The sequence below is a fragment of the Lepidochelys olivacea genome (assembly GCF_965140295.1).
Source record: "Lepidochelys olivacea isolate rLepOli2 genome assembly, chromosome: 1".
NCBI classification, from domain to species: domain Eukaryota; kingdom Metazoa; phylum Chordata; order Testudines; family Cheloniidae; genus Lepidochelys; species Lepidochelys olivacea.
In genome coordinates this window covers 6,894,334-6,966,422 of record NC_140411.1, presented here as the reverse complement: position 1 = coordinate 6,966,422, position 72,089 = coordinate 6,894,334, and the positions used below count along the sequence as shown (strand labels likewise).

At 46.0% G+C, this 72,089-nt stretch overlaps 3 protein-coding genes across 3 annotated transcripts; all 3 read left to right on the top strand.

The window, feature by feature from the left end:
• Nucleotides 1–22,900: 22,900 nt before the first annotated feature.
• LOC311513533 (olfactory receptor 51G2-like) lies at nucleotides 22,901–23,836 on the top strand (the record flags this gene model as incomplete). Its single annotated transcript, XM_084615425.1, has 1 exon — nucleotides 22,901–23,836. The coding sequence occupies one exon, from the start codon at nucleotides 22,901–22,903 to the stop codon at nucleotides 23,834–23,836; it is 936 nt and encodes a 311-aa protein (XP_084471551.1).
• Nucleotides 23,837–42,204: 18,368 nt separating this feature from the next.
• Nucleotides 42,205–43,143, top strand: LOC311513406 (olfactory receptor 51G2-like; the record flags this gene model as incomplete). The annotated part of the gene is made up of 1 exon (XM_084615225.1): nucleotides 42,205–43,143. The coding sequence occupies one exon, from the start codon at nucleotides 42,205–42,207 to the stop codon at nucleotides 43,141–43,143; it is 939 nt and encodes a 312-aa protein (XP_084471351.1).
• Nucleotides 43,144–56,055: 12,912 nt separating this feature from the next.
• On the top strand, nucleotides 56,056–65,898 carry LOC311513755 (olfactory receptor 51G2-like; the record flags this gene model as incomplete). The annotated part of the gene is made up of 2 exons (XM_084615827.1): nucleotides 56,056–56,127; nucleotides 65,029–65,898. 2 exons carry the CDS (start codon nucleotides 56,056–56,058, stop codon nucleotides 65,896–65,898), a joined length of 942 nt encoding a protein of 313 aa, XP_084471953.1.
• Nucleotides 65,899–72,089: the final 6,191 nt, after the last annotated feature.

Here is a 72,089-nt window from a genome sequence, read left to right as displayed (position 1 = left end):
GAGGAAGTATTGGCTGGATGAATGCACTATAAGGTGGGTAGAAAGCTGGCTAGATTGTCGGGCTCAACGGGTAGTGATCAATGGCTCCATGTCTAGTTGGCAGCCGGTATCAAGTGGAGTGCCCCAAGGGTCGGTCCTGGGGCCGGTTTTGTTCAATATCTTCATAAATGATCTGGAGGATGGTGTGGATTGCACTCTCAGCAAATTTGCGGATGATACTAAACTGGGAGGAGTGGTAGATACGCTGGAGGGGAGGGATAGGATACAGAAGGACCTAGACAAATTGGAGGATTGGGCCAAAAGAAATCTGATGAGGTTCAATAAGGATAAGTGCAGGGTCCTACACTTAGGACGGAAGAACCCAATGCACAGCTACAGACTAGGGACCGAATGGCTAGGCAGCAGTTCTGCGGAAAAGGACCTAGGGGTGACAGTGGACGAGAAGCTGGATATGAGTCAGCAGTGTGCCCTTGTTGCCAAGAAGGCCAATGGCATTTTGGGATGTATAAGTAGGGGCATAGCGAGCAGATCGAGGGACGTGATCGTTCCCCTCTATTCGACATTGGTGAGGCCTCATCTGGAGTACTTTGTCCAGTTTTGGGCCCCACACTTCAAGAAGGATGTGGATAAATTGGAGAGAGTCCAGCGAAGGGCAACAAAAATGATTAGGGGACTGGAACACATGAGTTATGAGGAGAGGCTGAGGGAGCTGGGATTGTTTAGCCTGCAGAAGAGAAGAATGAGGGGGGATTTGATAGCTGCTTTCAACTACCTGAAAGGGGGTTCCAAAGAGGATGGCTCTAGACTGTTCTCAATGGTAGCAGATGACAGAACGAGGAGTAATGGTCTCAAGTTGCAGTGGGGGAGGTTTAGATTGGATATTAGGAAAAACTTTTTCACTAAGAGGGTGGTGAAACACTGGAATGCGTTACCTAGGGAGGTGGTAGAATCTCCTTCCTTAGAGGTTTTTAAGGTCAGGCTTGACAAAGCCCTGGCTGGGATGATTTAACTGGGAATTGGTCCTGCTTCGAGCAGGGGGTTGGACTAGATGACCTTCTGGGGTCCCTTCCAACCCTGATATTCTATGATTCTAAGACTGTACGATGATCGAAATCTCTGGATTCAGTCAACATTGGCCAGGCAAAGCACTTCAACTTTTCTTGGAGGTATTCTTGGGGGTCAGAGTGCATCATTGGGAACATTTGACAAGGGAAAGTTAATAGAGCCCACTTCCGATCGAATTTACACATGTAAACCTGGTGTGATGCCATTGCAGTCAATGTTACTGAATTCAGAACCAGACCCTGAAAATTTATCCCATGTGCTGCAAAGAGGCAGTGGCATAATTTGAACTCTCAGGAGCAGAGAAAATAAAACAAATATATATAATGAGGCAATGAAACATGTTTATAAATAGCTTAAAAGCAGGACAGAGAAGTACAATCACCATTTTCACCATGCACTTGCCATTTGTGTATACACATTGTCAGGGGGCTTATTCCTTCACCAACTTCCTTCCCTGGTCCTTCTCTCATGAACAGAGAGCAACAATACCTGAAGTCCAAAGGCGCAAACAATTCAATGTTTATTGGGGTGAACTTCCAGCAAGCATGATTCCAGTTTCCTTCCTTAGTGTCCCCCTTCCTAGCTCTGACACCACAGAGCCTTACACCTGTGTCCCTGTTCCCATTCCTGCCCTTAGCCAAACAGGATTCCAATTTCCTTACCCCCATTCCCTGTTCCCATCTCCCCCTTTAGCAAAACATGATTCCAATTTCCTTACCCACATTCCCTGTTCCCATTTTCCCCACACACACCCACCCACTTCCTGATTGACTGCAGGCTATATAGTAAAACTTGAGTTCTGCTTTGCTATACCTTAACCAATCATTTTCCTGAAATTTAACTAACCAATCCTAACATATTGTAACATGATTATGTAACCAATTATATCCCACCACCTTAATTAGTTTACACCCAGCAAAATTAATTATACAGCAGACAGGAACAATAACTGAACCAGACAGAGATTATACAAACAAACAATGGCAAAGTGTGAACTATAATGACAAAACAATACAGAAGTGAGGATTTCACATCCCAGCTATTGATAAGTGAGTTCTTGCCAGACAGGATGCTATCAAACTAAGTTTCCTTTTACATTTTCTAGGCACTTCCCTTTCTCTGGAGGTGATAGGCATTACCAGGACAGGATTGTATCCTAACAGCCCAATAGCACCTTATTTCAATGTGACTAGTTCGGAATGTGAGGAGGTGACCGGTCGCTTCCCAGCTTATGGCTGCCTCTGCTGCTTAGCCAAAGGCCTTAGCCTAAGAACAGGGCCTCAGACTGTCACAGTAAGAGAAGGCCCTTACACCAGCAGACAGTGCAGACAGAAAGATTCTTTCTTTTATACCTCTAGAACTAGCCAAGTGATAAGAATACAAGCTAAATTCTTAAAGTACAGGCCTTTGCAGACAGGCCTGAATATCTATATCCTAACACTCCACCCCTTTTTTTTTCCTTTTGGGATCCTCCTGCCCAGGTATCCCTGGAAAAGCATAGGACATATGGAGACACATTTCCTGATAGGGCCAGGCATCAAGAGGGAAGGTGTCTCTATTCCATTTGTCCCACTGCCCCTTGTGTAGTATAGTGCCCTGCACCTTCTCTCGTACGGGCATATCACATTATTCCAATTAGTGTTCCAGACTTCCCATTATAGCGGGCCCGAGAAGGTTGGGTCCGGGTTGTCTAGTACACTGTAGGGTTTGGAGGGCTTACTACATTACTTATAGGTTATCTCCCTATGCAACGTAACACAAGTACAGTTAACAATACAAAATCCACAGCAACACTGAGTCCTGACCACTGCAGTATGGTCCAACATCCGAGACACCCCCAAAACACTGCCTCTCCTCCTTCGACGGGGTCACGATCTTATGTGTCCAGTTGCTGGCAGTTGCTACAAGCTGCCCCTGCAGGTTTTGCTTGCTTTTGTCCATATCATAAGTCCATTGAATGTTCACAGAGAAATGGGATATTGTCCAAACCAGCTTCACCACTTGGTATGGAATCAGGCAGTATGCCCTCGTTTGATTATTCACAGCAATAAGAATCACAGATCCATTTGTGCACCAAAGTCCAGATAGCAGCATATAGATGTGTATAGTTTGGTTATGGGCTGGTGTAATTGTGCCCTCAGTAATATGTACATTCCCCGCAAAACACCTTATACACAGTACACCCAGTTGTCCACCCCTTGCATAGGCCATTGATCCTGTTCCTCCATAGTCACAGGAGAAGGGCACATCCAAACATCTTCTATTGATTTACACTATTTTGCACACCAATTGGCCTTCTTGGCAACAAGGGCACACTGCTGACTCATATCCAGCTTCTCATCCACTGTCACACCTAGGTCCTTTTCTGCAGAACTGCTGCCGAGCCATTCGGTCCCTAGTCTGTAGCTGTGCATTGGGTTCTTCCGTCCTAAGTGCAGGACCCTGCACTTATCCTTATTGAACCTCATCAGATTTCTTTTGGCCCAATCCTCCAATTTGTCTAGGTCCTTCTGTATCCTATCCCTCCCCTCCAGCGTATCTACCACTCCTCCCAGTTTAGTATCATCCGCAAATTTGCTGAGAGTGCAATCCACACCATACTCCAGATCATTTATGAAGATATTGAACAAAACTGGCCCCAAGACCGACCCCTGGGGCACTCCACTTGACACCGGCTGCCAACTAGACATGGAGCCATTGATCACTACCCGTTGAGCCTGACAATCTAGCCAACTTTCTACCCACCTTATAGTGCATTCATCCAGCCCATACTTCCTTAACTTGCTGACAAGAATACTGTGGGAGACCGTGTCAAAAGCTTTGCTAAAGTCAAGAAACAATACATCCACTGCTTTCCCTTCATCCACAGAACCAGTAATCTCATCATAGAAGGCGATTAGATTAGTCAGGCATGACCTTCCCTTGGTGAATCCATGCTGACTGTTCCTGATCACTTTCCTCTCCTGTAAGTGCTTCAGGATTGATTCTTTGAGGACCTGCTCCATGATTTTTTTCCGGGGACTGAGGTGAGGCTGACTGGCCTGTAGTTCCCAGGATCCTCCTTCTTCCCTTTTTTAAAGATTGGCACTACATTAGTTGAAAGCAGCTATCAAATCCCCCCTCATTCTTCTCTTCCGTAGACTAAACATCCCCAGTTCCCTCAGCCTCTCCTCATAACTCATGTGTTCCAGTCCCCTACTCATTTTTGTTGCCCTCTTCTGGACTCTCTCCTATTTTTCCACATCCTTCTTGTAGTGTGGGGCCCAAAACTGGACACAGTACTCCAGATGAGGCCTCACCAGTGTCAAATAGAGGGGAACGATCACGTCCCTCGATCTGCTGGCAATGCCCCTACTTATACATCCTAAAATGCCATTGGCCTTCTTGGCAACAAGGGCACACTTTTGACTCATATCCAGCTTCTCGTCCACTGTAACTCCTAGGTCCTTTTCTGCAGAACTGCTGCCTAGCCATTCGGTCCGTAGTCTGTAGCGGTGCATTGGATTCTTCTGTCCTAAGTGCAGGACTCTGCACTTGTCCTTGTTGAACCTCATCAGATTTCTTTTGGCCCAATACTCCAATTTGTCTAGGTCCCTCTGTATCCTATTCCTACCCTCCAGCGTATCTACCACTCCTCCCAGTTTAGTGTCATCTGCAAACTTGCTGAGGGTGCAATCCACACCATCGTCCAGACAAATGCTGTTCCGGAGTCATTCACCCCACACTGGTACTTGAACTCTTCATTTTGGGAATCTCCTGCCCAATTCAGGGTTGGTAGTCCACCCTAATTCAGTGGTCATTAGAAGTGGTGTGTTGGGGACTGTCCCCTTTAGGGTAGGAGAGATTAGGGGGGTCAGTCAACCCCTGATCCAGGGTGTGGCCCTTTAAGGTTCCTGTGACTTTTGAAGCTGGCAGAGTCCCAGTAGAAGCAACTAGTGGGAGAGAAAAAGATGGTCACTGGGAGTAGTTAATGCTTTGGAAATCCCAGGCTTCTGTTTATTTAAGGGCCTGGGACCTTGTCGTGCAGGGCAGGGCATGGCTCCCATCATTGGCTGCCAACCAGGAGGAGGCTTAGGAGGGAGGGCAGGCTGCATCCTCTCCCACAACATGGGTGACACCAGCAAGGGAAGGACAGTTGCCCTCACTCAGTTGGGAAGGGATTGAGCTATCACGGGGACCAGCTGGGGAGAAGCCAGTAGGGCTGCAGGGTAGGAGAGTTTGTGTTTTGGAGAAGACTGAATTAATGAGACCCCACAAAGGGGGCTCTTCTTTTAAGTATCCCTGGCTGAGAGGAAGTCATTGCAAGTCATTCATCCTTTCTACTGTCCCTGACAATTGAGGATGATAGGGGATATGTAGTTGTTGCTTTATTTCTAAAGCTTTTAATAAACTTTTAATTACTTATCCTACAAAATATGGCCCATTATCTAAATCAATTACTTTTGGAGTTCCATATTTACTAAACACTACTTCCCACAACTATTTGACAGTGGCCTCTGCAGTATGATTTCGGGTGGGAATCACCTCCACGCATCCAGAAAAGGAATCTATCACTAATAAATACTATTCCCCCTTTGGGTTTTAGGCAATTTATCAATATAATCAATCTGTGTTCTACTCCATGATCCCACAATTCTTTGTGGAACAAGGGTCCTGAATTTGATGGTCTATTCCCATCTGCTGCACACCTTATGCAGTTTTTAACAAAGTTTTCTACGTGCTTTCACACCTTAGGCCATAATCCAATTTGTTTTTACTTGAAAGAGAGTATTCTCTATTCCTTGGTGGGCCATAGAGTGACACAGGTTAATAATCTCTTCTCTTTGATGTTTGTCAGGTACCCACTTTACCTCTCCTGTTTTCTTATTCACCGCATAGCCACCTTGTATATTCCAATTTCCCCATCTTTCCTCAGGTTTAACCTCCTGTTTTATGGCTTGAGCTCTAGTAACTACCATAACTCCCATAACTTTGCAGCTAATTTAGCTAAAGCATCCGCTTTATCATTCCAATATTTTTCATGCCCTTCTTGGTTTTGATGACCTTTAATATGTCTTATTCTTAATTTTCCTGTTTTTTTTTAACCAATCATAGATAGATTTCCAGTCCTCCCTTTAGACCAACTTTTTCCCCCTCAGCTGTTTCCCAATTATTCTTTTTCCAAACCCCAATCTCTGTCCCATAAAGTCTGAATTCATATAGACATAAAGACAGTCTGCAACATTATTTTGTCTGGTTAAGCAGATCACTAAGAGCTTTGACCTCTGCTCCCTGAGCTGAAGTCATACTCATATAACCAGAAATAGTTTCCCCATCAATTTGTACAGCAGCATATCCCATGTATGGCTTAGAGTTCTCCTGGTATGAACTACCATACGCAAACCAAACCTCTTTTTCTCTGAGGTTTAACACTTCATCTACCAGGGGTGTTTCTTCAACTAACTTTAGTTCAGTTTCTGGAAGTGTCAGGTTTCAGAGTAACAGCCGTGTTAGTCTATATTCATGAAAAAAAAAGGAGTACTTGTGGCACCTTAGAGACTAACCAATTTATTTGAGCATAAGCATCCGATGAAACCTGCTCCTGAGGGGTTAATCTTCTAGACTCATATGGGATTAATTTCCTGTCAATTTCCTGCATCAATGCTGCCACTAGACTCTATTGGGTTGCTGCCAACGTAATCACAAACGGTTTGTTTATCTCTGGGAATTTCAATGCTGGAGCTTGCATCAAGGCTTGTTTTAAATGACAGAAAGCTTTTTCTTGTTCAGGCCCCTACTCCCATTCTACTTTCTTTTTTAGTAAATGCCACAAAGGTCCAGTTATAGAGTCAAAATTCCAGATATGTTTCCTTGAATAGTTAAACCCTCCTAACATCACCCTCAATGCATGAGACTCCTCTGGCCTTGGTAAATGCATTGACGGTTTCACCTTTTGTTAATCTACCTGAATTCCTTGTTGCCCTAGGGCCACCCCAAATAATTCACTCTCCTCTGCACTAGTTGGGTTTTCTCTTCAGTAGCCTTGAAACCCATTTACTGGATGAGTCTCAACCCTTTTCTAGTCTGCTCAGTCACCTCCTCTTCAGTGCCCCCCCCCGGCCCCACTAATCTGTCATCTACGTATTCTCCCGATCCTCTTTGGATAATTGATCCAGCATTCACATCACTTGCTGGTGCGCAATAGCTGGAGCACATTGTAGGCCCTGGGGAATTATTTTAAACAAGTACTGTTGTTCATTAACAGTGGAAGCAAAGTAGTCCCAGGAATCAGGATACAATGGGATAGCGAAAAAAATATTTACCAAATCTCTGACAGAGAACCATTTAGGGGCCCTCTGTATTCTTGCCATTACCTGAGTTAGATCTGCAAATATTGGTGCCATAGTGGGGGTAGTTTTATTAATTTGTCTAAAATCCACTGTCAATCTCCACTCTCCTGAGGCTTTTTAATATGGGCCAAATTGGGCTATTGTATGTGGAATTCCCCTTTTCAATCACTCCCTGTTGTGCTAATGATTCAATTATTTTCTCAATTCCTGCCTCTGCTTGCACAGGATATTTATATTGTCTCTCTGGTGGCATTTTGTTCCCCATGATTTTCACACGTGCTTCAATTTTACCACATTCTGCTTTATTCTTCACCCATACAATGGGAAACTCCTTTACCCACATCCCGTTGATCCAGTATAATCTCCTCCACTGCTTCTGTGGCACTTATTCTTGGAATGTACCCTGCTGTCAGGACACTTTCCATCCAGCCGGATATATGCCACAGAACTCCATTCATTAAATCCAAAATGAACTGATTTACCTTCAAAATAGGAGTCCCCAATATTACTGGCTCAGCCATCTGATCTATCTGAAGCATTTGTTCTTTACAACAAAAAATCTTCACTCTCTCTCTGGGTATAGCTATTTCTATTGAATGATACATTTTTCCTGTCACTCCTTCCCCAATAAAGGAGATGATATCTGATACATATTGAGTAAAATCACAAGTTCTATTTACAATATTTACAACTTGCTCCCACTGGAAACTGGGCCTCAGGATTGGGAAATGGAAATTAGATTAAGATGGGATTCAACTAGAAGGCTTAGGATAACAGTCATTGTGGGAGATAATGGACCCAAAGGTACCCTATTGGATAGAATCATAGACTCATATAATATCAGCTTGAAAGAGACCTCAGGAGATCATCTAGTCCAAAGCCCTGCTCAAAGCAGGACCAGCACGAACTAAATCATCCCAGCCATGGCTTTGTCAAACCGGGCCTTAAAAACCTCTAAGGATGGAGATTCAACCCACCTCCCTAGGTAATGCATTCCAGTGCTTCACCACTCTCCTAGTGAAAAAGTTTTTCCTAATATCCAACCTAAACCTCCTGCAGTGCAACTTGAGACCATTACTTCTTGTTCTGTCATCTGCTACCACTGAGAACAATCTAGATCCATCGTCTTTGGAACCCCCTTTCAGGTAGTTGAAAGCAGCTATCAAATCCCCCCTCATTCTTCTCTTCTGCAGACTAAACAATACCAGTTCCCTCAGCCTCTCCTCATCCAGCCCCCTCATCATTTTTGTTGCTCTCTGCTGGACTCTTTCCAATTTTTCCACATCCTTCTTGTAGTGTGGGACCCAAAACTGGACACAGAACTCCAGATGAGGCCTCACCAATGCCAAATAGAGAGGAATGATCACATCCCTCAATCTGCTGGCAATGCTCCTACTTATACAGCCCCAAATGCCGTTAGCCTTCTTGGAAACCAGGGCACACTGCTGACTCATATCCATCTTCTCATCCACTGTAACCCCTAGGTCCTTTTCTGCAGAACTGCTGCCTTGCCATTCAGTCCTCAGTCTGTAGCGGTGCACTGGATTCTTGCGTCCTAAGTGCATTACTCTGTACTTGTCCTTGTTGAACCTCATCAGATTTCTTTTGGCCCAATCCTCTAATTTGTCTAGGTCCCTCTGTAATCTATCCCTACCCTCTAGCGTATCTACCTCTCCTCCCAGATTAGTGCCATCTGCAAACTTGCTGAGGGTGCAATCTACCCCATCCTCCAGATCATTTATGAAGATATTGAACAAAACCGGACCCAGGACCGACCCTTGGGGCACTCCACTTGATACCAGCTGCCAACTAGACGTGGAGCCATTGATCACTACCTTTTGAGCCCGACAATCTAGCCAGCTTTCTATCCGCCTTATAGTCCATTCTTCCAGCCCATACTTCTTTAACTTGTTGGTAAGAATATTGTGGGAGACCATATCAAATGCTTTGCTAAAGTCAAGGAATAACACATCCACATCTTTCCCCCTATCCACAGAGCCAGTTATCTCTTCACAGAAGGTAATTAGGTTAGTCAGGCATGACTTGCCCTTGGTGAATCCATGCTGACTGTTCCTGATCACTTTCCTCTCCTCGAAGTGCTTCAGAATTGATTTCTTGAGGACCTGCTACCTGGTTTTTCCAGGGACTGAGATGAGGCTGACTGGCCTTTATTTCCCCAGATCGTTCTTCTTCCCTTTTTTAAAGATGGGCACTACATCATCCGGGACCTCCCCCAGTCACCATGAGTTTTCAAATATAATTGCCAATGGCTCTGCAATCACATCCACCAACTCCTTTAGCACCCTCGGATGCAGCGCATCTGGCCCTATGGACTTGTGCTCGTCCAGCTTTTCTAAATAGTCCTGGACCACTTCTTTCTCCACAGAGGGCTGGTCACCTCCTCCCCATGCTGTGCTGCCCAGTGTTGTAGTCTGAGAGCTGACCTTGTTCATGAAGACAGAGGCAAAAAAAGCATTGAGTACATTAGATTTTTCCACATCCTCTGTCACTAGGTTGCTTCCCCCATTCAATAAGGGGCCCACACTTTCCATGACCTTTGTCTTTTTGCTAACATACCTGTAGAAAGCCTTAAATACAAACATAAGAACGGCTGTACTGGGTAAGACTAAGGGTCCATCAAGCCCAGTATCCTGTCCTCTGACAGTGGCCAATTCCAAAGGGTACGAACAGACAAGTTATCATCAAGTGATCCATGCCCTGTCACCCAATCCCAACTTCTGGCAAACAGAGGCTAGGGACACCATTCCTGCCCATCCTGCCTAATAGCCATTGATGGACCTATCTTCCATGAATCTATCTAGCTTCCTTTTGAACCCCGTTATAGCATTGGCCTTCACAACACCCTCTGCCAAGGAGTTCCAGAGTCTGACAGTGCATTGCATGAAAAAATACTTTCCTTTGTTTGTTTTAAACCTGCTATGTATTAATTTCATTTGATGGCCCCTAGTTCTTGTATTATGAGAAACAGTAAATAACACTTCCTTATTGACTTTCTCTATACCACTCATTATTTTATAGACCTTTGTCATATCCCCCTTATGTTGCCTCTTTTCCAAGCTGAAAAGTCCAGTCTTATTAATCTCTCCTCATATGGAAGCCATTCTATACCCCTAATAATTGTTGTTGCCCTTTTCTGAACCTTTTGCAATTCCAATGCATCTTTTTTTGAAATGTGATGACCACATCTGCACTCAATATTCAAGAACAGGCCCTGGTAGCACATCTCTGATGAACCTGTGCTAGCAGGGATATAGATAGGGTCCTAGAGCAGTAGTGGATGGCACAGGGATTGTGGGTGGGTGGCCCTAGCTACCAGTGGATCACTGAGATCTGTTCCTAACTTTGGAGATCCCTGGATCCTGGGTCCCCTTTACATTCAAGGAGAAGGGAAAGGACCTCCCATACTGGAAACATCTGAGAGAAATTTCCATATAGGGAGCCTTGTGGAATCTCCCTTGCCTGCCCTGCACCATGAGTTTGTAATGCAGGAAAGGGCGCTGCCAGGGAGAAATCTGGTCCTACATTATAATTATGATTTTTTATTTTATTTTATTTTATTTTATTTTATTTTATTTTATTTCAGTGAGATCACAGCTGTGACAGCATCATCGTTACCACTCAGCTGCCTCCATTGTAGTCTTGTGACTAATTGGAACCATAAGGAATAGAGCCTGCAATAGGGCTTGAGCTGAAGTCCAGTTGGGTAGCATCACCACGCATCCCCTGTGATTTGGCATCCTGCAGTTCTCCATTTGCTGTCACGGGGGTTACAACTGGTGCACACTAAGCCAAGCAGCTGAGATTCCCTGATGGCCAAGTAAGCCCCAAGGGAATGTGCCGGCATGCTTCATAAAGACACCTGCCTCCCTATCTGAACAGATACTGCCTGCTGCCCGTGCTACCTCTCCGATGATGCCTTGTCCTTTATGGTGAAGACCTCTGGTGTCAGCGGCTCCCCTTCTAGCAGGAATTGGGTATGTTGTCAGGTTTCACTATCTTTAAAATACAAAGGGAAGGGGAAAGGCTGTAAACTGTTTCCATTTGGAGATGTTCTGTGCAGCAGCCGAGGACTCAGCTGGGCTGTCAGGGTGACTGAGTGATGGGGCTGGAGGGCAGGCAGCGCTGGGTAGCTTGGGAACCCCTCCCCTACATCTCCCCATGCTCCAGGGTGGGCTATTCAAGCTACACAGAAATCTAACATTCAAAGCGAGCTTGGAGTGTTAAAACCCCAATACCCCATGTCAGGATTTCTGAATGGGTCTGATTTCTAGAGGTGCCATGTGCTCTGGGCCCGATTCTGCCAGGGGATGAGCCAGAGGAGACCCCACAGAATATCAGTGACTAATTCCCAAATCACCTCAGGTTTATTTGCTGCAGGAAATTTAATCAGCAAATGTATTTTCAACAATTTTATTCTCTGGCTCAATTTTGAAGGCAGGAGAATTCAGAGCTGTGTTGCTCTGTGGTAATAGGTCCGATAGGGCATATTTCTTTTTCCTGATGGTCTGAAGGCTCCAGCATTTCTGCCCCGTAGCTATCCCTCAGAGTTACAGAGCGACCGGTATCTCTGCCCTCTCTTTGGTCTCTGAGAGCCAGATGTCAGGCCTCGTACCCTGCCCTCTCATGGGGTGGAATCTCACAATTTTCCCAACCCTGGACTGGGCCCTCGGCTACCGCATACTATGGATCATCTGTGCTTGCCCAGCAGGTCCATCTAGGTTTGGTACCAGTGGTTTTCACATGTGTGTATGAAAGTACAGATGTGTAAATCTTGTGACAGAATATTTCATTGCAATACAAATATTTCAAAACCAACCTTTCGTGAAATGAATGCATGTCAAAAGCCAGCAGCAAAGTTCTTGGAACTGCTGCAGGAAGGAGCAGTGGTAACTTACCTGTTTAATGGCTTTTGCTTTAGAAAGTATTTCAGAAGTACTCTACAAACTGTTTGCAAAGGGTTTGTGGTATTGACTCTTTGTTCAGTGAACAGTAGTATGATACTGTCTCCTGGTAAAAGACCAGTAGCTGTTTCTAACATTACATTTAGGGTCATGAACACAATTCCTCTGTATTACCTGTGAAAGACTTTTGTAAAAGTCCTCAGAGAACAGAACTGCTGGTCTGTGTTTCAGCAAAGAGTCGAGCTGAGTTGCAGGAAATTATATTGTCTTTAATGTAGTTTACTCCCATTACCTTTACAAGAACATGGCTGAAGTAATTTGCCACTCAACTGGATATTAGTGAAAACCCAGTTTTTCCACTATTCACCCATTTGTGACACCAACCCCTCCCTCCCCCAGCTGAAGTAACTGTCTGTGACATTGACCAGGCAAAGGACATCAGTTTCTCTTGGAATTTTTCAAGGTCAGAATTATCACTGGGAACATTTGGTAAGGGAAAGTTAATAGAGCCTGGTTCTGATTGAATTCACACATGTAAATGTGGAGTGGCACCATTGAAATCCATATCATTGAACTAAGAACCTGGCCCTAAATATTTATCCCATGTGCTGCAAAGAGGCAGTGACATAATTTGGACTCTCAGGAGTGAAGAAAATTGTATATATATAGAATCATAGAACCAGAAGGGACCTTAAGAGGTTATCTACTCCAGTCCCTTGCATGCGTGGCAGGACTAGATATTATCTAGACCATTCCTGACAGGTGTTTGTCTTACCTGCTCTTAAAAGTCTCCAATGATGGAGAATCCACAATCTCTCTAGGCAATTTTTTCCAGTGCTGAACCACTCTGACTGTTAGGAAGTTTTTCCTAATCTCCATCCTAAACCTCCCGTGCTGCAATGTAAGACCATTGCTTCTTCTCCTATCATCAGAGGTTAAGAAAAACATTTTTTCTTCCTCCTTGTAACAACCTTTTACATACTTGAAAACTATTATCGTGTCCCCCTCTCAGACTTCTCTTCTCCAGACTAAATAAACCCAATCTTCCCTTATAGGTCATTTTTTCTAGACCTTTAATCATTTTTGTTGCTCTTCTCTGGAATTTCTCCAATTTGTCCACATCCTTCCTGAAATGTGGCACCCAGAACTGGTCACAATACTCCATTTGAGGCCTAATCAGTGCGGAGTAGAGTGGAAGAATTACTTTTCATGTCTTGCTTACAATACTCCTGCTAATACACACCAGAATGATGTTTGCTTTTTTTGCAACAGAATTACACGGTCGACTCATATATAGTTTGTGACCCACTATGACCTCCAGATTCCTTTCCTCAGTATTCCTTCATAGGCAGTCATTTCCCATTTTGTTTGTGTGCAATTGATTGTTCCTTCCTCAGTGGAGTACTTTGCATTTGTCTTTAGTGAATTTCATCCTATTTACTTCAGAGCATTTCTCCAGTTTGTCCAGATCATTTGGAATTTTAATCCTATCCTCCAAAGCACTTGCAACCCCTCCTAGCCTGGTATTGTCCGCAAACTTTATTGATGAAGATATCGAACAGAAACATGATTTGTTCTTCACACATCCATGCTGACTATTACTTATCATCTTATTATCTCCTATTATTTGCTGACTGGTCTGTTATTCCCCAGGTTGTCCTTATTTCCCTTTTTATAGATGGGCACTATGTTTGCCCTTTCCCAGTCTTCTGGAATGTCTCCCGCCTTCCATGACTTTTCAAATATAATTGCTAATGGCTCAGATATCTCCTCAGTCAGCTTCTTGAGTATTCTAGGATGCATTTCATCAGGCCCTGGTGATTTGAAGACATCTAACTTGTCTAAGTAATTTTTTATTTGTTCTTACCCTATTTTAGACTCTGATCCTACCTAATTTTCACTGGCATTCACTATGTTAGATGTCTAATCGCCACCAACCTCCTTGGTGAAAACTGAAACAAAGAAGTCATTGAGCACCGCTACCATTTCCACATTTTCTGATATTCTCTTTCCTCCCTCATTGAGTAACGGGCCTACTCTGTCCTTGGTCTTTCTCTTGCTTCTAATGTATTTGCAGAATGTTTTCTTGTTTCCTTTTATGTCCCTACCAAGTTTCCACTTTTTGTAGGCACTTTTTTGACTTTTAGATCATTGAAGATCTCCTAGTTAAACCAGGGTGGTCTCTTGCCATACTTCTTATTTTTCCAATGCAGTGGGATAGTTTGCTCTTTTGCCCTTAATAATGTCTCTTTGAAAAACTACCAGCAGTCTTCAATTGTTTTTCCCCTTAGACTTGCTTCCCATGGAATTGCTTCCCAACTCCCTGATTTGCTAAAGTCTGCTTTTATTGTGCAGTTCTCCCTCCTCCCCCACAGTAGCTTTCTCCACCTTCCGAAATAAAAAAAATGTCTCCAATACATTCCAAGAACTTGTTGGATAACCTATGCCCTGCTGTGTTATTTTCCCAATAGAGGTCTGGGTAGTTGAATTCCCCCATCACCACCAAGTCCTGTGCTTTTGATGATTTCGTTATTTGTTTAAAAAAAGCCTCATCCACCTCTTTTTCCTGGTCAGGTGGTCTGTAGTAGACCCCAACCATAACATCACCCTTGTTTTTTACCCCTTTTATCCTTACCCAGAGATTTTCTTTCTTTCTTTCTTTCATGAAGCAATGAAATACGTTTATAAATAGCTTCAATGTAGGACAGATAAATACTGTCATAAATATAAAGGGAAGGGTAAACCCCTTTGAAATCCCTCCTGGCCAGGGGAAAGCTCCTCTCACCTGTAAAGGGTTAAGAAGCTAAAGGTAACCTCGCTGGCACCTGACCAAAATGACCAATGAGGAGACAAGATACTTTCAAAAGCTGGGAGGAGGGAGAGAAACAAAGGGTCTGTGTCTGTCTGTATGCTGGGTCTTTGCTGGGGATAGACCAGGAATGGAGTCTTAGAACTTTTAGTAAGTAATCTAGCTAGGTATGTGTTAGATTATGATTTCTTTAAATGGCTGAGAAAAGAATTGTGCTGAATAGAATAACTATTTCTGTCTGTGTATCTTTTTTGTAACTTAAGGTTTTGCCTAGAGGGGTTCTCTATGTTTTTGAATCTAATTACTCTGTAAGATATCTACCATCCTGATTTTACAGGGGGGATTTCTTTATTTCTATTTAATTCTATTTTTTATTAAAAGTCTTCTTGTAAAAAACTGAATGCTTTTTCATTGTTCTCAGATCCAAGGGTTTGGGTCTGTGGTCACCTATGCAAATTGGTGAGGCTTTTTATCCAACATTTCCCAGGAAAGGGGGGGTGCAAGTGTTGGGAGGATTGTTCATTGTTCTTAAGATCCAAGGGTCTGGGTCTGTAGTCACCTAGGCAAATTGGTGAGGCTTTTTACCAAGCCTTGTCCAGGAAGTGGGGTGCAAGGTTTTGGGAAGTATTTTGGGGGGAAGGACGCGTCCAAACAGCTCTTCCCCAGTAACCAGTATTAGTTTGGTGGTGGTAGCGGCCAGTCCAAGGACAATGGGTGGAATATTTTGTACCTTATATTTTGTACCTTGGGGAAGTTTTGACCTAAGCTGGTAAAGATAAGCTTAGTAGGTTTTTCATGCAGGTCCCCACATCTGTACCCTAGAGTTCAGAGTGGGGGAGGAACCTTGACATGGTGGCATAGTGGTGGGATTAACCTGAAATCATTTTGAGATCCAGCTGAGATTTTTTGAACTAGAAATACAGATTTTAAAAAGGATTTTTTTTTCCTTTGGAAAGGAAGTCCAGAAAGCAGCTGAAACTGAAAGCAGCTTGCTTTTTCTCTGCTTTGTGGCCAAGCAGAGACAAAAGGGGATTATCTTTGTGAATTGCAGGTTTTCTTTGCCTGGAGGCAGGGTATTTAACTCCTGCAGGGAAATTCACAGTCTTCCAACCCAGAGTATTTTTTTTCTTTTCTTCCTAAAAGTAAATAGGGGGTGTGTGTTCTACCCATTTGCCTGGAGACAAAAGTGGCAGGGTTTTTTTTTTTAGGATTTTGATTTTTTTGTTTTACAAGGAGCACAGGTTTGAAAAGGAATTTTTTTTTTCCTTTGGGCTGCTGGTAATCAGGTTTCCAAGTAGTTGGAGGTTTTTTGCTTTGATTTGGGCCCAGAGCAGAGACAAGGGAATTGTCTTTTTCTGTAGGCTGACAATCACTATCAGAGAATAGGTATTCTATTCCAGCACAGCAAAATTTTACAGCCAAGTTTTGTTTGTTTATTTCTAAACCTTGGGTGTAAAGTTAGTTAAAAACAGAGAGGTTAGAATGACAAAATCCACGGCTTGACAAAAGCTGGAATTAGCCAGATTTCAGGCTGAGGAAAAACAAAGGGAACATGAAAGACAGATAGAACTCATGCGGCTGAAAATGGAAGAAAGGGACAAAGAAATGGAAGCAAGGGCCAAAGAACTGGAGGAGAAGGAAAAAGAGAGGAAGCATGTGGAGAAGATGGAGAAGATAAAGGCTCAGTGGAATATCCCAACAAACCCTAGCAATCCTTCTCCAAGTACCACTTCCCATCCCAGAAAATTCCCCACCTACAAGGCAGGTGATGATACTGAGGCCTTCTTAGAAAACTTCGGAAGGGCCTGCCTTGGGTACAACATCTCTACTGACCAATACATGGTAGAGCTGAGGCCGCAGCTCAGTGGACCCTTAGCTGAGGTGGCAGCTGAAATGCCTAAAGAACACATGAACAAGTATGAACTGTTTAAATCCAAGGCGAGAGTCAGAATGGGGATAACACCCGAGCAGTCTTGTCAGAGGTTCAGAGCCCTAAGGTGGAAACCAGACGTGTCATTTACCCGACATGCCTACCACATTCTGAAACATTGGGATGCCTGGATATCAGGAGCAAGTGTTGAATCTCCAGTAAATTTGCCCTTCCTAATGCAAATGGAACAATTCTTAGAGGGTGTTCCTGAGGAAATAGAAAGATACATCCTAGATGGGAAACCCAAAACTGTAATCGAGGCAGGAGAGATTGGAGCCAGATGGGTGGAGGTGGCAGAGAAGAAGAAAACTGGTCGCAGTTGGAGCGGAGACCAGAAGGGACCACCCCAGACCACACCCTATTAGCGGGGGCCGTCCAAAGCCCCACCTACCTCCCAAAGAACCCTCCAGACCCCTTATCGTCCCACCACCCCGTTCTCCAGCAACCCTCCTCGCCCCAGTGACCCGTCAGCTAGACGATGTTTTAAATGTAACGAGCTGGGGCATGTAAAGGCCAACTGCCCCAAGAACCCCAACAGATTACAGTTCATTGCACCGGAATCACCCCAGAGGTCCACAGGCCCAGATACCTCCCAGATACCATTGGAGCGGAGGGAAACTGTGAGTGTGGGCGGGAAGAAGGTCACCGCGTGGAGGGACACCGGAGCACAAGTGTCAGCTATCCATGCTTCCTTAGTGGACCCCAATTTAATCAACCCAGAGATCCAAGTGACGATTCAACCCTTCAAGTCTAACTCTTTCAATTTGCCTACAGCCAAGTTGCCTGTCCAGTACAAGGGCTGGTCAGGAATGTGGACTTTTGCAGTCTATGATGATTATCCCATCCCCATGCTGTTGGGGGATGACTTGGCCAATCATGTGAAGCAGGCCAAGAGGGTGGGAACGGTCACCCTCAGCCAGGCTAAACAAGCCGTGAGGCCTAGCTCTGTTCCGGAAACTTCTATCAGGACCCGGTCAGAGGTGATGGACCTGGACCCCAGGCCAATGTCTGCAACAGCAGTAGTGGATCCAGTCCCAGAGACCCAGACGGAACCAGTCCCAGAACCGGAACCAGCCGAACAACCAACACCAGACCCCGTGTCAGCACTGAATCCAGTACTTGCAACCTCAACACCAGAGGGCCCCACCGAACCTGAACTGGCAGCAGCCGATAACCCTACACAAGAGGCTCAGCCGGAGCCTGAATCCCAACATAATGCACCAGCGGAGAGCGGTTCACAGTCAACAGAAACAGCTCCATCCCCTATATCGCTTCCAGAGGGACCAAGCCTAGGTCCACAATCCCATGAGGAACTGATGTCTCCAGCATCAAGGGAACAGTTCCAGACCGAACAGGAAGCAGATGAAAGCCTCCAGAGAGCTTGGACGGCGGCACGGAGCAACCCACCGCCTCTCAGCTCTTCTAATCGATCCAGGTTTGTTATAGAAAGAGGACTTTTATACAAGGAAACTCTTTCTGGTGGACACCAGGAAGACTGGCATCCTCAGAGACAGTTGGTAGTTCCAACTAAATACCGGGCCAAGCTCTTGAGCTTAGCCCACGATCACCCTAGTGGCCATGCTGGGGTGAACAGGACCAAAGACCGGTTGTGGGGGTCATTCCACTGGGAGAGAATGGGCAAGGATGTTTCTACCTATGTCCAGTCTTGTGAGGTATGCCAAAGAGTGGGAAAACCCCAAGACCAGGTCAAAGCCCCTCTACAACCACTCCCCATCATTGAAGTTCCATTTCAGCGAGTAGCTGTGGATATTCTGGGTCCTTTTCCGAAAAAGACAGCCAGAGGAAAGCAGTACATACTGACTTTCATGGATTTTGCCACCCGATGGCCGGAAGCAGTAGCTCTAAGCAACACCAGGGCTAAAAGTGTGTGCCAGGCACTAGCAGACATTTTTGCCAGGGTAGGTTGGCCCTCCGACATCCTCACAGATGCAGGGACTAATTTCGTGGCAGGAACTATGAAAAACCTTTGGGAAGCTCATGGGGTAAATCACTTGGTTGCCACTCCTTACCATCATCAAACAAATGGCATGGTGGAGAAGTTTAATGGAACTTTGGGGGCCATGATACGTAAATTCGTAAATGAGCACTCCAATGATTGGGACCTAGTGTTGTAGCAGTTGCTCTTTGCCTACAGAGCTGTACCACACCCCAGTTTAGGGTTTTCCCCATTTGAACTTCTATATGGCCGTGAGGTTAAGGGGCCATTGCAGTTGGCGAAGCAGCAATGGGAGGGATTTACACCTTCTCCAGGAACTAACATAATGGACTTTGTAACCAACCTACAAAACACCCTCCGAACCTCTTTAGCCCTTGCTAGAGAAAACTTACAGGATGCTCAAAAAGAGCAAAAAGCCTGGTATGATAAACATGCCAGAGAGCGTTCCTTCAAAGTAGGAGACCAGGTCATGGTCTTAAAGGCGCTCCAGGCCCATAAAATGGAAGCATCGTGGGAAGGGCCATTCATGGTCCAGGAGCGCCTGGGAGCTGTTAATTATCTCATAGCATTCCCCACCTCCAACCGAAAGCCTAAGGTGTACCATATTAATTCTCTAAAGCCCTTTTATTCCAGAGAATTAAAGGTTTGTCAGTTTACAGCCCAGGGAGGAGACGACGCTGAATGGCCTGAAGGTGTCTACTACGAAGGGAAATGTGCTGGTGGTGTGGAAGAGGTGAACCTCTCCATGACCCTTGGGCGTATGCAGCGACAGCAGATCCAGGAGCTGTGCACTAGCTACACGCCAACATTCTCAGCCACCCCAGGACCGACTGAACGGGCATACCACTCCATTGACACAGGTAACGCTCACCCAATTAGGGTCCAACCTTACCGGGTGTCTCCTCAAGCTAAAACTGCTATAGAACGGGAGATCCAGGATATGTTACAGATGGGTGTAATCCACCCCTCTGAAAGTGCATGGGCATCTCCAGTGGTTCTAGTTCCCAAACCAGATGGGGTGATACGTTTTTGCGTGGACTACCGTAAGCTAAATGCTGTAACTCGCCCAGACAACTATCCAATGCCACGCACAGATGAACTATTAGAGAAACTGGGACGGGCCCAGTTCATTTCTACCTTGGACTTAACCAAGGGGTACTGGCAGGTACCGCTAGATGAATCTGCCAAGGAAAGGTCAGCCTTCATCACACATCTCGGGCTGTATGAATTTAATGTACTCCCTTTCGGGCTGCGAAATGCACCTGCCACTTTCCAAAGACTTGTAGATGGTCTCCTAGCGGGATTAGGAGAATATGCAGTTGCCTACCTTGACGACGTGGCCATATTTTCAGATTCCTGGGCAGACCACCTGGAACATCTACAAAAAGTCCTTGAGCGCATAAGAGAGGCAGGACTAACTGTTAAGGCTAAGAAGTGTCAAATAGGCCTAAACAGAGTGACTTACCTTGGACACCAGGTGGGTCAAGGAACTATCAGCCCCCTACAGGCCAAAGTGGATGCTATCCAAAAGTGGCCTGTCCCAAAGTCAAAGAAACAGGTTCAATCCTTCTTCGGCTTGGCCGGTTATTACAGACGATTTGTACCGCACTACAGCCAAATCGCTGCCCCACTGACAGACCTAACCAAAAAGAAACAGCCAAATGCTGTTCAGTGGACCGAAAAGTGTCAGAAGGCCTTTAACAAGATTAAAGCGACACTCATGTCTGACCCTGTACTAAGGGCCCCAGACTTTGACAAACCGTTCCTAGTAACCACAGATGCGTCCGAGCGTGGTGTGGGAGCAGTTTTAATGCAGAAAGGACTTGATCAAGAATTCCACCCTGTAGTGTTTCTCAGCAAAAAACTGTCTGAGAGGGAAAGCAACTGGTCAGTCACTGAAAAAGAATGTTACGCCATTGTCTACGCTCTGGAAAAGCTACGTCCATATATTTGGGAACAGCGTTTCCACCTGCAAACCGACCATGCTACACTGAAGTGGCTTCACACCGTCAAGGAAACTAACAAAAAACTTCTTCGGTGGAGTTTAGCTCTCCAAGATTTTGATTTCGACATCCAACACATCTCAGGAGCTTCTAACAAAGTGGCTGATGCACTCCCCCGTGAAAGTTTCCCAGAATCAACTGGTTAAAATCGTCCTTGAGATGTGGAAAATATTGTTAGTCTTTATATACTTGGCAGTATATTTAGAGATGCATGTGTCTTATTAACTCTGTTTTTCCTAGAGCTCCAGGAAGAAATCCCAGCCAGTGTTTCACCCTAGCTGAGATTTGGGGGGCGTGTCATAAATATAAAAGGAAGGGTAAACCCCTTTGAAATCCCTCCTGGCCAGGGGAAAGCTCCTCTCACCTGTAAAGGGTTAAGAAGCTAAAGGTAACCTCGCTGGCACCTGACCAAAATGACCAATGAGGAGACAAGATACTTTCAAAAGCTGGCAGGAGGGAGAGAAACAAAGGGTCTGTGTCTGTCTGTATGCTGGGTCTTTGCTGGGGATAGACCAGGAATGGAGTCTTAGAACTTTTAGTAAGTAATCTAGCTAGGTATGTGTTAGATTATGATTTCTTTAAATGGCTGAGAAAAGAATTGTGCTGAATAGAATAACTATTTCTGTCTGTGTATCTTTTTTGTAACTTAAGGTTTTGCCTAGAGGGGTTCTCTATGTTTTTGAATCTAATTACCCTGTAAGATATCTACCATCCTGATTTTACAGGGGGGATTTCTTTATTTCTATTTAATTCTATTTTTATTAAAAGTCTTCTTGTAAAAAACTGAATGCTTTTTCATTGTTCTCAGATCCAAGGGTTTGGGTCTGTGGTCACCTATGCAAATTGGTGAGGCTTTTTATCCAACATTTCCCAGGAAAGGGGGGGTGCAAGTGTTGGGAGGATTGTTCATTGTTCTTAAGATCCAAGGGTCTGGGTCTGTAGTCACCTAGGCAAATTGGTGAGGCTTTTTACCAAGCCTTGTCCAGGAAGTGGGGTGCAAGGTTTTGGGAAGTATTTTGGGGGGAAGGACGCGTCCAAACAGCTCTTCCCCAGTAACCAGTATTAGTTTGGTGGTGGTAGCGGCCAGTCCAAGGACAGTTGGTGGAATATTTTGTACCTTATATTTTGTACCTTGGGGAAGTTTTGACCTAAGCTGGTAAAGATAAGCTTAGTAGGTTTTTCATGCAGGTCCCCACATCTGTACCCTAGAGTTCAGAGTGGGGGAGGAACCTTGACAAATACAATGATTGTTTTCACCATACACTTGCCATGTGTCTATATACCTGTCATGATACAATGGGCCACACTCAGAAGTGGAGAGCTAGAAAGGGTGTCTGTGGGAAGGTCACAACTGTAAAATCACACAGTGCTCAAGTAGGCTGTGGAACTCCCAGCCACAAGATATCAACGGGGCCAAGAGCTTAGCAGGATTGAAAGAGGGACTGGAAGTTTATATGGATGACCAGAAAAGTCAACTACAGAAGTGAGGATTTTTTTTTTTTTTAGTTTCTTGGAAGGGCTATAAATGTTCCTGATTTACATTGCAAAATATGTCTAACTAGTGGGTGTCAGGGGAAACTTTCCCTGGGAGCAGGTTATCTCTTAGCTGCCTATTGTAGGGCTTCTTCCATTTTTCTCTGAAGCATTTGGAACTAGCCACTGGATACTCGGCTAGATGGACTACAGGTCTGATCCAGTCTGGCAATGCCTATCCTCCTATCAGTGGTGTAAATCCAAGACTATGCTTTTGCTCATCTTTCTTGACCTCCTAGGAGTATGAGAGCAGAATGATATCTTGTTAAATATCATCTAGTCATCTAATCTCCTATTCTTTTTTTCTTTCAGGAAGAAAAGCTCAAAACGCCTCAGACCTTCCCAGTACATTATGTCAGCTGTCAATGACACCAAATTCAACTACGAAGTGTTCCTTCTCACTGGGATACCTGGGCAGGGAGATGTCCATCTCTGGATCTCTGTCACCATCTGCTTAATGTATGCTATTTCGATAGTAGGAAATTCACTCATTCTGTTCATCATAAAAACAGATCTAAGCCTTCATGAGCCAATGTACATGTTCCTTTCCATGTTGGCTGTCACAGACCTAGGCTTATTGATAGCCAGCATACCAACAATATTGGGTGTATTTTTGTTTAACTCAAGGGAGATCAGCCTCAATGCCTGTCTTGCTCAGCTGTTCTTCATCCACTCATTTACATTCATTGAATCCTCCGTGCTCTTGTTGATGGCATTTGACCGTTTTGTTGCCATCAGTAACCCACTGAGATATGCCTCCATCTTAACTCTGCCGAGAATAGCGAAGATGGGTCTGCTGTGTGTTCTAAGAGGGGTGGCCGTGATACTCCCACTCCCCTTTATCCTGAAATGGTTCCGATACTGTCGAGCCAATGTCCTCTCCCATTCCTTCTGCCTGCACATGGAGATCATGACACTGGCATGTGCAGACATCACAGTTAACAACATCTATGGCTTGATTATTACAATCATAACAGAGGGGTTGGACTCACTGCTCATCTTCCTCTCTTATGTGATGATCCTCAAAACAGTGCTGAGCATCACATCCCACAAAGAGTTCCTCGGGGCCCTGAACACCTGCGTCTCCCACTTCTGTGCTGTTCTGCTCTTCTACACACCTGAGATCAGCCTGACTTTGATGCACAGATTTGGGAAGAGCTCTTCTCCCTTGCTTCAGATTGTCCTGGGCTATGTCTACCTGCTGGTTCCTCCTCTGATGAACCCAGTTGTGTACAGCGTGAAAAGCAAACACCTTCGTTCGAGGATAATCAGGGTGTTTGTTAAGTGAAGGGTCAGTTTATCACCCAGCTCAAGTGCTGGTGTCATAGGAAACAAGAAACACAAGACATGGTGACTTATTCCATCCTGGACCCTTATATCTGTGATGACATGAGCTACTGATCTCCACTCTGCACAGTCAGGTTCAGATGTGGTCTAAGGCCTGAAGCAATGGTATAGCGGTTGTCTCCACCCACTGGTGAGGGAGGACAGGGCACTGGGGGAAGGAGACCAGGGCAGGCAGCAGCATTTGCAGAGTGACTGTGTTCGTGGAGAGCCAGGGGCCTGGTAGGATGTTGGTGCAGAAAGAGCCATATCGGTGGCTGCTCCAGCCTCAGAAATCCTGTCAATACTCTCAATAAAGACAAGGGACATGGATGAGGTTTCCTGTTATACCTGGCCTATCACTGTCCTGTCTCTGTTTCAGAGTAACAGCCATGTTAGTCTGTATTCGCAAAAAGAAAAGGAGTACTTGTGGCACCTTAGAGACTAACCAATTTATTTGAGCACGAGCTTTCGTGAGCTACAGCTCACTTCATCGGATGCATACCGTGGAAACTGCAGAAGACATTATATACACACAGAGACCATGAAACAATACCTCCTCCCACCCCACTGTCCTGCTGGTAATAGCTTATCTAAAGTGATCATCAGGTGGGCCATTTCCAGCACAAATCCAGGTTTTCTCACCCTCCACCCCCCCGCCCCCCACAAATTCACTCTCCTGCTGGTGATAGCAGGAGAGTGAATTTGTGGGGGGCGGGGGGGTGGAGGGTGAGAAAACCTGGATTTGTGCTGGAAATGGCCCAACTTGATGATCACTTTAGATAAGCTATTATAAGCAGGACAGTGGGGTGGGAGGAGGTATTGTTTCATGGTCTCTGTGTGTATATAATGTCTTCTGCAGTTTCCACGGTATGCATCCGATGAAGTGAGCTGTAGCTCACAAAAGCTCATGCTCAAATAAATTGGTTCGTCTCTAAGGTGCCACAAGTACTCCTTTTCTTTTTGTCCTGTCTCTGGTTAAACATCCAGGGGCCATGAAGAAAGCTGCAGGGCTGTTCTGCAGTCGCAGTCCTGGCCCTTCCTGAGTGCTGTGGGTGCTCTGTGATCCATGGGGGCTGCACCAGCTGTGGACAGAGGCTATTCCAGGGGTACGGACACCCATGCTTCCCCCACGCCCTCAGCCAGGTGCTTGTGACTGAGTCGTGCCAGAGACATCATTATGCAAGTGCCTCAAGAGAAGCCATTCAGGCAGCCCCCACCCCCATCACCACTGTTGGTGGCTCTGCATGCCGCACACCTGCTAAGCCCACTCCACATGGAAACAGTGCAGAGCTGTCTGTGTGAGTGAGGGTCTGACACACAGGAGTCCTGGCAAGACACTCAAGCCCATATTCCCCTCTCTTCTGTTTCTCCTGCCCCAGCAATGCAATGGGGTAGAAAAGGTCCTCAGCTCCCCAGAAGAGTCACAGTGATCTCCTGTCCCAGTCCAGCCCATTCAGTGTCGGGTGAGCACCTTTTCAAAAGGAAAAAGCAAGACACATGCAGGAGCCCTGCCCCCTCCATGGCTTCACCCCGGCCCACTTCCTCCCCCTGAACTCCCACCTTCTGCTCCTTCTCTTCCCCAAGCCCAGCCCACTGACCAGGCTGGATGTCAGAGCGAGGCCAGGGTAAAAGAAGCCCGGGAGCGAGTGCCACTCTGGGGAACCCCAGACCCTCCACCTGCGCTGTTCAGGGGATGTGGCCTTGGGGGAAAGAGGAGCAGGGTGGGCCATCATAGCGACTGAGGGCTAAGGACATCAGCCCCCCAACATTGAAAAGGGTTGCTCTTCCCATGAGCAGGTGTGGATCGGAATTGGCGGGAATTCGGGACAAATGCTATACTGGCGTCTTTCAGCCCACACTGGGAGTTGAATTCTGCATTTTAGGACTCTGCCTCCCAGTTCAGTGGCCATTAGAGGTGATGTGTAGGAGAGTGTCCCCTTTTTGTTGTTGGAGAGATTAGGGGGGTCAGTGAAGCCCTAGAATCATAGAATATCAGGGTTGGAAGGGACTTCAGGAGGTCATCTAGTCCAAACCCCTGCTCAAAGCAGGACCCATCCCCAACTAAATCATCCCAGCCAGGGCTTTGTCAAGCCTGACCTTAAAAACCTCTAAGGAAGGAGATTCCACCACCTCCCTAGGGAACCCATTCCAGTGCTTCACCACCCTCCTTGTGAAAAAGTTTTTCCTAATATCCAGGGTTTTGCCCTGTAGGGCAGGGCATGGCTCCCTGCACTCCATGTGAAAGAGGAGGAGCCTTAGGAGGGCAGGCAGGCTGCATCCTCTCTTGAAACATGGGCCACACCAGCAGGGGACAGACAGCTGCCCTCACTCAGTCCCGGGGAAAGGGACTAAGATATCATGGGTGCCAGCTGGGGAGAAGCCAGTGAGGCTTCAGCAAGCCTGAAACAAGACTGACCCCAGTAAGGAGGAGGTGGGGGCGTTCCTGAGTAAAGGAGTAGGATCGGGTTGGACAGTAGGAGAGCCTGTGTTTTGGAGATGATTGAATTAATGTGACCCCACAAAGGGGGCTCTTGTTTTAAGTATCCCAGGATGAGAGTAAGTCATTGCAAGGACTTTAGAGGGAAGGACAGGGGGCCTGCTATGCTATCTCAGGCCCCAAGGGGCACTCTGGGGCGGCCCCTGTCCAGAAGGTCTTGGCCAGAGTGGGCTGTGCTCTTGCAAGCCGTTACCACAGGGCATAAATCAGCCCATTTCCCCCTTTAGCAAAACTTGATTCCAATCATGGATTCCAATCATGTTTTGCTAAAAAGGGGATATGGGAATAGGAAATAGGGGTAAGGAAATTGCAATCATGTTTTGCTAAAGGGGGAAATGGGAACAGGGAATGGGGGTAAGGAAATTGGAATCATGTTTTGCTAAGGGCAGGAATGGGAACAGGGACACAGGTGTAAGGCTCTGTGGTGTCAGATCTGGGAAGGAGGATACTAAAGAAGGAAACTGGAATCATGCTTGCTGGAAGTTCACCCCAATAAACATCGAATTGTTTGCACCTTTGGACTTCGGGTATTGTTGCTCTTTGTTCATGTGAGACGGACCGGGGAAGGAAGTGGGTGAAGGAATAAGCCCCCTAACAAGGTCTAACTGACAAGAAATGGAGCAATGGCCATGGCGGCCTCATCTTACATGTCTGGCTGGGAGAAAGCAGTCTGAGTCCAAAGTCTATCCAGTCTATCTAGTATTTTAGGCTTAGTTTGCATTTTTGTTTATTTTCTAAGTAATCTGCTTGGATCTTCTTGCTATCACTTATCACTAAAAATCTCTCTTTCTCTAGTTAATAAACTTTATGTTTTATCATAACCAGTGTGTTTTGAGTGAAGTGTCTTGGAAAATCTCAGCTCTGTCAATAAAGTTTCTTCAATATCTTTCCCACATGAGGGGAAAGTGACATATATTAATGAGCATGCATTGTGCAGATCCCTTTGCAATACAAGATGGCATAATTCTGGGTTCATAATTCAGCAAGGGTGCAAGGATGGGGATATGGGAAATTGGCTGTTTTCTCCTGTTTGTCCTTGAGTGGCTTAGGTAAAGCACTCAGGTAGCTCAGTTGGTTGTGCGACGCCAACTGCGCTCATGTTGGATGATAACAGGGCCTGGGAGGATGGTTGTGTCACCAGAAGAGCATTGCAGAGAGGCCCGCCAAGCTGAATGGATACGGAGTTCAGTGATTCCACCAGCATCCAGATGTGGGGAACAACCAATCACAGAGGTTTTAGAACAAACTGATAAACTAAACATTAAAAGTCACCAGGCCCATATGACATTCACCCAATAGTTCTGAAGGAACTCTAATATCAAATTTCAGAACAACAAACTGTGATATGTAACCTATCACTTAAATCAGGCTTTGTACCAGGTGACTGACAAATAGCTCATATCATGCTGATTTTTAAAAAAGACTCCAGAGGTGATCCCAGCAATTATAGGCCTGAAATCCTAACTTTAGTACGAGGCAAATTGTTTTAAATTATAGTAATGAACAGAATTATCAGACACATTATTTGCTGTGGAACAGTCAACATGTCTTTTGCAAAGGGAAATCATGCCTCACCAATCTGTTAGAATTCTTTAAGCGGGTCAACATATATGTGGGCAAGGGTGATCCAGATGATATAGTGTATTTGGACTTTCAGAAAAACTTCAACAAGATCTCTCATCAAAGGCTCTTAAGAAACATAAGCAGTCATGGGAAAAGAAGGAAGGATCTCTTCTGGATAAGTAACTGGTTAAAAGATAGGAAATAAAGGGTAGGAGTGAATGGTCAGTTTTCAGAATGGAGAGAGGTAAATCATGGAGTCATCCTGCAGTCTGGAGTGGAACCAGTGCTGTTCCACATATTCCTAAATGAACTGGGAAAAGGGATAAGTGATGAGGTGGAAAAATTTGAAGATGATGTAAAATTATTAAATATATTTAAGTGCAAAGCAGACTGTGAAGAATTGCAAAGGGATCTCACAAAACTTGGAGATTGGGCAACAAAATGGCAGATGAAATTCAGTGTTGATTAATGCAAAATTAGACAGATTGGAAAAACGTAATCAAAACAGTTGGGAACCATAGCTTGTGAATATAATAGGCCAAGACAGGCTAAGCCTCCCCTGGTGCAGCTGTGGCCACTGCCCAGCAGTTGCAGGGTTTGCACAGGGAACTTTTTATTATTTATGTGCCATGCAGGTTCCAGGGTAGTTGAGGAGGCAATATGTGCTACTCAGATTCTTCAGCAACCTTGCTGCATTCCATGGAGATTACAAATGAAACCAAGAAGATGAGTAACACATACTGCTGTGACAGGCTGTTACCCCTGGGGAGCAGTCTGGGAGCTGTGGGAACCGCTCTGCCCGTTAACCCTCCAGTTGGGTGGGCCAATCTTACACTGCTTTGCTGGTGACACAGTCAGCCTCCACAAGCCTTGCTATCACCCAACATGACAGCAGGTGGCACCGCACACCCAACTGAGCCTCCTGAGTGCTTTACCTAAGCCACTCAAAGGCAGGCAGGAGACAACAGCCAATTTCCCAGCTCCCCAGCCTTGCACCCTTGCTGGAGTATAAACCCAAATTTATACCATCTTGCACTGCACAAGTGTCTGTACAGCATAAGCTCATTAATATATGTCACTTTCCCCTTGATATGGGAAAGATATGCAACAGCCATTTTACACAGAGCTGAGATCTTCCCCAGACTCTTTACTTAAAACACACTGGTAAAGTTGAAGCATAAAACAGGTTTATTAACTACAAAAAGATGGATTTTAAGTGATTAAGAGTGATAGAAATACACTCAAAGCAGATTACCTAGCAAATAAACAAAAATGCTAACTAAGGCTAACATGCTAGGTAGATTGGATATGAATTAACAATTTCTCACCCTGCCTGATGATACAACCAGTCCGCCAAGTTTCCATATGCAGACGAGAAATCCCTTTAGCCTAGGACTAGCACTTCCCCCAGGAGTGAGGCCAAGAGATGCTGTCACTCCCCATATTATACAGCAGAAAAATATAAATGGAGTTAAGTGTCCTGTGGTCTGGTTCCATGCCCTTGCATGTGCTGCAGTGTCATAGCAGGCGTTATCCATACACAGTCCTGAGGTTTCTCCTGAAGGTTCACCAGATGGCGTATAAACTTCTCCAGACTGTTGTTTCCCCTAATGTCCCATTACTAGGAATAGGCCCTTCTCAACCAGCTATCTGGACCATAAGTATTTTGCCTAGTGGGTGTCACTCAGGTATAATGACATTTGAAATACAGATACATACTCAATATTCATAACTTCAGATGCAAAAATGATACAAGGATATAAATAGGATCATCATATTCTGGAAACCATATTTTTTCCATAGGAACCTCACAAGACATTTTTGTATAAAAAGCATATAACATTTTCATAATCATATCATCAGCATACAACTATGATTAATATTGGGGGCAGTTTCACAACCACCTCCTCAGCTATCCTGGAACCTGAATTGAGCATATTAAAAGCTGAGGTTCTTTGGGAAGAGACAAGCATCTCCCCTGGGGCAACTTGGGGTCTCAAGAAAGTAGGGTAAGCATGGTTGAGGGGACTCTGGCCAGCCTGGGGAGCCTCCAACATCTGGGGTCTGCTATGGGGTCTGTGAAAGCTCTGGGATTCTCTGGGATTGGGGGGTGGGGATGACATTCCAACTGTGGGGGTGGGGCAGAAGGAGTGGGGACAGAGGACTCCACCCACGGCTCATGTTGAAAATTGTAAGGAAAGGGATAGATGATAAGACAGAAAATATTGTGATGTCTCTATATGAATCCATGGTATACCCACACCTTGAATACTTTGTGCAGTTTTGTTCATCCCATCTCAAAAAAGATATATTAGAATTGGAAAAAGTACAGAGAAAGGTGACAAAAATGTTCAGCGGTATGGAACAGCTTCTATATGAGGTTACATTAAAAATCCTGGAACATTTCCGTTTGGAAAAAGAGAAGACTAAACAGGGATATAATAAAAAGAAAAGGAGTACTTATGGCACCTTAGAGACTAACCAATTTATTTGAGCATAAGGTTTTGTGAGCTACAGCTCACTTCATCGGATGCATACTGTGGAAAGTACAGAAGATCTTTTTATACACACAAAGCATGAAAAAATGGGTGTTTACCATTACAAAAGTTTTTCTCTCCCCCCACCCCACTCTCCTGCTGGTATTAGCTTATCTAAAGTGATCACTCTCCTTACAATGTGTACGATAATCAAGGTGGGCCACTTCCAGCACAAATACAGGGTTTAACAAGAATGTCTGGGGGGGCGGGGGGTAGGAAAAAAACAAGGGGAAATAGGTTACCTTGCATAATGACTTAGCCACTCCCAGTCTCTATTCAAGCCTAAGTTAATAGTATCCAATTTGCAAATGAATTCCAATTCAACAGTCTCTCACTGGAGTCTGGTTTTGAAGTTTTTCTGTTGTAATATCACAACTTCCATGTCTGTAATCGCGTGACCAGGAGATTGAAGTGTTCTCCGACTGGTTTATGAATGTTATAATTCTTGACATCTGATTTGTGTCAATTTATTCTTTTATGTAGAGACTGTCCAGTTTAACCAATGTACATGGCAGAGGGGCATTGCTGGCACATGATGACATATATCACATTGGTGGATGTGCAGGTGAACGAGCCTCTGATAGTGTGGCTGATGTTATTAGGCCCTGTGATGGTGTCCCCTGAATAGATATATGGGCACAGTTGGCAATGGGCTTTGTTGCAAGGATAGGTTCCTGGGTTAGTGGTTCTGTTGTGTGGTATGTGGTTGCTGGTGAGTATTTGCTTCAGGTTGGGGGGCTGTCGTCTCATTGCCAGGGGCTGTTCTGAAGCCAAAAGAATATTTGTTCTAATACAGAACTAGATAAGTTGACTGAGTAGTTATTAGCCAAGATAATCAGGGATGAAGCTCCATGCTCCGGGTGTCTCTAAACCTCTGATAGTCAGAAGCTGGGAGCACACACAAGGGATGGATCAATTCATAATTGCACTCATCTGTTAGTTCCCCCTGAACTATCGGCACTAACCACTGTCAGAAGACAGGACACTGGGCAAGGTGGGCCATTGGTATGACCCAATAAGGCCATTCTTCTGTTCTTAAATTGTTCCTCTGATAGATGGGCTGCTACAGACCAGCCATTTCCAGGGGCAGCCAGTCTTACAGAGGTGGCAAAACCACCCTAGCCAACATCTAGGGGCTGTTCGGTGTGGGATGCTGATGGGGTCTAGTGCTGACAGAGGCTAGATCTGGGATGGATAAGAGAGAGATTTTCCCCACATTTAAATTTCTGACGTAAAACTGAAATGTTTCCTTTTCATCCATAGTTTTCACAGAAAATGGATCATTGTTCTCTGTATGCTCAGCTGCCCTCATATTGCCCAGCTGCAGCTTCTTGGCTCCACAAAAGCAATTGGAAGCTTTTCGTCTGCTGCTTCCTCACAACATAAACAAAGTTTGCACTGACTGAGTCTATGGCTGGATTCTGTGTATGGAAAGGTCAAAAACTCCTGCCCAGGCTAGGGCTGGGGTATTGTGTTCATCAGCTACTCTGACCAGCCCTCCTACCTCTCTGCAGCCCCCTCCACACTGTATAATGCCCCTGCAGTAGATCCTGTGGGAAGTGGCTACTTTGACAGGCCCTGGTAGCACATCTCTGATGAACATGTGCTAGCAGGGAACTGGGGAGGGTCCTAAAGCAATTATGAAGGCCCAGAGATTGTGGGAGAGTGGGCCTAGCTACCAGTGCATCACTGAGATCTATGCACATCATTGGGGACCCCTAGATATGGGGTCCCAACTTTCATTCTTCAGGGAGAAGGGAAGGGACCTCGACTCCTGCAATGATCCGATGGAAATTTCCATGTACTGAGCCTTGTGGAATCATAGAATATCAGGGTTGGAAGGGACCTCAGGAGGTCATCTAGTCCAACCTCCTGCTCAAAACAGGACCAATCCCCAATTTTTGCCCCATATCCCTAAATGTTCCCCTCAAGGATTGAACTCACAACGCTGGGTTTAGCAGGCCAAAGCTCAAACCACTGAGCTATCCCTCCCCCATGATAATCTACCTTTCCTGACCTGCACCCTGAGCTTGTAATGTAGGAAAGAGGGCTGCCGAGGAGAAATCTTGTCCTATATTATTAATTATTATTTCTTTTATTTCAGCAATATCACAATTGTGAGAGCATCATCGTTACCACTCACCACACCCGGGGTAGCCATGTGACTAATCGGAACCATACGAACAGTGATGACAAACCCACATTACAGGAACAGAGCCTGCAGTAGGGCTTCCTCTGCAGTCCAGTTGTGTAGCATCACCACACATTCCCTGTGATTTGGCCTCCTGCACTTTGCCATTGGCCATGACAAGGTTAAAGCTGGTGCACACGAAGCCAAGCAACTGAGGTTCCCTGATGGCCAAGTGGCCCCCAAGGGAATGTGCAAGCATGCTTCATAAACACAGTTGCCTGCCTAGATTAACAGTTTCTGTCTCCTGCCCATGTAAGCTCTTCAATGGCTCCTTGTCATTTAGGGTGAAGACCTCTGGTGTCAGCGGCTCCCCGTCTAGGTACGTTGGCATGTTTCACTAACTTTAAAAAGCAAAGTGATGTGTAAAGGCTGGAAGCTGTTTCCATTGGCAGATGCTCTGTGCAGTGGCAAAGGACTCAGCTGGGCTGTCGTGGTGACTCAGTGATGGTGCTGGAGGGCAGGCAATGCTAGGTAGCTTGGGATCCCCTCCCCTACATCTGCCCATGCTCCACGGTGGGTTATTCAAGCTACACAGAAATCTGACATTCAAAGTGAGCTTGCAGTCCTAAAACACTGATGTCCTGAGTCAGGATTTTTCAAGGGGTCCCATTTCTAGAGGGGTCCCATTCCTGTGTACTCTGGGCCCAAACCTACCAAGGGCTGAGTGACAGGAGACCCCACCAAATATCCATGACTAGTTTCCAAATCGCCTCAGGTTTATTTGCTCCTGGAAATGGCACCAGCAAATGCATTTTCAAAGGTTGTATTCTCTGGCTCGATTGTGAAGGCAGGAATTCAGAGCTGCGTTGCTCTGTGGTAAGAGGTATGATAGGGAATATTACTGTTTCCTGAATGGCTGAGTGGTTCAACATTTCTGCCCTGTAGATACCCCTCAGAGTTACAGGACTACCTGGATATCTGCCCCTCTCTGGTCTCCAAGTGCCACATGTCAGACCTCGTATCCTTCCCTCTAATGTGGTGGAATCCTGCAATCTGCACATCCTCAGATTGGGCCGTGGGCCACAACACACTGTGGGGGGACTCTGCTTGCACAGTAGGTCTGATTGGGTTCGGCCCCTGTGGTATTTCCCTCTGGGAGGCTATGACCAGTGCTGAGACGAGTGACCAGCCAGCCTTCTTGAAGCAAAACACTGTGTAATCTGAACGGTAGGAATAAAGATTAACATGGGAGAATAAGAGGGATTTACAAGAACAGTCTGTACACCTCTCTGACCCCAAGTCCTCCCACGCTGATTCAGATACAGGTGGGCCCAGGGCCTTCAGGTTTCCCCAGTGGTGTCTGTCATTGCAGTCTGAAGAGCTTCTCAGGAAAAGCTGCCCCATCTCTGGACAGGTTTCCAGCACTGGAAAACAAGCTGTTTGACATGGCTGGAGCCCAGAAACAGGCTCTTCCCAACCCATAGCTCTGGTGTTGTCACTCAACCTCCCTGAAGTTCTGCCTGAGTGATGACTTGATCTGTGCCTTCCCATAGTGTTTGTTTTCCAGCAGCCTGCTATTAAACTAAGAAGACCCATAATGGTTTAACCCAATATGGATATAACATAAAAATCCCAAAAGTTAACTTAATATAGCTCTAGAGAAAACTGGGTTTAACACACACATTCATTTTTGAAGCTTGGCTCCTTTTCTGTCCCAGTGCCGTTCTTGGGTGCTACGGATCTTATGAATACCAGACAGAGACAGTTAGCCCTGGTCTACACTAGGACTTTAGGTCGAATTTAGCAGCGTTAAATCAATTTAAACCTGCACCTGTCCACACAATGAAGCCCTTTATTTCGACTTAAAGGGCTCTTAAAATCGATTTCCTTACTCCACCCCTGACAAGTGGATTAGCGCTTAAATCGACGTTGCCGGCTCGAATTTGGGGTACTGTGGACACAATTCAATGGTATTGGCCTCCGGGAGCTATCCCAGAGTGCTCCATTCTGACCGCTCTGGACAGCACTCAACTCAGATGCACTGGCCAGGTAGACAGGAAAAGAACCGCGAACTTTTGAATCTCATTTCCTGTTTGGCCAGCGTGGCAAGCTGCAGGTGACCATGCAGAGCTCATCAGCACAGGTGACCATGATGGAGTCCCAGAATCGCAAAAGAGCTCCAGCATGGACCGAACGGGAGGTACGGGATCTGATCGCTGTATGGGGAGAGGAATCCGTGCTATCAGAACTCTGTTCCAGTTTTCGAAATGTCAAAACCTTTGTGAAAATCTCCCAGGGCATGAAGGACAGAGGCCATAACAGGGACCCAAAGCAGTGCCGCGTGAAACTGAAGGAGCTGAGGCAAGCCTACCAGAAAACCAGAGAGGCGAACGGCCGCTCCATCTCAGAGCCCCAAACATGCTGCTTCTATGATGAGCTGCATGCCATTTTAGGGGGTTCAGCCACCACTACCCCAGCCGTGTTGTTTGACTCTTTCAATGGAGATGGAGGCAATACGGAAGTAGGTTTTGGGGATGAAGAAGATGAGGAGGAGGAGGAGGTTGTAGATAGCTCACAGCAAGCAAGCGGAGAAACCAGTTTTCCCGACAGCCAGGAACTGTTTCTCACCATAGACCTGGAGCCAGTACCCCCCGAACCCACCCAAGGCTGCCTCCTGGACCCAGCAGGCGGAGAAGGGACCTCTGGTGAGTGTACCTTTTAAAATGCTATACATGGTTTAAAAGCAAGCATGTGAAAGGATTACTTTGCCCTGGCATTTGCGGTTCTCCTAGATCTAGTCCTAAAGCCTTTGCAAAAGGTTTCTGGGGAGGGCAGCCTTATTTCATCCTTCATGGTAGGACACTTTACCACTCCAGGCCAGTAACACGTACTCGGGAATCACTGTAGAACAAAGCATTGCAGTGTATGTTTGCTGGCATTCAACCAAAATCCGTTCTTTATCTCTCTGTGTTATCCTCAGGAGAGTGAGATATAATTCATGGTCACCTGGTTGAAATAGAGTGCTTTTCTTCAGGGGACACTCAGAGGAGCCCATTCCTGCTGGGCTGTTTGCCTGTGGCTAAACAGAAATGTTCCCCGCTGTTAGCCACAGGGAGGGGGGAAGGTTGAGGGGGTAGTCACGTGGTGGGAGGAAGCAAAATGCGACCTTGTAACGAAAGCACATGTGCTATGTATGTAATGTTAACAGCAAGGTTTACCCTGAAAGAGTGTAGCGACTGTTTTATAAAATGTGTCTTTTTAAATACCGCTGTCCCTTTTTTTTTCTCCACCAGCTGCATGTGTTTCAATGATCACAGGATCTTCTCCTTCCCAGAGGCTAGTGAAGCTTAGAAAGAAAAAAAAACGCACTCGCGATGAAATGTTCTCCGAGCTCATGCTGTCCACCCACACTGACAGAGCACAGATGAATGCGTGGAGGCAAATAATGTCAGAGTGCAGGAAAGCACAAAATGACCGGGAGGAGAGGTGGAGAGCTGAAGAGAGTAAGTGGCGGGCTGAAGAGAGTAAGTGGCGGGCTGAAGACAGGGCTGAAGCTCAAATGTGGCGGCAGCATGATGAGAGGAGGCAGGATTCAATGCTGAGGCTGCTGCAGGACCAAACCAGTATGCTCCAGTGTATGGTTGAGCTGCAGCAAAGGCAGCTGGAGCACAGACTGCCACTGCTGCCCCTCTGTAACCAACCGCCCTCCTCCCCAAGTTCCATAGCCTCCACACCCAGACGCCCAAGAACGCGGTGGGGGGGCCTCCGGCCAACCAGCCACTCCACCACAGAGGATTGCCCAAAAAAAAGAAGGCTGTCATTCAATAAATTTTAAAGTTGTAAACTTTTAAAGTGCTGTGCTTAAAGTGCTGTTTGGCATTTTCCTTCCCTCCTCCACCACCCCTCCTGGGCTACCTTGGTAGTCATCTCCCTATTTGTGTGATGAATGAATAACGAATGCATGACTGTGAAGCAGCAATGACTTTATTGCCTCTGCAAGCAATGATTAAAGGGAGGAAGGGAGGGTGGTTAGCTTACAGGGAAGTAGAGTGAACCAAGGGGTGGGGGGTTTCATCAAGGAGAAACAAACAGAACTTTCACACCGTAGCCTGGCCAGTCATGAAACTGGTTTTCAAAGCTTCTCTGATGCGTACCACGCCCTCCTGTGCTCTTCTAACCGCCCTGGCGTCTGGCTGCACGTAACCAGCAGCTAGGCGATTTGCCTCAACCTCCCACCCCGCCATAAACGTCTCCCCCTTACTCTCACAGATATTGTGGAGCACACAGCAAGCAGTAATAACAGTGGGGATATTGGTTTTGCTGAGGTCTAAGCGAGTCAGTAAACTGCGCCAGCGCGCCTTTAAACATCCAAATGCACTTTCTACCACCATTCTGCACTTGCTCAGCCTGTAGTTGAACAGCTCCTGACCACTGTCCAGGCTGCCTATGTACGGCTTCATGAGCCATGGCATTAAGGGGTAGGCTGGGTCCCCAAGGATACATATAGGCATTTCAACATCCCCAACAGTTATTTTCTGGTCTGGGAAGAAAGTCCCTTCCTGCAGCTTTTGAAACAGACCGGAGTTCCTGAAGATGCGAGCATCATGCACCTTTCCCAGCCATGCCACGTTGATGTTGGTGAAACGTCCCTTGTGATCCACCAGAGCTTGCAGCACTATCGAAAAGTACCCCTTGCGGTTTATGTACTCGGCGGCTTGGTGCTCCGGTGCCAAGATAGGGATATGGGTTCCGTCTATAGCCCCACCACAGTTAGGGAATCTCATTGCAGCAAAGCCATCCACTATGACCTGCACATTTCCCAGGGTCACTACCCTTGATATCAGCAGATCTTTGATTGCGTGAGCTACTTGCATCACAGCAGCCCCCACAGTAGATTTGCCCACTCCAAATTGATTCCCAACTGACCAGTAGCTGTCTGGCGTTGCAAGCTTCCACAGGGCTATCGCCACTCGCTTCTCAACTGTGAGGGCTGCTCTCATCTTGGTATTCATGCGCTTCAGGGCAGGGGAAAGCAAGTCACAAAGTTCCATGAAAGTGCCCCTACGCATGCGAAAGTTTCACAGCCACTGGGAATCGTCCCAGACCTGCAACACTATGCGGTCCCACCAGTCTGTGCTTGTTTCCCGAGCCCAGAATCGGCGTTCCACAGCATGAACCTGCCCCATTAGCACCATGATGCATGCATTGTCAGGGCCCATGCTTTCAGAGAAATCTGTGTCCATGTCCTGATCACTCACGGGACCGCGCTGACGTTGCCTCCTCGCCCGGTATCGCGTTGCCATGTTCTGGTGCTGCATATACTGCTGGATAATGCGTGTGGTGGTTAATGTGCTCCTAATTGCCAAAGTGAGCTGAGCGGCCTCCATGCTTGCCTTGGTATGGCGTCCGCACAGAAAAAAGGCGCGGAACGATTGTCTGCCGTTGCTCTGACGGAGGGAGGGGCGACTGATGACACGGCTTACAGGGTTGGCTTCAGGGAGCTAAAATCAACAAAGGGTGTGCCTGTACATCAAGGAGTATTTCAGGCAGGACTGCACGGAGGGTTCCAATAAGAAATGGTGCACCTAAGTTATCGTTGTTATTGGAACAAGGAGGTTAGCCTGTCCTCTGATTGATACATGGCTAGATTTACCTCGCTGCACCTTCTCTGTGAGTGACTGCAGTGTGATCTAGACAGGGGAGGAGCAAATGAGTACAAAACAAATCTGGTCTATTTCTTGTTCTGACCCACTCCATCTATCTTTTACATCTTTGGCTGGCAGCAGACGGTGCAGAAGGACTGCATGCCATCCACATCTCATGGCTGCTCGGCAGAAGATGGTACAGTACGACTGCTAGCCATCTTCATCTCTTGCCTGCCTGGCATAAGATGGTACAATACGACTGCTAGCAATCCTCATCTCTTGCCTGCCTGGCAGAAAATGGTACAGTATGACTGCTAGCAGTCCGTATCGCCGGCCCGCTCACCATAAGATGGTTCAATAGGACTGCAGGACTAAAGAGAATGACCTGGTCAAGTCACTCCAAATTTAGTCCCTGCGCCCATGTCTGCCCAGGCGCTCCCAGCCGACGTGGCCAGGAGCACCTCGGACACGACGAGGACGACTACCAGTCGTATTGCACCGTCTGCTGCCAGAAGGCAATGGGTTGCTGCTACTGTGCAGCAAAGCCGTACCGCGTCTGCCAGCACCCAGGAGACATAGGGTGACGGTTACCTGAGTGGGCTCCATGCTTGCCGTGGTATGGCGTCTGCACAGGTAACTCAGGAAAAAAGGCGCGAAATGATTGTCTGCCCTTGCTTTCACGGGGGGAGGGAGGGAACGGGGGCCTGACGATATGTACCCAGAACCACCCGCGACAATGTTTTAGCCCCATCAGGCATTGGGATCTCAACCCAGAATTCCAATGGGCAGCGGAGACTGCGGGAACTGTGGGATAGCTACCCACAGTGCAACACTCCGGAAGTCGACTCTAGCCTTGGTACTGTGGAAGCGCTCCGCCAAGTTAATGCACTTAATGCACTTAGAGCATTTTCTGTGGGGACACACACACTCGAATATATAAAACCAATTTCTAAAAAAACGACTTCTATAAATTCGACCTAATTTCGTAGTGTAGACATAGCCTTAGAGAGTGAGAGAGCAACAGGCTACTTTCCTGTGGGAAACGAAGTTCCATTTCCATGAATTTGACTTTCATATACACTTCCTGCAAACCCTCATCCTGGCTGAATAACAGCTGACGGGGACACTATGTACTAGGGGAGTTCTATCCTGATCCCTGTGCCTGTTACCAAACTGGATACAGGCTACAGACTGACAGAACAGAGCTGGAGGAGAACGGTCAGCTATTAACCCAGGGACAGAGAAGCTACTAAACTTTTCTTTGCTGACAAGTGACTGAATGAGGGCTGAGACACTGCAATCTTTTCAGCTTGTGATGACATCCAGAAAACATACACTACATTTTAAGTCCCACTCTAACCTAACCTATTTCCTAATATCCAACCTAGGTCTCCCCCACAGCAACTTGATACCATTACTCTTTCTTCTGTCATCTATCACCACTGATAACAGCCAAGCTCCTTCCTCTTTGGAATGCTCCTTCAGATAGTTGTAGATGGCTGCTATCAAATCCCCCCTCAATCTTCTCTTCTGCAGACTAAACAAGCCCAGTTCCCTCAGCCTCACCTCATAAGTCATGTGCCCCAGCCCCCTGATCATTTCTGTTGCCCTCCACTGGACTCTCTCCAAATTCTCCACATCCTTTCTGTAGTGGTGGGCCCAAAACTGGGCGCAATACTCCAGATGTCTCCTCACCAGTGCCGAACAGATTGGAATAATCACTTCCCTTGATCTACTGGCAATGCTCCTACAAATACAGCCCAATATGCAATTAGCCTCCTTGGTATCAAGGGCACACTGCTGACTCATATCCAGCTTCTCATCCACTGTAAGTCCCAGGTCCTTTTCTGCAGAACTACTACTTAGCCAGTCTGTCCCCAGCCTGTAGCATTGTGTGGGATTCTTCCATCATAAGTGTAGGACTCTACACCTGTCCTTGTTGAACCTCATCAGATTTCTTTTGGCCAATCCTCCAATTTCTAAAGGTCACTCTGGAATCTATCGCTACCCTCCAGTGTATCTATCTCTGCCCCCAGCTTAGTGTCGTCTGTGAACTTGCTGAGCGTGCAATCCATCCCATCATCCAGATCTTTAATAAAGATGTTGAATAGTTGTATGATACTATCTTCTGTTAACGAACAAGAAGCTGTTTCTAATCAGGATCATGAACACAAACCTCTGCAATACCTGTGCAAGACTTTCCAAAAAGTCTTGAGAAAAAAACCACTGGTCTGTGTTTCAGGAAAGAGTGAAGCACACGTGAAGGAAAGGGGAGTGTAAAAGGGGTTGTATGTAATTTTCACCATTAGCTGTTACATGAGCATGGATGAAGTTTATCACCAGGAGCATTTGTTTAGGGAAAATGAATAGAGCCTGGTTCTTATCAAATTGACACATGTATATCTGGAGTGACTTAGCTGAAGTCAAAGTTAGGAAATTCAGAACGTGGCCCTGGGAATTTATCCCATGTGGTGAAAAGAGGCAGTGGCTTAATTTGGATTTTCAGGAGTAGATAAAATAATTATAAATAAATAAATAAATTGCACTTTATACAATGGGCCACACTCAGAAGTGTAGGGCCAGAAAGGGTGTCTGTGGGAAGCTCACAATTGTAAAATCACAGAGTGTTCACGTAGGCTGCAGAACTTACAGCTACAATCTATCAATGTGACTAAGAACCGAACAGGATTCAGAGAGACTGGATGTTTATATGGTGTCATAAGGATAAAGGGAAGGGTAAACCCCTTTAAAATCCTTCCTGGCCAGAGGAAAAATCCTCTCACCTGTAAAGGGTTAAGAAGCTAAAGCTAACCTCGCTGGCACCTGACCAAAATGACCAATGGGGAGACAAGATACTTTCAAAAGCTGGGAGGAAGGAGAGAAACAAAGGGTCTGTCTGTTTGTCTATATGCTGCTTTTGCCAGGGATAGACCAGGAATGGAGTCTTAGAACTTTTATTAAGTAATCTAGCTAGGTATGTGTTAGATTATGATTTCTTTAAATGGCTGAGAAAAGAATTGTGCTGAATAGAATGACTATTTCTGTCTGTGTGTCTTTTTTGTAACTTAAGGTTTTGCCTAGAGGGATTCTCTATGTTTTGAATCTAATTACCCTGTAAGGATCTACCATCCTGATTTTACAGGTGGGATTTCTTTACTTCTATTTACTTCTATTTCTATTAAAAGTCTTCTTGTAAGAAAACTGAATGTTTTTTCTATTGTTCTCAGATCCGAGGGTTTGGGTCTGTGGTCACCTATGCAAATTGGTGAGGATTTTTTACCAAACCTTTCCCAGGAAGTGGTGTGCAAGGGTTGGGAGGATTTTGGGGGGAAAGACGTGTCCAAACTATGTTTCCCAGTAAACCCAGTTAGAGTTTGGTGGTGGCAGTGGATATTCCAAGGACAAAAGATAAAATTAATTTGTACCTTGGGGAACTTTTAACCTAAGCTGGTAAAAGTAAGCTTAGGAGGTTTTCATGCAGATCCCCACATCTGTATCCTAGAGTTCAGAGTGGGGGAGGAACCTTGACATATGGGTAACCAGAAAATCAAATTACACAAGTGAGGACTGTTTTAAAAACTCTTGGAATGGCTCTAAACCTTCCTGGTTTACAGCACAAAATATCTCTAACGAGTGGGTGTCAGGGGGAAACATCGGGAGCAGGTTTTCTTATAGCTGCCCATTGCAGAACTCTTTCCACCTTCCTCTGGAGCGTGTGGAACTGGCCAGTGCATACTGGGCTAGATGGACTACAGGTATCATCCAGTCCGCAAATGTCTATCTTGGTATCAGTCGTGTAAATCCTAGACTTTGTTTTTGCTGATTTTTCTTTAGCTCCCGGGAGTCTCTAGAATTGTATGGAGAGTGGAAAGATGTCTTGTTAAATATCAGCTAATCTCCTGTTCTTTTTCTTTCAGGAAGGAAAGTTCAAAACAAATTGGATCTTCACAGTACATAATGTCAGCTGTCAATGACACCACATTCAAATCTTCAGTGTTCCTTCTCACCGGGATACCTGGGCAGGAAGACGTCCAAAATCTCTGGATCTCTCTCCCCTTCTGCTTAATTTATGTTATTTCAATATTAGGAAATTCAGTCATTCTGTTCATTATAATAATAGATCCAAACCTCCATGAGCCCATGTACATTTTCCTTTCCATGTTGGGCGCCACAGACCTTGGCTTATCGATAGCCACCATACCAACGATACTGGGAATATTCTTGTTTAACTCTCGGGAGATCAGCTTCGATGCCTGTTTTGCCCAGTTGTTCTTTATCCAGTCACTTCAATGCTTTGAATCCTCTGTGCTTTTGTTGATGGCTTTTGACCGCTTCATCGCGATCCGTGACCCACTGAGATATGCCTCCATCTTAACTCTGCCGAGAATAGTCAAGATGGGACTGGTGTGTGTTCTAAGAGGGGTGGCTGTGATACTCCCATTCCCCCTTCTCCTGAAGAGGTTTCAATACTGTCGAGCCAATGTCCTCTCCCATTCCTACTGTCTGCACATGGAGGTCATGACAATGGCATGTGCAGACTTCACAATCAACAACATCTATGGTCTGTTTACTACGGTCCTAACAGTGGGGTTGGACTCACTGCTCATCTTCCTCTCTTATGTGATGATCATCAAAACAGTGCTGAGCATCGCGTCCCACAAGGAGTTCCTCAGGGCCCTGAACACCTGCGTCTCCCACCTCTGCGCTGTTCTGCTCTTCTACACGCCAGAGTTCAGCCTCACTTTGATACACAGATTTGGGAAGGGCTCTTCTCCCTTGCTTCAGATTGTCCTGGGCTATGTCTACTTGATGGTTCCTCCACTGATTAACCCAGTCGTGTACAGTGTGAAAAGCAAACACCTTCGTTCGAGGATAATCAGGGTGTTCGTGAAGTGAAGGTCAGTTTATCTTCCGGTCCCAATACTGGTAGCAAAGGAAACAAGAAACACAGGACATAGCCACTGTTCCCCCTAAGCTGTGCGCGTGTGTGTGCTCACACAGATCCTAAACCCCGCGCAGATGGTGAAACACTGCATGCACAACAATTTGCACAGAAGCACAAAAATTTGCAGAGAAGACATTTTTTGCCACACACGGCCTGTCAAAAATTAGAGGGAACATTGGAGACAGAAACCTATTCCATCCTGGACCACACTGGGACTTGAACACTTCATTTTGGGAATCTTCTGCCCAATTGGGGATGTGTGATCCACCCTAAATCAGTGGCCATTGGAGGTGGATGTTGGGGACTGTCCCCTTTAGGGGTTGCAAAGATTAAGGGGGGTCAGTCAATCCCAGGGTGTAGCCCTTTTAGATTCCTGTGACTTTTAGAGCTGCGAGAAGCTTTGTAGAGCCAGCTCGTGGGAGACAGGAAGATGGTCCCGGGGAATAGTTAGTACTTTAGGAAATCCCAGGCTATTGTTTTTAAGGACCTGGGACAAGGGCCTTGTAGGGCAGAGCATGACTCCCTTCACTCCATGCGAAAGAGGAGGAGCCTTAGGAGGGCAGGCAGGCTGCATCCTCTCTCAAAACATGGGCCACTCCAGCAGGGGACAGACAGCTGCCCTCGCTCAGCCCAGGGGAAAGGGACTGTGATATCATGGGTACCAGATGGTGAGAAGCCAGCTAGGCTGCAGGAAGCCTGAAACAAGACTGACCCCAGCAAGCAGGAGGTGGAGGGCTCCCGAGAAAAGGAGGAGGATGGAACAGGAGGATAGGAGAGCCTGTGTTTTGGAGACAACTTAATTAATGTGACCCCACAAATGGACTCTTTTTTTAAGTATCCCAGGCTGAGAGTAAATCATTACAAGGGCCTTTCTGGGGAGGACAGGGTGCCCCTATTTCAGGCCCCAAGGGGCACTCTGTGTTGGCCCCTACCACAGGGCCTTGGCCAGAGTAGGCTGTGCTCTTGCAAGCCGTTACCACTGGGCTTAGATCAGCCCAGCGGAAGCCCCCTGACTCCAGCACCGTGGTGTCTGTGGCAGATGTGGGGGTGCTCAGGAATGACAGTGAGGGGTGAGTAGTGAATTTCTGAGAGGAGTGTTGGAATGTCACAGTTATGCTGGGAGTTTCAGCGGAGTCACTGGATCTGTGTTTGCGAGCCCTTGAGGCTGAATGGGTCTAACTGACAAGCAATTGAGCAACGGCCACGGGGGCCTCATCTTACACAGTTTGGCTGGGAGAAAGCAGTCAGAGGGCAAAGGTCAGCTCCACACCTTGGCGCTGTAACACAGACACGGCTGAGCACTATGGTGATTGGACCCAGGCTGACACTGATTTCAGCAAAGCCTGCTTCCACAGGAAAGGGGCAAACAGAGGGGAAGATGCTCTCAGAGACACACAGAAACTAGGCTGGGTCCCAAGAGCTCCTTGGCTTCCCAAAAGAATGTAAGTTGGGCCAGTTCTGTTTCTCTATCTCCTGAGCAAAGGCTGTCTAACTTAGCTTGTAGTGATACCTCAGATGGATGACAGGTGTAGACATGTGATTACTGCCTGATATTTTAAAGCTATTTCTTTTAATGCTTTGTGTTGTTTGCTAATAAACCTAATAGATTTAAGGAGGCGGTTGATGACTGTATAGCTCCGGTCACAAGCATCCAAAGGGAAGAGATTGAGGTGTCCAGTTGGACCTGCTTGGTGATAAGCGTTTAGCATAGATGGGTGTTGTTCCCAGCTGGAAGAGCGGTACAGTTGTGATATCCCCCCAAAGACAGGAAAGGACCTGGTTTAGAGGGTAAAGAGACTATATACATGGTTTTACTGTGACATTTCCAGTTCTCCTTGGGCAGTATCTATCCTTATTGAGTGGCTATCAGCATAAAGGAGAGCAACCCTTCTTCAAACTGCATCCAACATAATGATCCATTGAAGGCAATGATTAATAGATACATAGAATATAAGGCCAGAAAGGACCATTAGATCATCTAGTCTGACCTCCTGCAGAATTTCACCCCGTTACCCCCGGTATTGAGCCCAATGACATGCCTGGGCATAGCTTGTGTTCATATGAGAGATTTTAACTCTGTTTGTCTCATAAGGATGATTTCAGGTACTGGGTGGAGAAATTTAACTCTTCTCATCAACCCTCTGTGATGAGGTCTGTCATTAGCATTGCACCCTTTGACGTTGGAGTTCTGGGCCACTCCTGCAGCTTGGCTGTAGAGGGACGAATCAGGGCGTGCTTTCAGAGAGTGAAGGACCTGTAGAGTGTTGCCTGGCTAAACTGAGTCTTGTTGGGCTGCCCCTCGGTCTGATCCTGACCCCAATCTGCTCCATGAGCAATGAGCGCTGGAGATAGACCTCAAACCCTGCACACAAATTTGCATCATCACCAAGTGTGGGGGGTAGCTGGATCAGGTTTCTTTGTGTCCAATAGGGAATTAGCAGTGGACATTTGGAGCTGGGCTTGTGTCACGACCCTATCTATTAACAATCTGATTGGCCTTTGTCAAGGTTCCTTCCCCACTCTGAATTCTAGGGTACAGATGTGGGGACCTGCATGAAAACCTCCTAAGCTTACTTTTACCAGATTAGCTTAAAACTTCCCCAAGGTACAAATTAATTTTACCCTTTGCCCTTGGATTTCCACTGCCACCACCAAAGTTTATCTGGGTTTACTGGGAAATGTAGTTTGGACACATCTTTCCCCCCAAAATCCTCCCAACACTTGCACCCTACTTCCTGGGGAAGGTTTGGTAAAAATCCTCACCAATTTGCATAGGTGACCACAGACCCAAACCCTTGGATCTTAGAACAATGAAAAAGCATTCAGTGTTCTTACAAGAAGACTTTTAATAGAAGTAAAGGAATCACCTCTGTAAAATCAGGATGGTAGATCCTTACAGGGTAATTAGATTCAAAACATAGAGAATCCCTCTAGGCAAAACCTTAAGTTACAAAAAACACACACAGACAAGAATAGTCATTCTATTCAGCACAGCTCTTTTCTCAGCCATTTAAAGAAATCATAATCTAACACATACCTAGCTAGATTACTTAATAAAAGTTCTAAGACTCCATTCCTGTTCTGTCCCCAGCAAAAGCAGCATACAGACAGACACAGACCCTTTGTTTCTCTCCCTCCTCCAAGCTTTTGAAAGTATCTTGTCTCCTCATTGGTCATTTTGCTCAGGTGCCAACGAGGTTAGCTTTAGCTTCTTAACCCTTTACAGGTGAGAGGATTTTTCCTCTGGCCAGGAAGGATTTTAAAGGGGTTTACCCTTCCTTTTATATTTATTACAGCCTTGCTTACCTCTGAGCTGTGTCTCAGGTACCCAGTGACTCTGTGAGCCTGTCACTGTTATGTCCGCCTTCCTGTGTCATAAACCTGTTCCTTATAACCTAGGGCTCTGTAATCCAGTGCAGTGGGACACACCATCTCTACCACTGATGGTCTGTGTGACAAGAAATGTCAATTAACCAGCTCTCAGTACCTTCATTTTTGCGTGATCCACTAGATATGGCCAGCATTGCCACCTCTTGGGATTTTATTGGGAATCTCACACTATTTCCGATGAAGTGAGCTGTAGATCACGAAAGCTTATGCTCAGATAAATTGGTTACTCTCTAAGGTGCCACAAGTACACCTTTTCCTTTTGCGAATACAGACTAACATGGCTGTTACTCTAGAACACTATTTCCTGTCTTTCTAAAAGCCCCAACTTCTGCAATCAAGACACTGTGCAGGATTCTCATCTTTTGTTTATCTTCAAAAAAATATATTTAAACAAGTGACCTGAAGAAAAGCTGGAAAACCTGAAGCAGGTGACCCCAATGGCTCAGAAACCACAGTCAAGTTTAAATGAACTCCACATTAGTCTATATTTACTTCTCATTATTTCTAAACCAATCTCATGATATTTTTAGTGATGTGACTCACACTTAATGAAGGGGCTTTGCGATACGGAGTCCCTAGTGTAAGAGGTCTGAAAAGCAATGAGCAAAAGACACAAAAATGAAGTGAAATTTTTAAATGTACGTTAGAAGTGGTAAGCCAGCCAAACAATGACTGGGGCCACTGGCAAAGTGAGGAGCTAAAGGAGTACTCGAGAAATATGAGGCTGTTGTGCAGAGGATAAATGAATGTTTTGCCTTAGTCTTCAGTGCAGAGGATGAGAGGGAGATTCCCACACCTGAGCCATTCTTTTCAGGTGACATATCTTAGGAACTCCCCACATTGAGGTGTCAGTAGAGGAGGTTGTGATGCTGCACCCCATATTCATCATAGTGGTATGATTATGAGATGATTATGACATAATTCTGATGCATCTGGTACAAGATATGTCTTGAGAGGTGTCACTGGAAAAATTATGATGAGCAGATTAGGATTATCCTATTTGTGCACTTGTATCATTTTTGTACCTGAAGTTATGAATAATAAATATGAATCTGTATTTCAAATGTGCTTACTCTGGGTAACACCCACAAGTTGCCTTTCAAGTACAACAATGAAGAAGATAGACAGTGTGAATGGCTCATCAGCAAAGACTATGGACCATGAAAGAGCTTAGCTTTCCTGTGATGTTTCAGCCAGCCTATGAGTAATGGCTGTACGACTCAGCAGGGCATGCAAGGGCAGGGGACCAGACCATATAACACTGAACTCCATTTTGGTACACGTATTTTTTCACAAACTGGGCTGGGAACTTGGCTTGAAACAAAGGGTTCTTGCCATATTGAAAAATTAAACAAGGTGGGGAGTGACATCCTCTCTTGTGCTCACTCTCCACACAAGAGAACTCCTGCAAACAACTGAAGAAAAAAGTCTGAACGGGAGAAGTGCTGATCCCAGGCTAAAGGGATTTCTAGCCTGTGTATGAGAACTTGGTGGACTGCTTCTATCACCAGCCAGCATGAGAAATTACTAATTCATATCCAGTCTATCTAGTATTTTAGGCTCATTTTGCATTGTTATGTATTTGCTACGTAATCTGCTTGGATCTGCTTGCTATACTTATAATCACTTACAATCTATCTCTCTACTTAATAAACTTGTTTTATGTTTTCTCATAACCAGTGTGTTTTGAGTGAAGTGTCTTGGAAAATCTCAGCTCTGTCAATACATTTTTTGCATATCTTTCCCACATTGAGGGGAAAGTCACCTACATTAATGAGTGTGCATTGTGCAGATCCCTGTGCAGTACAAGATGGCATAATTCGGGGGTTATACTTCTGCAAGGGTGCAAGGCTGGGGAGATGGGAAATTGGCTGTTGTCTCCTGTTCATCCATGAGTGGCTTAGGTAAAGCACTCAGGTAGATCAGTTGGGTTTTGGCACCAACTGCTGTCATGTTGGATGATAACAGGGTCTGGAGCGGCTGGTTGTGTAACCGGAAGAGCGTTGTGGAAAGGCCAGCTGAGATGAATGGACAGGCGGTTCAGTGATTCCACCAGCTTCCAGATTGCATCCCATGGGGGACAACCCATCACAGAGGTTTTTGAAGAAACTGATAAACTAAACATTAAAAGACAGCAGGACCAGATGACATTCACCCAATAGCTCCAAAGGAACTCTAATATCAAATTTCAGAACTACTAACTGTTGTATATGTCAGGCTTTGTCCCAGGTGACTGATAGGTAATATCATGCTGATTTTTAAAAATGGCTACAGAGGTGATCCAAGCAATTATAGGCTTGTAATCCTAACTTTAGTACCAGGCAAATTGATTTAAACTATAGTAAAGAACAGAATAATCAGACACGCACATGAACATCATTTGCTGCCGAAAAGTCAACATGTCTTTTGCAAAGGGAAATCATGCCTCACCAATCTATTAGAATTCTTTGAGCGGATTAACAAACATGTGTGCAAGGATGATCAAGATGATATTGTGTACTGGGACTTTCAGAAAAACTTTGACAAGGTCCCTCACCAAAGGCTCTTAAGAAAAGTAAGGAGTCATGAGAAAAGAAGGAAGAGTCCCTCCTGGATAAGTAACCGGTTAAAAGATGGGAAACAAAGGTTAGGAGTAAATGGTGAGTTTTCAGAATGGAGAGAAGTAAATTGTGGGTTCGTCCTGGGGTCTGGAGTGGGACCAGTGCTCTTCCACATATTCATAAATGAACTGGAAAAAGGGGTAAGCAATGAGGTGGAAAAATTTACAGATGAGATAAAATTATTTAATATATTTAAGTGCAAAGCAGACTGTGAAAAGTTACAATGGGATCTCACATAACTTGGAGATTGGGCAACAAAATGGCAGATGAAATTCTGTGTTGATTAATGCAAAATAACACACATTTACATTGGAAAAATGTAATCTGAACTGTACAGACAAAATGATGGTGCCAAATTATCTGTTGCCACTCATAAAAGAGATCTTGATGTCATTGTGGAGAGTTCTCTGAAAACATCCACTCAGTGTGCAGCATCAGTCAAAAAAGCGAACAGAATGTAGGGAACCAGAGGTGGTGAATATAGTAGGTCAAGAGAGGCTATGCCTCCCCTGGTGCATCTGTGGCCACTGCCCAGCACTTGCAGGGTTCGCACAGGGAACTCTTTATTCTTATGTGCCATGCAGGTTCCAGGGTAGCTAAGGAGGCAGTAGGTGCTACTGAGCTTCTTCAATAATCTCACTGCATTCCATGGAGATTACTGATGAAACCAGGAAGCTGAGTAACACATGTGACAGATTGTCACCCCCAGGGAGCAGTCTGGGAGCTGTGGGACCATTTTTGCCCCTCAACCCCCCAGTTGGGCTGGCCAATCTTACACTGCTTTGTTGGTGCCACAGTCAGCCTCGTCAAGCCCTGCTATCACCCAGTATGACAGCAGGTCGCACCGCACTGAGCCTCCAGAGTGCTTTACCAAAGCCACTCAAAGACAGGCAGGAGACAACAGCCGATTTCCCAGCTATCCAACCTTGCAACCTTGCTGGAGTATAAACCCAAAACTATACCTCCTTGCACTGCACTCCAGACCCTGTTACCTAAACTACAGAGAAGCATGAGACACATGTTTAGGGGTATGGAACAGCTTCCATAAGAGGAGACATTAAAAAGCCTGAATCATTTCAACTTGGAAAAAGAGAAGACTAAGCAGGGATATAATAAAGTTCTATAAAATTGCTGTGGAGAAAGTGAATCATGAAGTGTTATTTACCCCTTTATAAGGACCAGGGGTCACCCAAGAAAGTTAGTAGGCAGCAGGTTTAAAACAAACAGAAGAAAGTACTTTTTACACAAAGTACCGTCAGCTGTGGAACTCATTGCCAGGGGATGTTCTGAAACCAAAAGAATAACTGGTTGAAAACAGAACTAGATAAGTTGATGGAGGATATGTCCATCAATAGCTATTAGCCAAGATGACCAGGGATGAAGCTCCATGCTCCGGGTGTCTCGAAACCTCTGACAGTCAGAAGCTGGGAGCAGACGCATGGGCTAGATCACTCGATAATTGCACTCAACTGTTAGTTCCCTCTGAGATATAGGCACTAACCACTGTCAGAAGACAAGACACTGGGCGAGATGGGCCATTGGTATGACCCAATAAGGCCGTTTCTTATGTTCTTAAATTGTTCCTCTGATCGATGGTCTGCTACAGACAGGCCATTTCCAGGGGCTGCCAGTCTTACAGAGGTGGCAAAACCACCCTAGCCAATGTCTAGGGGCTATTAGGTGTGGGATGCTGATGGGGTCTAGTGATGACAGAGGCTAGATCTGGGCTGGATAAGAGAGAGATTTTCCTCACATTTAAATTTTTGACCCAAACTGTTTCCTTTTCATCCATATTTTAGGGTGAGTTTTCATAGAAAATAGATCATTGTTCTCTGTACGCTCAGCTGCCCTGATATTGCCCAGCTGCAGCTTCTTGGCTCCACAACAGCAATTGGAGGCTTTTCATCTGCTGCTTCCTCGCAACAGAAACAAAGGTTGCACTGACTGAGTCTATGGCTGGACTCTATGTATGGAAAGGTCAAAATCTGCTGCCCAGTCTTAGAATGGGGTATTGTGTTCATCAGCTACTCTGACCAGCCCTCCCATCTCTGTGCAGCCTTCTCCACCATGTACAACGCCCCTTCAGCAGATCATGTGGGCGTGGCTACTGTGACAGGCCCTGGTAGCACATCTCTGATAAACCTATGCTAGCAGGGAGCTGAGGAGGGTCCTAAAGCAATTGTGAAGGCCCGGATGTTGTGGGAGAGTGGGCCTAGCTACCAGTAGATCACTGAGATCTAAGCACAACTTTGGGAACCACTAGATTCTGGGTCCCACCTTTCATTCCTCATGGAGAAGGGAAGGGACCTTGACTCCTGGAATCATCTGATGGAAGTTTTCATATATGGAGCCTTGTGGAATCCCCCTTTCCTGGCCTGCACCCTGGGTTGGTAATGCAGGAAAGAGGGCTGCCAGGGAGAAATCTGGTCCCATATTAATTATATTATGATTATTATTATAATTATTTATTTTATTTCAGAAATATCACAGTTGTGACAGCATCATCGTTATGACTCAGCACCCCCGAGGTTGCCATGTGACAAGTTGGAATCATATGAACCGTGATGACAAGCCCAGATGCCCAGAACAGAGCCTGCAGTTGGGCTTCCTCTGCAGTTCAGTTGTGTAGCACCACCACACATTCCCTGTGATTTGGCCTCCTGCACTTTGCCATTGGCCATGACAAGGTTAAAGCTGGTGCACACGAAGCCAAGCAACTGAAGTTCCCTGGTGGCCAAGTGGCCCCCAAGGGAATGTGCAAGCATGCTTCATAAACACAGTTGCCCGCCTAGATGAACAGTTTCTGTCTCCTGCCCATGTAAGCTCTTCAATGGCTCCTTGTCATTTAGGGTGAAGACCTCTGGTGTCAGTGGCTAAACTTCCAGCAGGAATTGGGTACGTTGGCAGGTTTCACTATCTTTAAAAAGCAAAGTGGTATGCAAAGGCTGAAAGCTGTTTCCATTGGCAGATGTTCTGTGCAGTGGCAAAGGACTCAGCTGGGCTGTCGGGGTGACTCAGTGATGGGGCTGGAGGGCAGGCAATGCTAGGTAGCTTGGGATCCCCTCCCCTACATCTGCCCATGCTCCACGGTGGGTTGTTCAAGCTACACAGAAATCTGACATTCAAAGTGAGCTTGCAGTGCTAAAACCCCGATGCCCTGAGTCAGGATTTTGCAAGGGGTCCCATTTCTAGACGGGTCCCATTCCTGTGTACTCTGGACCCGATCCTACCAGGAGCTGCGTGACAGGAGATCCCACTGAATATCCATGACTAGTTCCCAACTCGCCTCAGGTTTATTTGCTCCTTGAAATGGAACGAGCAAATGCATTTTCAAAGGTTTTATTCTCTGGCTCGATTGTGAAGGCAGGAATTCAGAGCTGCGTTGCTCTGTGGTTACAGGTACGATAGGGCATATTACTGTCTCCTGACTCGCTGAGTGGTTCAACATTTCTGCCCTGTAGATACCCCTCAGAGTTACAGGGCTACCAGTATGTCTTCCCCCTCTCTGGTCTCCAAGTGCAACAAGTCAGAACTCATATCCTTACCTCTCATGGGGTGGAATCCTGCGATCTGCACTTCCTCAGACTGGGCCGTGGGCCACAACACACTGTGGGGGGACTCTGCTTGCCCAGTAGGTCCGATTGGGTTTGGCACCTGTGTTTTTTCCCTCTAGGAGGCTGTGACCAGTGCTGAGACGAGTGACCAGTCAGCCTTCTTGAACCAAAACACTGTGTAATCTGAACGGTAGGAATAAAGCTTAACATGGGAGAATATGAGGGTTTTACAAGAACAGTCTGTACAACTCTCTGACCCCAAGCCCTCCCTCTCTGATTCAGACACGGGCAGGCCCAGGGCCTTCAGGTTTATCCAGTGGTGTCTGTCCTTGCAGTCTGAAGAGCTTCTCAGTGAAAGCTGCCCCATCTCTGGACAGGTTCCCAGCACTGGGAAACAAGCTGTGTAACGTGGCTGGAGCCTGGAAATAGGCTCTTTCCTACTTGTAGCTCCAGAGTTGTCATTCAGCCTCCCTGAAGTGTTGACTGAGTGATGGCATTTCTTGAGCTGTAGCTCCCCATCCTGTTTGTTTTCCAGCAGCCTGCTGTTAAATTAAGAGGAGCCACACTGGTTTCACGCAATATAGCCATAACATAAACATCCCAAAAGTTGACCTAATATACCTCTAGAGAAAACTGAGTTTAACACACATATTCATTATGTAAGCTCAGCTCCGTGTCTGTCCCAATGCCGTTCCTAGGTGCTACGGATTTTGTGAATACCGGACAGAGACAGTTAGAGAGAGAGAGAGCAATAGACTACTTTCCTGTGGGAAACAAAGTTCCATTTCCATGAATCCTCATGCATTTGACTTTCAAATCTGCTTCCTGCAAACCCTCATCCTGGCTGAATAACAGCTGACGGGGTTAGTATGTACTAGAGAATTCTATCCTGATCCCTGTGCCTGTTATCACTCTGGATAGAGGCTACAGACTGACAGAACAGAACTGGAGGAGAACCGGTCAGCTATTAACCCAGGGACAGAGGAGCCACTAGACTTCTGTTTGCTGACAAGGGACTGAATGAGGGCTGAAATACTGCAATCTTTTCAGGTTGTGATGAAATCGAGCAGACAGACGCTACATTTTAAGTCCCACTGTAACCTAAACTATTTCCTAATATCCAACCTAGGTCTCCGCCACTGCAACTTGAGACCATTGCTCTTTCTTCTGTCATCTATCACCACTGAGAACAGCCAAGCTCCATCCTCTTTGGAACGCCCCTTCTGATAGTTGTTGATGGCTGCTGTCAAATCCCCCCTCAGTCTTCTCTTCTGCAGACTAAACAAGCCCAGTTCCCTCAGCCTCACCTCATAAGTCCAGGTTTCAGAGTAACAGCCATGTTAATCTGTATTCTCAAAAAGAAAAGGAGTACTTGTGGCACCTTAGAGACTAACCAATTTATTTGAGCATAAGCTTTCGTGAGCTACAGCTCACTTCGTTGGATGCACTTATGCACCTCATAAGTCATGTGCCCCAACCCCCTGATCATTTTCGTTGCCCTCCACTGGCCTCTCTCCAAATTCTCCACATCCTCTCTGTAGTGGTGGGTGCAAAACTGGGCTCAACACTCCAGATGTGGCCTCAGCAGTGCCAATTAGAGGGGAATAATCACTTCTCTCGATCTGCTGGCAATGCTCCTACAAATGCAGCACAATATTCAATTAGCCTCCTTGGTATCAAGGGCACACTGCTGACTCATACCCAGCTTCTCATCCACTGTAAGCCCCAGGTCCTTTTCTGCAGAACTACTGCTTAGCTAGTCTGTCCCCAGCCTGTAGCATTGTGTGGGATTCTTCCATCATAAGTGCAGGACTCTACACTTGTCCTTGTTGAACCTTATCAGATTTCTTTTGGCCCAATCCTCCAATTTGTCTAGGTCACTCTGGACCCTATCCCTACCCTCCAGCGTATCTACCTCTACCCCCAGCTTAGTGTCGTCTGTGAACTTGCTGAGGGTGCAATCCATCCCATCATCCAGATCATTAATAAAGGTGTTGAATAGTTGTATGATACTGTCTCCTGGTAACTAACAAGAAGCTGTTTCTAATCAGGGTCATGAACACAATACCTGTGCAATACCTGTGCAAGACTTTCCAAAAAGGTCTTAAGAAAAAGACTGCTGGTCTGTGTTTCAGGAAAGAGCGGAGCAGAGGGGCAGGAAAGGGGAGTGTAATAGGGGTTGTATGTAATTTTTACCATTAGCTGTTGCATGAGCATAGCTGAAGTAACTTGCACACTGAAGAGGATATTTGTGCAAACCTACTGTTTGCACTATTCACACATTTGTGACGCCAACCCCTTCCAAGCCCAGATGAAGTAACTCTTCTTGTCAGCTTGTATCTTTGCAGATAGCTGCAGAACCTTGTACTGGGAGAAGGAGCAGTTCCTGTGAGGATGAAGAGAAACCTGTAGGATGACCAAAATTTCTGTATTTAGTCAATATTGGCCAGGCAAAGTACTTAGGCTTCTCCTGGAAGGATTTTTGGGGGTCAGAGTATATCACCAGGAGCATTTGTTTAGGGAAAATGAATAGAGCCTGGTTCTTATCGAATTGACACATGTAAATCTGGAGTGACTCAGCTGAAGTCAAAGTTAGTAAATTCATAACATGGCCCTGGGAATTTATCCCATGTGCTGAAAAGAGGCAGTGGCATAATTTGGACTTTCAGGAGTGGAGAAACTAATTAATTAACTAATTAATTAAAAATAAATAAATAAATAAATAAATAAATAGAATGCACTTTATACAATGGGCCACTCTCAGAAGTGGGGTGTTTGTGGGAAGGTCACAATTGTAAAATCACACAGTGCTCAAGTAGGCTGCAGAACTTCCAGCTACAAGCTATCAATGTGACTAAGTTCCGAGCAGGATTCAGAGAGACTGGATGTTTATATGGGTAATCATAAAATCAAATTAAACAAGTGAGGACTGTTTTAAAAACTCTTGGAATGGCTCTAAACCTTCCTGGTTTACAGCACAAAATATCTCTAACTAGTGGGTGTCAGGGGGGATCTTTGGGAGCAGGTTATCTTATAGCTGCCCATTGTAGAACTCCTTCCAACTTCCTCTGAAGCATTTGGAACTGGCCAGTGGATACTGGGCTAGATGGACTACAGGTCTCATCCACTCTGCGAATGTCTATCTTCGTATCGGTCGTGTAAATCCTAGACTTTGTTTTTGCTGATTTTTCTTTAGCTTCTAGGAGTCTCTAGAATTGTACAGAGAGTGGAAAGATATCTTGTTAAATATCAACTAGTCTCCTGTTCTTCTTCTTTCAGGAAGGAAAGTTCAAAACAAATTGGATCTTCACAGTACATAATGTCGGCTGTCAATGACACCACATTCAAATCTTCAGTGTTCCTTCTCACCGGGATACCTGGGCAGGAAGACGTCCAAAATCTCTGGATCTCTCTCCCCTTCTGCTTAAATTATGTTATTTCAATATTAGGAAATTCAGTCATTCTGTTCATTATAATAATAGATCCAAGCCTCCATGAGCCCATGTACATTTTCCTCTCCATGTTGGGCGCCACAGACCTTGGCTTATCGATAGCCACCATACCAACGATACTGGGCATATTCTTGTTTAACTCTCGGGAGATCAGCTTCGATGCCTGTTTTGCCCAGTTGTTCTTTATCCACTTGTTTCAATGCATTGAATCCTCAGTGCTCTTGCTGATGGCCTTTGACCGCTTCATTGCGATCCATGAACCGCTGAGATATGCCTCCATCTTAACCTTGCCGAGAATAGCCAGGATAGGACTGGTGTGTATGCTAAGGGGGGTGGCCGTAATACTCCCACTTCCCCTACTCCTTAAACGGTTCCGATACTGTCGAGCCAATATCCTCTCCCATTCCTACTGCCTGCATGTGGATGTCATGAAGATGGCTTGTTCAGATATCAGAGTCAACATTATCTATGGATTGTTTACTAAACTCTTAACAATGGGTCTGGACTCGCTGCTCATTTTCCTCTCTTATATAATGATCCTCAAAACAGTGCTGAGTATCGCATCCAATGTTGAGTGCCTGAGGGCCCTGAACACCTGTGTCTCCCATCTCTGCGCTGTTCTTATCTTCTATACACCAGACATCTTCTTGTCTGTGATATACAGATTTGGAAAAAACTCTTTTCCCCTGCTTCAGAGTCTCCTGGTCTACATCTGCCTGCTGCTCCCCCCTTTGTTGAACCCAATTGTGTACAGTGTGAAAAGTAAACACCTTCGTGCAAGAATAATCAGGGTGTTCGTCAAGTGAAGGGTCAGTTCATCACCCAGCTCCAGCACTCGTGACATAGGCCATTGCCACCTATTCCATGCCGGACTGTTAAATCCAGTATGACTTGAGCTACTGATCTCCCCTCTGTAGAGAGAAGTTCACACGGGGTCTAAGGCCTGGAGCAATGGACTAGACTGCTTGTGAGGGAGGACAGTGCAGTGGGGAAAGGAGACCAATTTACCCCCATACTGAGCCCAATGATTTCTGTTTGAAGAATGCATAATATTTGTTCATCTAAAGCATATTTTCTGGGAAACCGTCCAGTCTTGGTTTGGAGGTACCAGGAGATCCACCACCTCTGTTGGGAGTTTTTTGCACTGGTTAAGCGCCCTCGCTGTTAAAAATGTGTGCCTCTTTTCTAACTTTATTTTTTCTGTCTTCGGTTTCAATCATTGGTCTTTGTTATCCTTTCCCTTATCAATGGAAAAGCCCATTAATAGCTAGTATTTCGTTTCTGTACAGCGTTATCAAGTCAGTTCTCAGTCTTCGCTACTTCTACTCACTACACCCCAGTTTATAAACCAAGGGTAAGTTGGAAAGGATAAAGGAGGAGAAAGACCTGAGTGTAGTAGTTGATCCTAGGATGACTGCGAGCCACCGGTGTGGTATGGCTGTGAACAAAGCAAACTAGATCCTAGAATGTGTCAGGTGAGATAGGAAAGTATTAATATCCTTATATTAGGCACCAGTGAGACCTCATCTGGAAAACTGTAAAATTTTGGTCATGTATATTTATTCCATAAAGAAGAATTCAGACTGGAAAAGGAGCCGAGAAGGGCTTTTAGGATGGTCAGGGCAATTAAAAGCCTGTCTTACGATGAGACTGGAAGAGCTTGGCTGGTTTAACCTAACACAACAGAGGTTGTGCTGGGATCAGATTGCTCTCTAAATACATTGGTGGGGGGTGGTGAGGGAGGGAGTTAACACTAGGGAGGGTGACGAGCTCCTGAAGCTAAAGGACAGTGTTGGCACAAGAATAAATGGGGAGAAACTGAGGCTGGAAAGGAGAAGGAGGTTTCTGACCATACAAGGAGGGAGGTTCTTGAACAGCCTCCCAAGAGGAGCAGTGGGGGGCAAACAATGCAGCTGGTTTAAACATGGAGTTTAACAGGTGTCATGCTTTGGCTAGGTGGAGCCGGCAGCAACCAGGGCAGGGTTCAATCTCTAGTGGTTCCTTTACAACAATACAATGCAGTACACAAGCAGCTCGAGCCCCACCCAGAAAGCTGGGAAAATTACACCCCACCTCTGAGAGCACCTGAGAGGCAATACGTCCCCACTCAAAAGCATGACCCAAGCCAATCTCCAAGTACCTCTTGCTAGCTCTTTATTGGACACAAACAATCCCCTCCCTCAGATCCAGCTGTCCCCAAGCTTCGTGATGATGGAATTTTGGATGCAGGCTATGAGGTCTATCTCTAGTGCTCGAGCAACTCTAAGTGCTCATGGAGCAGATGCGGGTAAGGATCAGACCAAGGGGCAGCCCAGCAGGGATCTGTTTGGCCAGGCAACTCTTTCCAGATCCTTCTCTCTCTGAAAGCATGTCCTGATTCCTCCTCTTACTGCCGAGCTGCAGGAGGGGCCCAAAACTCGCTCATCAAAGGAGCTGTGCTAATGATAGGCCTTGTCAGCAAGGGGTGTTGGGAAGAGTTCAGGTTCTCCACTCAGTGCCCCAAATCATCCTCATGAGGCAAACAGAGCTGAAATCTCTCTAAGGCACTTAGCTCTGGCCCCAATTATTGTAGGGTCCGAGTGTATCACAATCTGTAACAAATTTAACAAGAGAACACCCTGTGCGGTAAGACCGTGCTATTAACACCATTGGGCAGATCCCAGGATCAGAAGCCCCCACTGTGATATTCCAGTCTGACCCCCTGCATAGCACAGGCCAGAGACCTGCCCCCAAAGCAGTCCTAGAACAGAGTTGTTAGAAAAAAATCTTGTCTTGATTTAACAATTGTGAGTGATGGAGAATCTACCACGGCACTTGATAAATCGTTCAATGGTTATTTACCCTCGTTGTTTAAAAAAATTAAACTTAGTTCCAGTCTGAAATTGTCAAGCTTCAGCTTCCAGACATGGGATCCTGTTATAACTTTCTCTCCTTGATTGAACAGCCCATTGCTCAAAGTTTGTTACTTCTATGGCTGGACTCTGGGTATGGAAAGGTCAAACTCTCCTGCCCAGTCTATAGTTGGGACATTGTGCCCATCAGCTACTCTGACCAGCCTTTCCATCTCTGTGCACACCCCCGCCCTCCCGTACAATGTCCCTTCAGCAGATCCTGTGGGCAGTGGCTGCTATGACAGACCCTGGTCGCACATTTCTGATGAACTTGTGCCAGCAGGGTCCTAACGTAGTTGTGGAGGCCCAGAGATTGTGGGTGGATAGGCCTAGCTAACAATGAATCACTGAGATCTGTGCATAACTTTGGGAACCCCTAGATCCTGGGTCCTGTCTTTCATTCCTCAGGAGAAGAGAAGGCACCTCGCCTCCTGGAACGATCCAATGGAAATTTTCATGTATGGAGCCTTGTGGAATCTCCCTTTTGTGGTTTGCACCCTAGGTTTGCAATGCAGGAAAGGCAGCTGCCGGGGAGAAATCTGGTCCTACATTATTTATTTATTTACTTGTTTAATTTTGGCAATATCACAGCTCTGACAGCATCATTGTTACCACTCACCACCCCCGGGGTAGCCCTGTGACTAATCAGAGCCATAGGAACAGTGATGACAAGCCCGGATTCCAGAAGTAGAGACTGCAGTAGGGCTTCTGCTGCAGCCCAGTTGTGTAGCATCACCACACATCCCCTGTGATTTGGCCTCCTGCAGTCTGACTTTGGCCGTGAGAGGAGTTAAGGCTGGTGCACGCTTAGCCAAGCAGCTGAGTTTCCCTGATGGCCAAGTGGCCCCCAAGGGAAATTTGCAAGCATGCTTCATAAACAAAGTTGCCTCCCGATATGAACAGATACTGCCTTCTGCCCTTGTAAGCTCTTTGATGGATCCTTGTCATTTAGGGTGAAGATCTCCGGTGTCAGTGGCTAAACTTCTAGCAGGAATTGGGTATGTTGGCACTTTTCACTATCTTTAAAAAGCGAAGTGATGTGTAAAGGCTGAAAGCTGTTAACATTGGCAGATATTCTGTGTAGCTTCAAAGGACTCAGCTTAGCTGTCGTTGTGACTCATTGATGGGGCTGGAGGTCAGGCAGTGCTAGGTAGCTTGGGAACCCCTCTGCTATATCTGCCCATGCTCCACGGTGGGTTGTTCAAGCTACACAGAAACCTGACATTCAAAGTGAGCACAGACTGTTAAAACCCCAGTGCTCCGAGTCAGGATTTCTCAAGGGCTCCCATTTCTAGAGCGGTCCCATTGTCCTGTGCTCTGGGCCCCATCCTACCAGGGGCTGAGTGAGAGGAGACCTCATGGAATATCCGTGACTAATTCCCAACTCACCTAAGGTTTATTTGCTCCTGGAAATGGAACCAGCAAATGCATTTTCAAAGGTTTTATTCTCTGGCTTGATTGTGAAGGCAGGTAATCAGAGCTGTGTTGCTTTGTGGTAACAAATCCTATAGGGCATATTTCTGATTCCTGACTGGCTGAGGGCTCCAGCACTTCTGCCCTGTAGATACCCCTCAGAGTTACAGGACTACCTGCATGTCTGCCCCTTCTCTGGTCTCAAAATGCCAGATGTCAGACCTCGTATCCTTCCCTCTGATGGGGTAGAATCCCGCGATCCTCCCACCCTCAGACTGGGCCCTGGGCTACAACACACTCTGGGGGGACTGGGCTTGCTCAGCAGGTTCCAGTGGGTTCGGCGCCTGTGGTTCTTCCCTTTGTGAGCCCGTGACTAGTGGTGGGACGAGTGACCAGCCAGCCTTTTTGAACCAAAATAATGTTTAATCAAACAGCAGGAAGAAAGAGTTATCATGGGAGAATAAGAGTGTTTTCAAACAACAGTCTGTACATGTCTTTGACCACAAGTCCTCCCACACTGATGCAGACACGGGCAGGCCCAGGGCCTTCAGGTTTCCCCAGCGGTGTCTGTCCTTGCAGTCTGAAGAGCTTCTCAACAAAAGCTGCCCCATCTCTGGACAGGCTCCCAGCACTGGGAAACAAGCTGTGCAATGTGTCTGCAGACTGGAAATAGGCTCTTCCCAACTTGTAGCTCCGGCGTTGTCTCTCAGCCTCCCTGAAGTGCTGACTGAGAGACGGCTTTTCTTGACCTTTGGCTTCCCATCCTACGTGTTCTCCAGCAGCCTGATATTAAACTAAGAAGAGCCTCACTGGTTTCACCCAATATCGCCTAACATAAACATCCCAAAGGTTAACCCAATATAGTCAGACAGCAAGCATCCCCAGAACTGGGTTTAACACACACACTCATTATGGCAGCTCAGCTCCTTGTCTGTCCCAGTGCCGGTTCCGGATGCTACAGATTCGATGAATACCGGACAGAGACAGTCAGAGAGAGAGAGCAATGGACTGCTTTCCTGTGGGGAACGAAGTTCCATTTCCATGAATACTCCTGCATTTGACTTTCAAATCCGCTTCCTGCAAACCCTCATCCTGGCTGAGTTACTGCTGCTGTGGTTGCTATGTACTAGACCAGAGGTGGGAAAACTTCGGCCCGCGGTGCACATCCGGCCTGCGGGACCGTCCTGCCTGGCCCCTGAGGTCCCAGCTGGGGTGGCTCACCCCCGGCCCCTCCCCTGCTCCCCCCCACCCCCCCTCCCGCAGCCTCAGCGTGCCGCATCGCCAGTGCTCTGGCCTACCACTCCTGCCGGGCAGTGCGGGCAGCATGGCTGGCTCCAGCCAGGCGTCGTGGCTGCAAGCTCCTGCTGCTCTGAGCTGCATGGCAAGGGGGCAGGGGATAGGATAAGGGGCAGGGGATCCTGGAGGGCAGTCAGGGTCAGGGAGCAGGGGGGGTTGGATGGGGATGGGGTCCCAGGGGGAGGATGGGGCAGGAGACCTGGGAGGGGGTGGTCAGGGGAAAAGGAGAGTTGGATGGGTTGGGGGTTCTGAGGGGGGCAGCCAAGGGGTGGGAAGTGGGAGGGGCTGATAGGGGCAGGGGCCAGGCTGTTTGGGGAGGCACAGCCTTCCCAACCAGCCCTCCATACAGTTTTGCAACGCCGATGTGGCCCTCAGGCCAAAAAGTTTGCCCACCCCGTACTAGAGAGTGAGAGCTCAGGGAACGGAAATTTCCTGTATTGATACCAATGCCTGTTACCACTCCGGGTACAGGCTACAGACTGACAGAACAGAACCTGAGGAGAACCAGTCAGCTATTAACCCAGGGACATGGGGAGATACTAGACTTGTGTTTGCTGACAAGCTACTGAATGAGGACTGAGACACTGTGATCTCTAACCTGTAAAATCATCTCTAAGAGAAGATCAGAGGGGAAAGAATGGGTTGACATGTGTGTGCTACAGTACAGATGTTTAAATGTTATGTCAAAACTTTTAATTGTAATACAAATTTTACACATCAAACTTTCATGACATGCATGTATATCGAAAGCCAGCAGCAGAGTTGTTAGAATCTCTACAGGAAGGATCAGTGGTATTTTTACTGCCTAATGGTTTTTGGTTTAGAAATTATTTCAGAAATAACCCTCACACTTTTTGGAAAGGCTTTGTGCTATGAACTCCTTGTTCAGTGAATCACAGAATCATAGAGGATTAGGGTGAAAGAGACCTCAGGATGTCATCTAGTCCAACCCCCTGCTCAAAGCAAGACCAATACCAACTAAATCATCCCAGCGAGGGCTTTGTCAAGCCGGGCCTTAAAAACCTCTAAGGATGGAGATTCAACCCACCTCCCTAGGTAATGCATTCCAGTGCTTCACCACTCTCCTAGTGAAAAAGTTTTTCCTAATATCCAACCTAAACCTCCTGCACTGCAACTTGAGACCATTACTTTTTGTTCTGTCATCTGCTACCACTGAGAACAGTCTAGATCCATCCTCTTTGGAACCCTCTTTCAGGTAGTTGAAAGCAGCTATCAAATCCCCCCTCATTCTTCTCTTCTGCAGACTAAACAAACCCAGTTCCCTCAGCCTCACCTCATAAGTCATGTGCCCCAGCCCCCTGATCATTTTCGTTGCCCTTCACTGGACTCTCTCCAAATTCTCCACATCCCTTCTGTAGTGGGGGGGCCCGAAACTGGACGCAATACTCCAGGTGTGGCCAGGTGTGGCCTCACCATTGCCAAATAGAGGGGAATAATCACTTCCCTCGATCTGCTGGCAATGCTCCTACTAATGCAGCCCAATATGCAGTTAGCCTTCTTGGCAACTTCTTGGCTGACTCATCTCCGGCTTCTCATCTACTGTAATACCCAGGTCCTTTTCTGCAGAACTACTGCTTAGTCAGTCGGTCCTCAGCCTGTAGCAGTGCATGGGATTCTTCCGTCCTAAGTGCAGGACTCTGCACTTGTCCTTGTTGAACCTCATTAGATTTCTTTTGGCCCAATCCTCCAATATGTCTAGGTCACTCCGGACCCAATCCCTACTGTCCAGTGTATCTACCTCTACCCCCAGCTTAGTGTCATCTGTGACCTTCCAGAGGGTGCAATCCATCCCATCATCCAGATCATTAATAAATATGTTGATTAGTTGTATGATATTGTCTCCTAGTAACGAACAAGAAGCTGTTTCTAATCAGGGTCATGAACACAATACCTCTGCAATACCTGTGCAAGACTTTCCAAAAAGGTCTTAAGAAAAAGACTGCTGGTCTGTGTTTCAGGAAAGAGCGGAGCAGCGGGGCAGGAAAGGGGAGTGTAATAGCGGTTGTATGTAATTTTCACCATTAGCTGTTACATGAGCATGGTTGAAGTAACTTAAACACTGAAGAGGGTATTAGTGCAAACCTACTGTTTGCACTATTCACACATTTCTGATGCCAACCCCTCCCCCACCCAGATGAAATGTCAGCTTGTAACTTGCCATATAGCTACAGACCCTGGCATGGGGAGAGGGTGCAGTTCCTGTGGGGATGAAGGGAAACCTGTAGGATAATCAAACTCTATGGATTCAGTCAACATTGACCAGGCAAATCACTTCAGCTTCTCGTGGAGGGATTCTTGGGGGTCAGAATGTATCACTGGGAGTATTTTTTTAGGGAAAGTGAATAGAGCCAAGTTCTGTTCGAATTGACACATGTAAATCTGGAGTGACACAGCTGAAGTCAATGTTTGTGAATTCATAATGTAGCCCTGAGAATTTATCCCATGTGCTGCAAAGAGGCAGTGTCATAATTTAGACTCTCAGGGGTGGAGAAAAAAATATGTATATATAAAATGAGGTAATAAAACACATTTATAAATATCATCAGTGCAGCACAGATAAGTATAATGACAGTTTTCACCATGCACTTGCCATGTGTTTGTATATATATCATGATACAATGGGCCACATGCAGAAGTGGAGGACAAGAAAGCATGTCTGTGTGAAGGTCACAATTGTAAAATTACACAGCGCTCAAGTAAGCTGCCAAATTCCCAGCCACAATATATCAATGGGGCCAAGAGCTTAGTAGGATTCAAAGTGGGACTGAACGATTATATGGGTAACCAGAAATTCCAATTAGCATAGTGAGGATTGTTTCAAAAACTCTTGGAATGGCTGTAAACGTTCCTGATTTGCACCACAAAATATCTCTAAGTAGTGGGTGTTGGGGGAAACTTTGGGAGCAGGTTATGTGGAACTGGCCACTGGATACTTGGCTAGATGGACTACAGGTCTGATCCAGTCTGGAAATGCCTATCTTGCTATTCGTGGTGTAAATCCAAGACTGTTTTTGCTGATTATTCTTGTGCTCCTGGGCGTCTTTAGACCTGCACTGAGAGCAGAAAGATGTCTCGTTAAATATCATCTAGTCTCCTGTTCTTTTTCCTTTCAGGAAGGAAAGTTCAAAACTCCTTGGATCTGCGCAGTAAATAATGTCAGCTGTCAATACCACCAAATTCAAATCTGCAGTGTTCCTTTTCACCGGAATATCTGGTCAGGAAGACAGGCATCTCTGGATCTCTCTCCCCTTCTGCTTAATGTATGTTATTTCCATAGTAGGAAATTCAGTCATTCTGTTCATTATAAAAACAAATCCAAGCCTTTATGAGCCCATGTACATCTTCCTTTCCATGTTGGCCACCACAGACCTTGGCATATCGATAGCCACGATGCCGACGATACTTGGCATATACTTGTTTAACTCTAGGGAGATCAGCTTCGACTCCTGTTTTGCCCAGTTGTTCTTTATCCACTTGTTTCAATGCATTGAATCCTCAGTGCTCTTGCTGATGGCCCTTGACCGCTTCATCGCGATCCGTGACCCGCTGAGATATAACTCCATTTTAACCCTGCCGAGAATAGCCACGATGGGACTGGTGTGTGTTCTAAGAGGAGTGGCAGTAATGCTCCCACTCACCATTCTCCTGAAACAGTTCCAATACTGTCGAGACAATGTCCTCTCCCATTCTTACTGCATGCACCAGGAGGTAATGAAGATGGCTTGTTCGGACATCACAGTCAACAATATCTATGGCTTGTTTACTAAACTCTTAACAATGGGTCTGGACTCACTGCTCATCTTCCTCTCTTATATAATGATCCTCAAAACAGTGCTGAGTATCGCATCCAACTCTGAGTGCCTCAGGGCCCTGAACACCTGCATCTCCCACTTCTGCGCTGTCCTTATCTTCTATACACCAGACATCTTCTTGTCTGTGATACACAGATTTGAGAATAGCTGTTCTCCCTTGCTTCAGATTCTCCTGGGCTACATATCCCTGCTGCTCCCTTCCTTGCTGAACCCAATTGTGTACAGTGTGAAAAGCAAACACCTTCGTGCAAGAATAATCAGGATGTTCGTCAAGTAAATGGCCAGTTCATCACCCAGCTCCAGTGCTCATGATATGGGCCATGGCCACCTATTCCATGGTGGACCCTTACACCCAATATGACATGAGCTACTGATCTCCACTCTTTAGAGAAAAGTTCGGATGGGGTCTAAGGCCTGGAGCAGTGGGCTGAGACAGCTGGTGAGGGAGGACAGTGCAGTGGGGGAAGGAGACCAATTTACCCCCGTACTGAACCCAATTACTTCTGTTTGACTAATGCATAATTTTTGTTCATCTAAAGCATATTTTCCAGGAAGGCATCCAGCCTTGATTTGGAGGTATCAAGAGATCCACCACCCTTGGTATTCATCCCTTCTTGTCAACTGTTGAGAAAACATTTTCATCTTAAATGAATTGGCTTATTAGCACTGACCCCCCCACTTGGTAAGGCAACTCCCATCTTTTCATGTGCTAGAATATATATTCTGCTTACTGTATTTTTCACTCCATGCATCTGATGAAATGGGTTTTAGCCCATGAAAGCTTAAGCCCAAATAAATGTCTTAGTCTCTAAGGTGCCACAAGGACTCCTCGTTTTCACCTCCGTTGGGAGTTTTTTGCACTGGTTAAGCACTCTTGCTGTTAAAAAGGTGTGCCTCATTTCCAAATTTATTTTTTCTGGTTTCAGTTTCCTGCCATTTTTCTTTGTTATACCTTTCCCTTATAGATGGAAGAGCCCATTAGTAGCTGGTATTTTGTTTCTCTGAAAGTGTATAGAGTCAAGGGAAGAAGGAGGATCCTGGGAACTACAGGCCAGTCAGCCTCACCTCAGTCCCCGGAAAATTCATGGAGCAGGTACTCAAGGAATCAATCCTGAGGCACTTACACGAGAGGAAAGTGATCAGGAGCAGTCAGCATGGATTCATCAAGGGAAGGTCATGCCTGACTAATCTAATCGCCTTCTATGATGAGATTACTGGTTCTGTGGATGAAGGGAAAGCAGTGGATGTATTGTTTCTTGACTTTAGCAAAGCTTTTGACACGGTCTCCCACACTATTCTTGTCAGCAAGTTAAGAAGTATGGGCTGGATGAATGCACTATAAGGTGGGTGGAAAGTTGGCTAGATTGTCGGGCTCAACGGGTAGTGATCAATGGCTCCATGTCTAGTTGGCAGCCGGTATCAAGTGGAGTGCCCCAGGGGTCGGTCCTGGGGCCGGCTTTGTTCAATATCTTCATAAATGATCTGGAGCATGGTGTGGATTGCACTCTCAGCAAATTTGCGGATGATACTAAACTAGGAGGAGTGCATACTAAACTAGGATACGGTGGCAGGTAGGGTTAGGATACAGAGGGACCTAGACAAATTGGAGGATTGGGCCAAAAGAAATCTGATGAGGTTCAACAAGGATAAGTGCAGGGTCCTGCACTTAGGATGGAAGAATCCAATGCGCCACTACAGACTAGGGGCCGAATTTCTAGGCAGCAGTTCTGCGGAAAAGGACCTAGGGGTGACAGTGGACGAGAAACTGGATATGAGTCAACAGTGTGCCCTTGTTGCCAAGAAGGCCAATGGCATTTTGGGATATATATGTAGGGGCATAGTGAGCAGATTGAGGGACGTGATCGTTCCCCTCTATTCGACATTGGTGAGGCCTCATCTGGAGTACTGTGTCCAGTTTTGGGCCCCACACTACAAGAAGGATGTGGAAAAATTGGAGAGAGTCCAGCAAAGGGCAACAAAAATGATTAGGGGTCTGGAACACATGATTTATGAGGAGAGGCTGAGGGAACTGGGGATGTTTAGTCTGCAGAAGAGAAGAATGAGGGAGGATTTGATAGCTGCTTTCAACTACCTGAGAGGTGGTTCCAAAGAGGATGGTTCTAGACTATTCTCAGTGGTAGAAGATGACAGGACAAGGAGTAATGGTCTCAAGTTGCAGTGCAGGAGGTTTAGGTTGGATATTAGGAAAAACTTTTTCACTAGGAGGGTGGTGAAACACTGGAATGCGTTACCTAGGGAAGTGGTAGAATCTCCTTCCTTAGAAGTTTTTAAGGTCAGGCTTGACAAAGCCCTGGCTGGGATGATTTAATTGGGGATTGGTCCTGCTTCGAGCAGGGGGTTGGACTAGATGACCTCCTGAGGTCTCTTCCAACCCTGATATTCTATGATTCTATGATTCATTGAGTCAGTTCTCAGTCTTCCCTACTTCTACTCGCTACACGCCAGTTTATACACCAAGTGTAAGTTGAAAAGGATTGAGGAGGAGAAAGACCTGGGTGTATTAGTTGATCCTAGAAAGACTGAGCCACCAATGTGATATGCCTGTGAACAAAGCAAATGAGATCTGAGAATCTGTCAGGTGAGATGGGAAAGTATTAATATTCTTATAGTAGGCACTAGTGAGACCTCCTCTGGAAAACTGTGTAAAATTTTGGTCATATATATTTCATAAAGAAGAATTCAGACTGGAAAAGGAGCTGAGAAGGGCTTCCAGGATTGTCAGGGCAATGCACAGCCTGTCTTATGATGAGACTAGAAGAGCTTGGCTGGTTTAGCCTAACACAGTGGATGCTGTGCTGGAATCAGATTGCTCTATAAATACACTAGGGGCAGGGGGAGGGAGTTAACACTAGGGAGGGTGATGAGCTTCTGAAGCTAAAGGACAGAGTGGCACAAGAATAAATGGGGAGAAACTGAGGCTGGAAAGGAGAAGGAGGTTTCTGACCATACGAGGAGGGAGGTTCTTGAACAGCCTCCCCAGAGGAAGAAAAAAAACAACCCAGCTGGTTTAAAAATGAAGTTTAACAGGTGTCATGCTTTGGCCAGGTGGAGCTGGCAGCAACCAGGGCTGAGTTCAGTTTCTAGGGGTTTCTTTTCAACAATACAATGAAGTACACAAGCAGCTCAACCCTCACCCAATAACCTGGGAAAATTACACCCCACCTCTGAGAGCACCTGAGCGGCATTACAACCCCACTCACAAGCATGACCTAAGCCAAGCTCCAAGTGCCTCTTGCTAGCTCTCTATTGGACACAAAAAAACCCCTCCCTCAGATCCAGCTGTTCCCAAACTTGGTGATGATGAAAATTTAGATGCAGGGTATGAGGTCTATCTCCAGTGCTAGAGCGGCTCTCAGTGCTCATGGAGCAGGTGGGGGTCAGGATCAGACTGAGGGGCAGCCCAGCAGGGATCTGTTTGGCCAGGCAACTCTTTCCAGATCCTTCGCTCTCTGAAAGCATGTTCTAAGCCCCCCTTACTGCCAAGCTGCAGGAGGGTCCCAGAACTCGCTCATCAAAGGGTGCTGTGCTAATGACAGATCTCATCAGCAAAGGTTGTTGGGAAGAGTTCATGTTCTCCACCCAGTGCCCCAAATCATCCTCATGAGGCACACAGAGCTGAAATTTCCCTACGACACTTAGCTCTGGCCCCAATTTTTGTAGGGTCCGAGTGTAACACAATCAGTAACATATTTATCAAGACAACACCCCGTGCGGTAAGGCCATGCTATTAACACCACTGGGCAGATCCCAAGACAGAAGACATCATTGTGATCATCTAGTCTGACCCCCTGATTTGCACAGCCCAGAGAACTGCCCCCAATGCAGTCCTAGAGCAGAGCTGTTAGAAAAACACCCTGTCTTGATTTAAAAATTGTCAGTGATGGAGAATCTACCACAGCACTTGTTAAATTGTCCAACGGTTATTTACCCTCATTGTTTAAAAAATTAAACCTTAGTTCCAGTCTGAATGTGTCTAGCTTCAGCTTCCAGACATTGGATCCTGTTATAACTTTCTCTGCTTGATTGAACAGCCCATTGCTAAATGTTTGTTCCTCATGCAGTAACTTTCAGACTCTGATCAAGTCATCTCTTCGCCTTCCCTTCATTAAACTAAATAGATTGAGCTCCTTTATGTTATCCGTATAAACCAGGTTTTCTAATCCTTTGATCATTCTCATGGCTCTTTTCTGAACCGTCTGAAATTTATCTACATCCTTCTTTAACTGTAGACACCAGAACTGGACACAGTATTCCAGTTGTGGTCTCACCAGTGCCAAATACAGAGGTAAAATAACCTCTCTGTTCTGAATCGAGATTCCCCTGCTTGTATGTCCCAGATTATACTAAATTTTGTGGCTGTGGACTTTCTCTGGGAGCTCATGTTCAACTGAATATCCACTATGATCCCCAAGTCTATTTCAGAGTCACTGCTTCCCAGGATTGTGTTGCCCATTTGGTACGAATGTCCTGCATCCCTTGTTCCTAGATGTACACATTTACATTCAGCCATTGTGAAGAGGCACAGAAGGACTAAGTGAGTAGCCCAAGGTCACAGAAGAAGTCTTTGGAGGAGTCTCAAACTGAAGACAGTTCCTCTGAGTTCCGGGCTAACACTTTAACCACAGAACCATCCTTCCTCTCTGGGGCTACTGGCTGGGGAAGAGGAAGCTGGCAGCTCAGCGTGCTGAGATTACCAGAAACTCAGGGAATTAAACTCTCTTGATATCACGAAACAGGAGCCCAAGAACAATTCCTTTTCCAGATGATAACACTGAGCCATGCTTTCTCCTGAATGTATTGGGGGACTAATCCATCAGCAAGGACACAAAGCAGGTGTTATAATGGGAAAGCAACTTCACATGAACTCCCGTTGTTTCTCAAAATAGGCTTGTCAAGGTTCCATCCCCACTCTGAACTCTAGGGTACAGATGTGGGGACCTGCATGAAAACCCCCTAAGCTTATTTTACCAGCTTAGGTTAAAAACTTCCCCAAGGTCCAAACTTTGCCTTGTTCTTGAACCCTATGCTGTCACCACCAGGCGTGTTAAACAAAGAACAGGGAAAGAGCCCACTTGGAGACATCTTCCCCAAAATACCCCCCACCCTACACCCCCTTTCCTGGGGAAGGCTTGATAATAATATCCTCACCAATTTGTACAGGTGAACACAGACCCAAACCCTTGGATCTTAAGAACAATGAAAAATCAATCAGGATCTTAAAAGAATTTTAATTAAAGGAAAGGTAAAAGAATCACCTCTGTAAAATCAGGATGGTAAATACCTTACAGGGTAATCAGAATCAAAACATAGAGAATCCCTCTAGGCAAAACCTTAAGTTACAAAAAGACACAAAAAAAGGAATATACATTCCATTCAGCACAATGACAGGTTTCAGAGTAGCAGCCGTGTTAGTCTGTATTCGCAAAAAGAAAAGGAGGACTTGTGGCACCTTAGAGACTAACCAATTTATTAGAGCATAAGCTTTCGTGAGCTACAGCTCACTTCCTCAGATGCATATCGTGGAAACTGCAGCAGGCTTTATATATACACAGAGAATATGAAACAATACCTATTCCCACCCCACTGTCCTGCTGGTAATAGCTTATCTAAAGTGATTTCCAGCACAAATCCAGGTTTTCTCACCCTCCACCCCCCCACACAAATTCACTCTCCTGCTGGTGATAGCCCATTCAGCACAACTTATTTACCAGCCTTTTAAACAAAAGGAAATCTAACACATTTCTAGCCAGGTTACTTACTAACTAACAGAAGTTCTCAGACTGCGTTCCTGATCTGTTTCCGGCAAAAGCATCACACAGACAGACAGACCCTTTGTCCCCCCCACTCCAGATTTGAAAGTAACTTGTCTCCTCATTGGTCATTTTGGTCAGGTACTAGCGAGGTTCCTTAGCTTCTTAACCCTTTACAGGTGAAAGGGTTTTGCCTCTGGCCAGGAGGGATTTTATAGCACTGTATACAGACAGGTGGTTACCCTTCCCTTTATTTTTATGACAAGGCTACTGTGTCCCACAGGGACATAGGCCTGCAAGGACCTCCTGGGTCCATCAGCCCAGTCTCCTGCTATGGCAAGTGACCCTGGCATCGCATCCAGTGCATAAACCTGTCAAGCTCCATCTTAAAACCAGCTGGGTTGTTTGCCCTCCACTTCTCCTGTTGGGAGACTGTTCCAGAACCTCCCTCTTCGGATGGTCAGAATCCTCCTTCTGCTTTCCAGCCTCAGTTTACTCCTGGCCAGTTTCTCCCCATCTGTTCTTTTGCCACTACTCTCCTTCAGCTTCAGGAGCTCATCTCCCATCCTGGTGTTCACCCCCCCCCCATGTATTTATAGAGCAATCCAATCCCTGTGCAGCCTGCTTTATGTCTAAATCAGCCTAGCTCCTTCAGTCTCCTCAAAATACAAAACCTCCCTTGCCAAGACCATCTTAG